General features: G+C 40.1%; 3 protein-coding genes and 1 long non-coding RNA gene across 11 annotated transcripts in view; 1 reads left to right on the top strand and 3 right to left on the bottom strand.

Moving 5' to 3' along the window:
- nfic (nuclear factor I/C) overlaps window positions 1-10,229 on the bottom strand; it is a 168,153-nt gene extending 157,924 nt beyond the window's left edge. The window contains exon 1 of one of the 5 annotated variants that reach the window (XM_058388695.1): window positions 9,614-10,229. In XM_058388695.1, coding sequence (XP_058244678.1) covers window positions 9,614-9,616 — 3 coding nt within the window. In that variant the 5' untranslated portion in view covers window positions 9,617-10,229. Of the gene's footprint in view, window positions 1-5,933; window positions 6,462-9,613 lie in introns of those variants that run through there. The other 4 variants (XM_058388697.1, XM_058388692.1, XM_058388696.1 and 1 more) reach the window with 4 other exon arrangements.
- On the top strand, window positions 913-3,398 carry LOC131352535 (uncharacterized). Its single transcript, XR_009204527.1, has 3 exons — window positions 913-1,071; window positions 3,052-3,113; window positions 3,277-3,398. It is a non-coding gene; the product is annotated as an uncharacterized LOC131352535 (long non-coding RNA).
- Window positions 10,230-45,673: 35,444 nt separating the features above from the next.
- Window positions 45,674-59,462, bottom strand: mfsd12b (major facilitator superfamily domain containing 12b). Its single transcript, XM_058388834.1, has 11 exons — window positions 58,925-59,462; window positions 53,643-53,853; window positions 52,083-52,209; window positions 50,215-50,397; window positions 49,953-50,045; window positions 49,744-49,836; window positions 49,094-49,264; window positions 48,604-48,698; window positions 48,189-48,319; window positions 48,039-48,081; window positions 45,674-46,956 (listed from the first exon to the last, which is right to left on the bottom strand). The coding sequence occupies exons 1-10, from the start codon at window positions 59,190-59,192 to the stop codon at window positions 48,077-48,079; spliced, it is 1,377 nt and encodes a 458-aa protein (XP_058244817.1). The 5' UTR covers window positions 59,193-59,462; the 3' UTR covers window positions 45,674-46,956; window positions 48,039-48,076.
- A 7,695-nt stretch (window positions 59,463-67,157) lies between these two features.
- csnk1g2b (casein kinase 1, gamma 2b) overlaps window positions 67,158-72,089 on the bottom strand; it is a 28,267-nt gene continuing 23,335 nt past the window's right edge. For 3 of the 4 annotated variants that reach the window (XM_058389340.1, XM_058389341.1, XM_058389342.1), the window contains exons 10-11: window positions 68,744-68,850; window positions 67,158-68,194 (exon numbers count right to left, since the gene is read on the bottom strand). In XM_058389340.1, coding sequence (XP_058245323.1) covers window positions 68,140-68,194; window positions 68,744-68,850 — 162 coding nt within the window. In that variant the 3' untranslated portion in view covers window positions 67,158-68,139. Of the gene's footprint in view, window positions 68,195-68,743; window positions 68,851-71,024; window positions 71,124-72,089 lie in introns of all 4 variants that reach the window. The other variant, XM_058389344.1, reaches the window with a different exon arrangement.

The following is a 72,089-nucleotide window of genomic DNA, read 5'->3' as shown; positions in this document are numbered from 1 at the left end:
GCGTGGCCGAGGGACATTTCAGCACTGATTAAAGCAGGGCCTCGTTTTACACACACACACACACACACAGAGTGCTTCACTTCACTGAGGTCAAAAACAGCAACCTGGGCCTATAAAAAGACATCCGAACAAGTGCTTCGATTTTTTTCAGACAGAAACTTCCTGATGAAAAGACGTGACTACGAACTGCCTCGAAGTCACAACTGTTAAAATCACGTGTCTGAGATCAAGACACTCAGGATACTGTCTGCTTTGTTCTCACGTCTAATTCACATCTTTTAATCGACTGTACACCCTTTTCAGAAACGGACATCCCATAATACGTCTCTTTTTCTCCTTTATATCCAAAAAAAACCTGTGAGAAACTGTAACTATCCAGAACTTGAGCTCTGACACTGGAGACTCATTCCTGGAAACGCTAAAGCGCCAACATATCAGCCATTACATATGTATTGTATCCTTGCTTTGGTTGTTACCCTGGAAATGACTAGACTTATTAACAGCGTGCAATTTGCGATCACCTTCCACCCAATCGGATCAGAGGATCTAACGGCACCGTGCCGCTTTACGCTGCAGAATCACGTAACGATTTCGTGGCATGACGAATCTGTCGCCGGATTTAGCCACGTTTCCTGAACCATCAATAAATCACAATAAAAGGCGGATAAATAGGTCATCGCTCAGCAGGAAATTCGGCGCTCGGAGGCCGGTTACTAACACAAATCTAAAACCGGTGCAATATGTTTAAAAGCAACATTAAAAACCAGGCGCATGACAAGTCCAAGCCCCGGCAGAGCGTTATCGACACGCTGTCAGATCTGTCAGACGCTAAAATAGGCCTGGGTTTGGCAGCCTGGACGGCGTCTCCAGCCTCCTCTCCTCTCTTCCTCCTCCTCCTCTCTTCCTCCTCCTCTATCCTGTCCTACTGCAGGGAATAACTGCAGCACTAAGAGAATGAATCAATGAGAAACGCGAGCAGGACTCGCATGCCTCGGCGGCGCGGCCCGAACCAAATGTTTACGACTACATCGAGCTCCAATGGGGGTCTGTCCAAATCCTGATAAATCTCAAGTAAGTGAGTGACAGAACAACAGTATCATATCACAGACATTTCTATAATACGCAATATGGATTATGTTTTATATATATATATATATATATATATATATATATATATATATATATATATATATATATATATATATATATATATATATATACATATGCTAAAAAATGTAACTAGAACCTTTTAAAATATTAAACAAGGTAAACTTTTTAGTTAAAAAACATATCTATATATGACCATAATGACTGATTAGAAGCTAAATTCTGCTTAGAAGTCTTAATAATACGAATTATTCAGTAACTACAGAACTACATTGTTTGAAATGAGGAAAGTCCAAGAGTGCTAGGCTTTTCTAGATGTTTCTTTAAAAACGTTTCATTTTCATTTAAATTCACATTTGTTTCAAAACATGGATGGACATCCAACAAAAGCAGGAAGAAAATGAGAAAAGTGGGGGGAGAAAATGTAGGAAAAGTAGGAAAACTGGGTCAGTCTGACCCTGATGTTTGTGAGCGTCGCTGAAAACTCACAAACTTGTTGAAATCATAGCGGATTTCTGAAGCGCAGCAGCTCCGTGAGATCATTACACAGTAATCTACTACACAGTAACACTAAAACCATCTGACCCGCGGATTTAGTACAGAGCCGTGTGTGTGTGTGCAACTGATACTGTGCTCAACTGAACAAGGTTACAATTTACAGCCAGGTTACAGCCTGTGAGTTGAAACACCGGCACTATGTTATTATTATTATTATTATTATTATTATTATTGTTGTTGTTGTTGTTGTTGTTGTTCTTTATTCACAGTAAATGCTTTAGCTCGGTCAGGGTTGAGACAGAAACAGATCCGAAGCCTATCCTGGGAAGGCTGGGTGTGAGGTAGAAATACTTCCGAAATGAGATGCCTATTCACTGCAGAGCACAATGCACACACACACACAGAAATACACTGATTCACACCTAGGGACAATTTATCAACGCCAATCCACTTACAGCAGCCACAGGAAACTGGAGAACCCTGGAGGAAACCCACATATACACTGGGAGAACGTGCACAACTCCAGACAGACAGAAAACTTCTTATTCTTCTGATTATTATTATCAAGAACCGGGAACTAATGACTCTGAGACACTATGTACAAAAGGTGCTTGGACCCTGCAAATTGCAGCTATTATTATTATTATTATTATTATTATTATTAGCAAAAACTTTGCACTGGAGACAGTACTTGCAGAAAAGTGCTTGGACCCCGCAAATCGCTGCTATTATTAATACTACTACTACTACTACTCCAGCTATTATTATTATTATTATTATTATTAAGGCCTGGCCACAGGAGACATTGAGATACTACTTCCAAAAAGTGCTTGGTCCCCGCAATTTGCAGCTACTATTATTACTACTACTACAACCATTCTTTTTCTTTTTCTGATTACTACTACATCATTACTATTATTATTAAGAGATAGGCACTGGAGACAGTACTTTCAACAAAAAAGTGCTTGGACCCCACAAATCGCAGCTATTACAATTATTGCAACAACTATTCTATTAAAATTAGAAACTGGAGTCAATACTTGCAAAATCTGCTTTTATTATTATTATTATTATTATTATTATTATTATTATTATTATTATTATTATTATTAAGACGCGGCCATGGGAGTCATGGAGATACTACTTTCAGAAAGTGTTTGGACCCCGAAAATCGCAGCTAATATTATTACTACTACTAGAACTATTCTTTTTATTGTTATTATTATTATTATTACTACTACTCCTACAACTATTATTATTATCATTATTATTATTATTATTATTATTATTATTATTATTATTAGCAAGAACTGTGCAATGGAGACTACTTGCAAAAGAAAGTGCTTGGGCCCCGCAAATCACAGCTTTCATTATTACTACTACTGCAACTAATCTTTTTCTTCTTCTTTCTCTTCTTGCTATTATTATTATTATTATCACTGTTAGGAAGAACTTTGCACTGGAGACTCTACTTGCAAAAAAAAGTGCTTGGGCCCCGCAAATCGCAGGTATTACTATTATTATTAATGTTGTTATTGTTGCTGCTGTTATTATTATTATTATCTAAACAAGGTTCTCTCAAAGAAATAAAAGGAAATATTATAATTTCTTTCTTTCTTTTTTTTTCTTTACATATTTATTGCTATATAAATTTATTTAATAATATTTCAGTTTCAGGAAACTTCCAGGCCGTAGCACCTGCTCAGATATTTTGCCACAGAAAGGTACAACAAACGATCTGACTGCTCCATAACAACTCAAAATTCAACTCAACTCAAACTTCGCACTGTTACTGTTACATATATGTAATACACGTGTAATAAAGTTTTTTTTCTTCTCTTTTGATTCAGTCTCGATTTATTTTTCCAGTCTAATCTAATGAAATGACTTTGACTGGAAAAATGTGCTACTGTCCCTTTAAATGTTCCTTTTTTTTTACTCCACTGATTATTACTGCACTGGATTTTTATTTAACAATTTACTGAATATTTTATGGAGTTGGTTGAATATGGTTATGTGGTCAAGTTTTTTTATTATTGTTTTTTTATTGTTATTATTTTCATAAAGCACATCTAAAAGGATCATTTTTTTTGGATTTTTTTTTGGTTCGGAAAAAATTATTGCTCTGTGTCAGTGCACTGTTCAGAAACGGCTCTGTGTGTGTGTGTGTGTGTGTGTGTGTGTGAGAGAGAGGCTCTGCTTAGGATCATGGCTGCTGTCTTGCAGGTTGGCAGCAGGACTGTGCTGGAGTCTCAAACACACACACACACACACACACACAGCTCCTCTCTCTCTCTCTCTCTCTCTCTACCCTCTGAGCTTCTGTAACAGGGTCACGTCAGGATTCTCCTCCACACACAGTAAACACACACAAGGCCAAGAGACAGCTTCCAGCTTCACACACACACACACACACACACACACAGTTTCCAGAGCCATATTATTATAGTTCATTTAGATTTCACTTCTTATGGTAACAGCAGTGTTATAAAGTGTCTTTACTGTTAAACTGTCAGGAATAAAGGTACTTTTTTCTTGTGGCTGGAATCGTACCGTTGCAGGAACGTTGATCGTACTCGTATATAACATAATAACATTCTCAAAATAACTTAAACGGGACCAAATAAGTGTGAAATCATGGTCATCTTTCACAGTATGACATCAGAGGGAAGGAAAAGTGCAGTTTAATACCGGCGATACAAACCGGACAGACGGCGGTGCAGAAGCAGGACGTTTCCTAACGTAAACAAAACGGACAGGAAGCATCAATCTGAGCTGCTTTGCATTCTGAAGTGGGGAAACTTTTACCACACGAGGCCAGGCTACTGTACTGAAGCCTCAGTTTCAGCTTATCTGAATAATCGCCAGGAAAGGTCAAGAGTCAGTGGGCATCGGTGCAAAAAACCTCCATTACTACATGACCACGTCTTCATCACTACAGCACTACACTCGTGTGGACGTCTGATAATAATGACCTGATTATAACAATACCAATAATAATAATAAAGAACCCTCGAAGGAGTTCGGTATCCGATTCCGTCTCAAACGTGCCGTCTGTATAATCAGACCTGGCACATTCCAGGTCAGAGGGGAAAAAAGAAAGAAAAGAAAAGGGGGGGAAAAATCAGAAGAAAAGTAAAAACAACAACAAATCTAAACCAAACGAAAGCCGAAGCAGAACACGAGAGACGTCAGCGTTATTCAAACAGCGCTTTCCTGGAAATGAGTGAAATCTCCTGTATTAAGTCATTTCTGAGTTCAACTTTCAGGACGAAGAGAGGGAAAGAAAAAAAAATAAAACAGGCCAGCTGGGCAAATTAAAACTTGGATTTCCTTTCCATCGACAGAACTCTCAACGTCCAAGTCATGCACTTTGGACAAACGGAATTGAAACAAACATTCAACAGAGACGTTCAAAGAAAACGCACACACACACACACACACATACACACACACATACACACACACACAACTTTTGTAACTTTTGTTTCTTTGCAGCAAAAACATATAATAAATACTTTTGTGTAATTCTGCACAACTCTGTGTGCATTTAAAACGCATATTCACGCTTTAATTTTTTTTTCTTAAAAAAACAAAAACATTCTCGAATATAACATCCTGTGCCACTTTCCAGCCTCCACGAATCATTCAAAATGATCCTAAAAACACAGTTTCCAGATTATAAGCAACACATTTTGAGATACTGGTGACTGTTATATAGGCCTGAGAGAGAAAATCGCAATAAAAAAAACATTTTCCACCAAATAATGCTAAAAAAAAAAAACGCACACGGCACAATACGAATAAATAAAGTGTAAGGCACATGTATTTAAAATATTCACAATTTTCAAGGATATCATATGCATTTTTTTCTGTTAATCCTGAATGTCAGTTTTAGAACAATATGCAGAAAAAAATAAACAAATGTTAAGCAAATCTTCAGCGCTGCGTTGCATGAATGCTGTAATATCTGCAAAAAATATTTCCCGAATATTTTTTAAAAATTAAAAATAAAATTCCAGAAGGCTCTAGAGTTTGCCAAGTTTGCTTTGCGCGTTTTATTTTTATCCTGCTATGACTACCCCAGGGTTAATCCCATGACAGCTTTTAGTCAACTCTAGAGTAGAGGTCTCGGGATTAGTTAAGAAGCATGGCTAAAAAAATATGAATGATAATAAATAAATAATAATTAAAAAAAAAATTATTCACTAAACTGTAACTCTAGGTTGCTTGTATTTATTTATTTATTTTACTTTACCCGCCCTTTTCTAAACTTCCATCCCAACATTAACTCCCACAATACGCACGAGGCCTCTTTTTTTTTTTACCTGAGTCAGACACAGAGGAGAATACATCATGGTGAAAAAACGGAGAAACGCGAACCGGAGTGGAGAAAAACGCGATCAGCAGTCAGAGTTAATCGTCATCATCATCATCATCATCATCATCATCATCTCCTTCTTCTTCTTCAACAGCAGGAGCAGAGCCGGCGCTTCCACCATCGCCGCCGCACTTCTCTCGCGCTCCCCGGTGCAAGCAGCCCAAGTTTGGAAAGCTCGCGCAGGGACACCGAGTGAGAGAGAGAGAGAGAGGGAGAGGGAGAGAGAGAGAGAGGGAGAGAGAACGCGCGAGAGCGCGAGAAAGAGAGAGAGAGAGGGAGAGAGAGAGGGAGGGAGGAAAAAAAAAGAAAGAAAAAGCGCGCAGGAGCCGCGCACGAGATTTGACCGCCGACTAAAGAAAATCCGAAAACGTGGAGGCTCGGGCGAGCTCGTGCACTTTAGGAAACGGGGGAGGAGGACGCGGGAGGGAGGGAGAGAGAGTGAGAGAAGGAGAGAGAGAGAGGGAGAAAGAAAGAATCAAAGAAGAAGAAGAAATGAAAAAAAGAGGGAGGAATGAAATGACGTTATGAAAATGGCCCATCCCATTAAAAAAACGCGCAGAACTTAAAGAAGCAGGAACTCTCTCTCTCTCTCTCTCTCTCTGTCTGTCACTCCCGCCCCCTATCTATCTATCTATCTATCTATCTATCTATCTATCTATCTATCTGTCTGTCTGTCTGTCTGTCTGTCTTCCTGCTTTATGTTCTACTGTATTTTTTTCTCAGGTGCGACTTTCTTGCTCTCTCTCTCCCTCTCTCTCTCTCTCTCACTCTCTCTTTCTTTCTCTCTCTCTCCCCAGTGTGGAGCACACATCCCCGTACTGAACCCTGGATCCTGTAGTGGAATCGTCTAAGTTCTAAGTCCTTCAAAGTTCCTTGTAAGAGGGTTCTTCTTAAATGTCCACAGCTAGGGTTCTGCTGCTGAGCCGGTCCAGATGATGATGATTATTAAGATTAACATTATTTAAAAAATGTCAAATACGCAAAGCATGAGCATAGAGTTCTGCTTAGAACCTTACAACAAAAGAGGGTTAATGCTGAGATGTTCTAGGTACAGCGCTATAATGGAATGTTTGGTTTCTTCTGATGAGACAATCCAAATGATCGGTCAAACGTACAACATTTGTCCATCAGGGAAAACCTTTTAAAGGTTCTGTGCAGAACCCTAAGGTTCCTTATAGTGTTCCATCACTGAGAAAATCCAAGTGATGAAGTTTAACTTTTGAGAGCACTTCAATTCTTAAGTTCTTCTTTTGGGGAAAAGCTTACAGGTTCTATGTAGAACCCTACAACAGGGGAATTTGAAACAATATTTAACTCTAGGGGAACATAAATATGTCGTTCCTCTGGAGAAACCATTAGATATTCTATGTAGAACCCTAGTGAGACAATCCACATGACGATGATGATGATAAACCATAAACAAGTCAAATGTGGAATTTTTTCCCTTCTCCCTCTGCCAAACCCTTACAGGTTCTACCTAGAACCCTATAACTGGGAAACCCTTTAAGGTTCTATACCGAACCGAGACAATCATGATGATGAATAACACTTTTTTTTTAAGTTTGTGTGTGGAGTCCAGAAACTTTCTCTTACACCTAAGAGGTTTGAACTACACAAGAACACCATACAGCCCGAGCACGAGTGTGAAAGTACCTTCAGAAACGTTACTGCAGCCGTTCCTATAAAACTAGCTCCTAGAAGAACCCTAAATCCGACAGACCCAAGACGGACACGAGTCGCTGGTGTCCAACACACACTCCGGTGATCTGATGCACAACTTTTTTTTTTTTAATCTTTTTGTTCAGCTTCACCAACATGACATTATCAATCTGTGTGTGTTTTCCTTCTCTATACCATATTATCTTAATTAAGACAGAAAAACTAATTTTTTAAAAAGTTCTAGAGTAAAAGTGCGCTTAGTTAAAGAAAAAAATAAATAAATAAAAAGTTTCAGTTCTATAAGAAAATATATCCACAAACAAAATAAAAATGTTCACAGCTTTCCAAAAAAAAATATATATATATTAATTTATATTCCCACTTTGGCTTTTCCTTTTTGTTCCACATTAAGATTAAAAAAATTTAATTCACAAAAAAATTTAAATAAAATGCTTAAATATTCTGCACTACTTTTGCACTCACTTAAAGCCATTGTTAATATTTACCATTTTATTTCCCTTTCTTTATTTTCCTTAAACCAGGATAAAGCTCAGAAAATAAGAGTATCTATAGAGTTATGCATGTTTCTACACACCATGAATAAAAATAAAAAAAATATATCAATAATAAACTCATAAGCCTTTTAGCTGTATCTCTATATATAGAAATAAATACAATACGTGCATTGCAGTGAACTTCCTAACTTCCTGGAACCTAAAACCAGGGCCTTTATTTACTTTCAGAAAAGTTTCAATTTAAGTTTTAATGGTTAAAAAAAAACCTTTAGACCCATGCGTTTTAATAGAACATGTATTAAATTATAAGCAGAGGGGAAGAGGAAGACACACACACATACACACACACACACACTCTCTCTCTCTCACTCTCTCTCTGACACACACACACACACACACTTCCTGGATAGAAACCGAAAATGTCCTTGCAGAGGCTGATCTAAGATCCTGAACTAATAAAATAAGAGCTGAAAAGTCTGCACCTTTGTGCATTACGGTGTTGTAAAATTATTCAGCACTGAACTGAGTTAATGTCAAGGCAAATTAAAGCGCGTGTAAGCAAAAACAACAACAACAAACAAACAAACAAAAAGGGTGGATTGTGTGCCGAAGTGTGACTTTAAAGACTTGAACAAAACCCCAATCTAACCGGCTCGTGAGTGAAAGTGTTTTTATTGACTGAGCTCTGAGCTGGCCCTGACATGGCCCTGTGTCCCTGCCTTAAACACGTTATTAGGTGCCCTTTCAGTTTTATTGGACACGCCGTGTATGTGTGGGGCTTTGTTGTTTTATTATCCCGTATCGGCGAACAGGCGTGAAGAGAAAGTAGCGCAGTGCAGCTTCACAGGCGCCGCAGAGCCGCACGGAGCTCCGGGGCTCGGGCTGAGATTCCTCCCAGAGACGGAGCGCCTCCGCCGGCCTGCGGCTTCAACTTCACGCCGGTGAGCTCCGGGCTCCGGCCGCGGCCATTTTCCTGCTGAGCAAAACGTCAGCTTTGAACTTGAAATTGGCCTTGCGTGTGTGTGTGTCCCGTTAACACACACACATGCACACGCACTCGCACACACTGCCCTGTTTTTCTCATGCTGGCAAATACCTAATAACTTTCACTGCAGGAGGAAGGGGGGAAAAAAGAAGCCCAAGCCTGGGCGTTTGATAGCCTGACCACACGCCTTAACGTTTTCCACTAAGCTGAAGGTTTGGCGCAGGACCAAGTAGGCGAAGAAGAAAAAAACCCCGGAGAAACCGGCTTAGAGAGAGAGAGAGAGACAGAGAGAGAGAGAGAGAGAGAGAGAGAGAGGAAGCGGCGAGAAAACCGAAACGCGTTACGACACTTTCTCCTTGCGGCGACTTTATTATTAAAGGACGCGGGACAACTCGGGATCATCTGCAGGAAATGAAAGGAAAACGGACGGACACATATAGAGATAAATAAGGGATTGGATTGACGTACCATTGTCGGAGTGAGAGTGCCAGCCGGACCAGAGGAGGGGAAAAAAGTTGTCTCTCGGAGGCTTTTACGCGGCGCTGCGGCGCGCTGTCACTGCGCGCTCATGTCGTCCGGGGCGGGGGGTGTTTTTATTTCTTTTTAATTCGCCTTATCTTATTAATCCTCCAAATCCATTTCTCGGGAAAGAGTAAAATCCTCAGTCCTCGGACAGCCAGGCAGAGCAAACGCGAAGTCGTCTCCAGTGCACAGTGAGGAGGGTTTTTGTTTTTTTGTTTTTGTTTTTGTTTTTTTGTTTTTAGTTTAGAGTAAAAATGGAGCGCGCTCGGACTCTCAGCTGCATCTGGGCCGGATTTGTAGCTCTCTTAGCGCGCTGTGTTGTTCACTCACACACACTCCGGTCTCCTGTCTCATGGCTTTTTTTTTTTTGCTCAGCACATCACGTCTTCCTCTCTTCTCGTCTCTAGTTTATTATTGTTATTGTTATGATGATGATGATGATGATGATGATTACGACGCGCAACACCACCACCACCACCAGCAGCAGCAGCAGCCGCGTAGAGTCGCGGAGAAGGAATTGATGAAACGCGTCGGAGGTGGCGTGTGTGTGTGTGTGTGTCTGTTTGTGTGGCAGTGTGTGTGTGTGTGTGTGTGTGTACACAAGGGGGATCGTGGTCTAGCTGTGCTTTATGGCGCAGTTAAAAGCAGGTTATTCCCTAATACTGAAGCATAAAATCCAGGATGAATCCAAAAAGGAACACAAGCAGCTGATTTTTAACCCTCACGCTTCCCTCCTCCCCCGTGGGATCTGTCATTAGCACTAATTAATTAATCCCACATGCAAGAATTTAATCAAAAGCAGCAGCTTCCACTGACTTTCCACGTGTTCCGTGCGTGTGTGTGTGTGTGTGTGTGTGTGAGAGAGAGAGAGAGAGAGAGAGAGAGAGAGTTTAGCCAAGCATTCCTACAGGCGTGACAACTTTTAAGTTTCAGAAGTTACCCTTGAGTCATTTGGGCTATTTAAAGTTACACGATTAGTATGAATCATTATATTAACCCGTTATTACCTGCATTATTATTATTATTATTATTATTATTATAATAATAATAATAATAATAATAATAATAATAATTATTATTATTATTATTATTATTATTATTATATTTTTTAACTTTGTAAAGAAGACACTTTTTGCTCGATTTAACTCCATTTTTGCGAAATGTGGGAAAGGAAGTTTTTAAAAAAAGAAGTTTAGAAACTCTCTCTCTCTCTCTCTCTCTCTCTCTCTCTCTCTCACACACACACACACACACACACACACGCACAGGAAAACGACTATGCTTAACATTCGCCCGTTTTAAAAAGTACTGGTTTTCTTTCTTTCTTTCTTTATTTCTTTCTTTCTGACAGTAGGAAACTAACCCGATCACATGTGTTTATTTATTTATTTATTTATTTATTTATTTTTAGTTATTTGTTTAATATTTCCTCCTATACGACAGGTAGGGCAATAAAAAAGGGTTTAATGTCGCATGTAAATAGAAACCAGACAGTTTTACAAGCCTGTAGCAGACCTATTAACATTTCTAAACTTTATTTTTAACCTGCTGTCCAGTTATATCCTAGTGGCAGACCTATGCAGATAAATGTTCTTACTCAAGTAGATGTATAAGTATAAGAAGTACAAGTGAGTTCAAAAATAAATAAATAAATAAAAGAAAGAAAAACTCAGACGTTAATTCAGGTTCTGGAGTGGAGTTTATATATATATATATATATATATATGAATATGTGTGTGTGTGTGTGTATAACTATATATATATAATATATATAATATTTAGACAATCTATTTATTAATGTCAGGCTGCTGATGAATAAAATCCGTCTGAATAAAAGTTTCAGCAGACTGTAGTATTAATGAAGTTCCCGACATGTTGAATAGTTTTCAATAATATCCTCATTCCTTATTCTTATTGTTTTCTTCTTTATTCTTATTTTATAAAGTAAACTGCGCGTTATTATGAAGATAAGAAAAATCCCCCCAGTCTTTAGTTTTCTCTTTTGTTCAGCTGTCAAAACTGCGCATGCTTTTTTTTTTTTTTTTGGAAAATCTGCTTTGCGATATGAATCTTAAAGCACTTACGCATTAAATTCTCTCTCTCTCTCTCTCTCTCTCTCTGTCTCTCTCTCTCTCTCTCTCTCTCTCTCTCTCTCTCTCTCTCTCTCTCTCTCTCTCTCTCTCTCTCTCTCTCTCATTTCTCCGACTTCTCCAGGTTTGACTAAGCAGTTTCACTCTTCTGCGCTTTTTCTTCCAGGAAATGAATAACAACGGATTTATAACACTCCTGCACTTAACATGGTGTCAGCAAATACAAGGGAATTGGAGGGGATTTTTTTATTTTGTCAAAGGAAGAAATAAAGTAAGAAAAAGTTTGAAGGCAACATTTATATACAATCTGTATTTGTTGATGAGCATGCAGAACAAACCTCCAGAGACTGAAGAAAGTATCTTAAATCTCCATAAAGTGCAAAATTATAGTGAACCTAATGAGTAGCACTACATTATATATATATATATATATATGGCAGAAAAAAATATATATTCTGACTGATATTTTTTTATTTATTTATTATCCCAATGGGATATATAAGAATCTATTTAGACAGTCTATTCATTAAAACATTTTTATTTATTAATTTTTTATTATTTCATTTTAATCATTTAATCATTTAATCATTTATTTATTTATTTATTTATTTATTTATTTATTTATTTATCTATTTCTTTATCTATGTATTGATTTATCCATCTATCCATCCATTGTCTATACATGCTTTATTCCTAATTAGGGTCACGGGGGTCTGCTGGAGCCTATCCCAGCACACACTGGATGAAATGTTGATACTGACCTTTATTATTAATTAATTAATTAATTAATATATTTATTTATTTGTGCACACATGTATTGATTGATTGGTTGTTGTTTTTTGAAAACAGTGGCAGATTTAGCTCTAATACCAAGAAACTTAATAAAGCTTTTAGATCTTGCATCTATAAAGTGCAAAATTATGAACCCATTTTTGCAGAACAATACTGATATTGGTCACTATTTATTTATTTATTTGTTTGTTTGTTTAATACTGGGGTATTTAGCTGTAACACCCAGTGATTTAATGGAGCATTTGTGTGTGTTGAACCTCACAATAATGAGGGTCTAGGAGGCCTGGAGTTCTGGTTACTACAAATCTATAAATCCAAAAAACTGAGACTCGACCCTTTTATTTTAAACCCAATTAAATATTTATAATGAATGCTATTTATAATTACTGAAATCTGTTTCAGACAAATTTAGAATATTCTTCTTTATTCAATAGATAGATAGATAGATAGACAGACAGACAGATAGGCAGACAGACAGACAGACAGATAGATAGACAGGCAGACAGAAAGACAGACAGATAGATAGATAGACAGGCAGACAGAAAGACAGATAGGCAGACAGATAGATAGCTCATTAGCATTAGCTCCATAAATATTGGCACCCATGCCTATTTCGGATATTCTAAACTAAATGAAACACCAACGTTTTATGAACTGAAGCCCAACAGTAATCTTCAGTGAGGTTTTTGTTAACACTGCCGTTCTCTCTCAAGGCAAACAAACTAATGTTCACCTGAAAACACGACCGCATTACATACACAGTCCAAATATACAAACAGTCCCAAATGTAAATATTCCAGTTATACGTTGAAGCAGCTTTCACTCTGTACGCTGATTTATTTGTGGTGTGAATATGGAAATGAGACTTCTATTAGTCAGAAAGAAAATGTAAATGAGTACACTGACATTTACACACACACACACATACACACACACACACAGATATCAGGCTGTATATAAACGAGGCCTTGAACTTATGCCCATCCTTGGCAAATCTAAATGTGGGGCGATATGAAACGTGCAGTGTGGCACGACCCAGCTCACAGAGGCTGACACACACACACACACACACATACACACGGTGTAAACGTTAGATTTGAGTGTGAATGGGGTTCAGGATTATTTAGCTGCTCCTTGTGCGAATCTGAGCTCGCAGGAGCTGCAGCGAGCTGCACTGGCACGCCGAGTGGGCAGCCTGCCACACAAGAATGGCGCAGACTCAATGGCTCTCTTCTCGCTGCTCTAACAACAGGAGAAAAGGGGAGAGAAACACGAGCCTGAAATCTGCAGCATGACAGCTTTTTAAACAGTGACCAAATAAATACACTAATACAGAATAAAAAGATTTTGGCGTGGATTTGTTTTGCTTGGTTTTGTCTTGGGATTATTATCTAGGATTAAATAAATATCACATGAGTCTTAAATGTGTGGATTATTTTGTGTAAAGTGACACTTCAGAATATATATTTAAAAAACGACATAAAAATATTAAATACTCTTTATTTAATGTGGGTTTCATTTGACAGACCTGAGGAAAATATTTGCCAGCTGTCTGAAAAGCTTTCCATTTGAAAGTAGAATGATCCTGAGAGCTGCATTTATTATTACAAAAATTTTTCAAAATAAATAGTAATAAAAATAAAAATTAAAAAAAGAATTATATTTAAAACATCTCTGAAATGTATAAAGACGTGTATCGCAAATGTGCTCTGAGGGGTTAAAGCACAATTTATAAATATACAACTGCAGTTTTATTTATTTATTTATTTATTTTTATTTATTTTATGTATTTTTATTTTTTGGCATTTCTTAAACACAACCTTTTGGGATTAAACTGGAAAACATCCCTAAATGATTTAAGCAGATCCTCTAAGAGCTTTATTTCAGCAAACTATCATTCATCCTCTGTTTTTTTGTTTTTTTTTATTTTGTTTTTGTCTTTATTTATGAGCAGAATGAGACAGCACAAGCTCCGGACCTCACTGCAGCGTAGTTCTTCACTAGCGTAAAGGAAGTTTGGCACAAACTGCAGATGATTTCTATTTCAGGCTGCATAAAATGTGACAACAAATCAAACAAAAGCTGAATCTTATTCACTGCGATTCAATTTCCAGAAGTTTTCTGACCCCCTTGTGGCCTGCGGGATTGCAAATGTGTCCAGAAGAACAGAGCTCAAAAAGCCAGAGGATATGATCAAGTCAAATGTGACTTTTTTATTTTTATTTACCTGTATTAAATTAAATTAAATAAATAAAACAGATGGGTCTGTGTTTGTCTTAAAGAGAATTTTCCAGACTTTACACACAGTTTGGATTTGTGAGAAAGTCAGTAGAAAGTTTTGCTCTGGACTTTTACACTGTAGACTGTCGCTAGTGGTCACACGCGCCCTCTAGTGGTAAAACAGAAGAACAGCATCTGAGCAAAACCTCCAAAAAATCTCATCTCTTTTTCTAAAGTTGTTTTTTTTGTTGTTGTTGTTTCCCCCCCCCTTAAGCTACAAGCCTTCAGTTTTTCTTTCTGTCAAATGATACATACCATACATTTAAGTATACATTTACTGTAATTGTAACAGTGTGCTGGATTCTATCTAAATGAATCAGACATATGAGGTAATGTGTGTGTTTTCTATCCAAGATTGTGTCACAAAAATATATTTCAGTGGAGGAAGAAGGGCAAACTAGTCTCTTACAGGAAACCGCTGCATGACGTGTAGATGTTAAAAAATGTTAGATTTTAAAAACAAAAATAAAAGGTCAAATGCATCTGGACAACTGTAATAACTGTTATTCCTTCTTTAAGTTAATTTAAAACAAACAAACAAACTATTATTATAGTTTGCATATTAAGCTAAGAAAGTATTATAATAAATTATTCTTTTTTTCTTTTTAATTTTTTTTAGTGAAAATTCTTAGAATTTCTATTACATTTTATTTTCTCTATTTGTTGCTTCTTGTTTTTTATTTATTTATTTATTGTATTAAATGTGATACTGAGTATAAAAACAGTTTATTATTATTATTATTATTATTATTATTATTATTATTATTATTTAAAATTGAAATAAAATAAATAAAATGTAAATACCAAAAACTTATTATTAATTAATTTATTAATTACTAACTTATTATTATTAATTATATTTTAAATAAATTCATCAGATTTGAAAAGCCTGAGATCGTTTTAATTACGCTTGTTTTTTTTGGAGTCACAACCTAAAATTGTCTTCCAATTAATGCTACTCTCCAGGCTCATCCCAGATCCTCTTGTAGCTCACAGATTGTAAAGACTGGGAAAATAGCATCAGGTGAGGATATTTTTTTATATATATATCTTCATGTCCTTTATGTCTTCACAGCTGAAGCCTCAGGAGCCTCAGGAGGAACCCGACGAGGTCCTCTGCTATTTTGGCTCATCGGCCTCACTGAATGCTCTGAGACGCTTTTCAGCTGTAAAGAGTGGTTAATTGAGTTAGGTTAACCTTCCTGGAAGCTCGAACCAGGATCCTTGGACTCTGTTCGACGAGGTGGATGTTTTTTTCCCACCGTTCTGGTTCAATTCTAGCTGTGTGACCTGTGTGATGTTGCTCCTGCTGCCACCTGATTGGCTGATTGGATAATTGCACTGTATGAGAGAATTGGCAGGGGTACGAGGTGTAGGATCTATCCGCTGGATAAAAAATTCCAAGTATTAATAATCAAACTCGTCCCACTTGGACTAAACTCTCCTGCATGAGCAGTGTGCTGCTCGCTCTGAGGTCCAAGTTTGTTTATAAACCAACCTCCCAAAAAAGTTTCAAGGCCCTGCACTACGAGAGGGTTTTTTTTATGAAATATAAATGAATCCCTGAACCACACGGAGCCGAGCCAAAACCCTCGAGAGCCAAGGCTTCACTCCTTCATCTCACAGCAGGAATTTTATTTTTATTTCTGTTCATCTCTCTCAGTGCTCTTGCCATCCGAGTGCCTGCGAAGCACAAAAGCAGTGTGTGGTTTCTCCCACGTCGGACCGGCCGGGGTGTGTGTTTCCGTGCCCTTCACACTGAGCCCAGGCTTTTCATTAAAAATAACTGGATCAAATCGGGCAGCTTCAGCGTTTTTTTTTTTCATTTATTATTGGATGGCAGAAAGACGAGAGAAAGGCAGATATCTAGCCCGCGTTTCAGCGTTTCACGCTTATCGATCGTTCGAGACGATACGAAATACGACACGCTTTATTTTCTGGTCTTCTGCAAGTCTCTCTGGAGTGTAAACAACTGCAACAACAAAGTTTGCAAAGAAAACAGGAAGCGTGTGTGAGGGCCTCGGATATGATGTACAGCATGAGCAGAGGATATCTGAAAGGGTTGATGATGAAATCGTTGTCATAGACATGACATATGAAGAGATCGGATCGTGTGGAGTTAGATTTTGATGATCTGATCTTAGGGACAAAAATCCATCGTATTCCGTACAAAATATCTTCAGCACAAGCAGAGCAGAGCAGTTATACCCTGACCAGGCATAACATTATGACCACCTGCCTAATATTGTGTTGGTCCCCCTTTCACTGCCAAAACAGCCCTGACCCGTCCTGCACTGTGTATTCTGACACCTTTCTATCAGAACCAGCATTTACTTCTTCAGCAGTTTGAGCAACAGTAGCTCGTCTGTTGGATCGAATCACACGGGCCAGCCTTCACTCCCCACGTGCATCAGTGAGCCTTGGCCGCCACAATTTCGGCCCTCGCTCGAATCCTTGCCCATTTTTCCTGCTTCTAATACATCAACTTTGAGTCCTCATTCAAAACCGTACAGAAAACTCCTCAGAAACATTCAGTAGCTCTCGTGTTTATAGGTAGAACTTGGCTTGTCTTTTTGCTAGTCTTTATGCTAACAATGCTAACATGCTAAGGGCAGAGGTCAGAGCTGATAAGAATTTATGCTGCTGTTCTCGTGAACATTCTCAGGAATCATTTGGCGTGTTTATAACTAGGTTATAACTTGTATTTGAAGAAGACGAACGTCCGAGTGCTTGTTAATGCTAGCTCTTGTAGACATTAAAGCTGTGTTTCAGGAAAAGACGTGCATGAACTGTTTTAATTTTGGCTAAAATTACCTCACGTCATCTCGCATCAGATGCTAATTTGCCATTTGGCTAAAACCTGACAAGTCGTTGATTCATTTGTCTTCCCCTGGATGTTGAAACACACCCCATTACCTCCAATAAACACACAAACACCTCGAACAGAGAAATCTCTTTCTGCTGATAAAGTCTTCAGCGCTTCAGCATCTCGCTGCGATCCATCTGCTTATTAGCGCGGTTTCATTTATCATGATCCAAACCCCCTGCGGGACAGGACTAATCGCTATTAGGAAATGATTACTCCGCACTACTGTGCCAGTGATTACGCTGTAATAAGCTATCGTACCTGCTCGTGCTAACAGCAGGCCCAAGGACTCTATTAGCACTTATCAGTGGAAAGGGAAACATGAGGCTAATTAAACTGCCCCGCCTGAAGAGACTGCTACGTATTTTCTCAGAGATGGATTAGACGATGAAGAGGCTGCGGGGAGGAAATGGCTGCGCTGGTTTTAATTAAATCCAGCTTTGATGAGGGGAGATCGGATCGGGTGTACGTCAGACCCGTTTAAAGCGGACGACGATTTAAATAAAGATACAGTTCTGCTGGTATAAAAAGCTTTTTTAATGCAGGTGAAATGTGATCCAGTGTCATGTAAAAAAAAAGAGTTGAAATGGTACAATATTTGCCTATTTTACTGAGTCTGACAAATACAGAGAACACACCTCTCTCACACAGAAGCCACACCTACTTCAATAAGACTGACAGGTACTCAGGCCACACCTCTCACCCACAGAGGCCACAATTCCTTCACTGAGACTGACAGGTACTGAGGCCACACCTCACTCACACAGAAACTCCTTCACAGAGACTAAAAGGTACAAAAGCCACGCTTCTCTCACACAGAGGCCACACCTCTTTTACTTGGACTGAAAGATACTGAGGCCACACCTCACTCACACAGAAGCCACGCCTCCTTCACAGAGATTAACAGGTACAAAAGCCACACCTCTCTCACTCAGAAGCCCCGTCTCCTTCCCTGGAAATGACAGGTACCGAGGCCACACCTTTCACCCACAGAGGCCACACCTCCTTCACTGAGAATAACAGATACTGAGGCCACACCTCACTCACACAGAAGCCACATCTCCTTCACAGAGATTAACAGGTACAAAACCCACATTTCTCTCACACAGAAGCCACGCCCCCTTAACTGGTACTGACAGGCACAAAAGCCATGCCTCTCTCACACAGAAGCCCCACCTCCTTCCCTGGAACCAACAGGTACCAAGGCCACACCCTTCACCCACAGAGGCCAAACCTCCTTCACTGAGACTAACAGATACTGAGGCCACACCTCACTCACACAGAAGCCACATCTCCTTCACAGAGATTAACAGGTACAAAACCCACATTTCTCTCACACAGAAGCCACGCCCCCTTAACTGGTACTGACAGGTACAAAAGCCATGCCTCTCTCACACAGAAGCCCCACCTCCTTCCCTGGAACCAACAGGTACCAAGGCCACACCCTTCACCCACAGAGGCCAAACCTCCTTCACTGAGACTAACAGATACTGAGGCCACACCTCACTCACACAGAAGACACACCTCCTTCACAGAGATTAACAGGAAGAAAAGCCACATTTCTCCCACACAGAAGCCACTCCCCCTTCACTGGGACTAACAGGTACAAAAGCCACACCTCTCTCACATAGAAGCCATGCCCCATTCCCTGGAACTGACAGGTACCGAGGCCACGCCTCTCTCACACAGAAGCCACATCTCCTTCACAGAGACTAACAGACATACAGATTGAACACGTGCAATCTTAAAAGTGCTTTCAAGTTTCTTACAAGACAACAGAAAAGATTTTTTTAAAACAGGCAAGAACTTGTATAAATCATGAACTTGAATGTGATATGGAGGTGAAATAAAGCAAATTATCGAGTAAGATAGATACCAAAATACGGACACACACACACACACACACCCATCAAGCCCCTCTGTGCACATGCAAAGCACTGGCTCCATCTAGTGTTAACAGTAACAGTAACTCCCAGATCTACTGAACTATCCCAGAACTCTCATCAAAAACCGAATATGAGTCCAGTGACCTGATCAGAAACTGAAGATGTAAATAAATATTCAGCACAATAAGACATAAACACATGGTTAAGTAGAACACACACTTAATGTCTTAAAAGTAAAATAAACTATCGAGGCAGTGTTGCACCTCTGACACTCAGTTGAGTAGTGGAGAGTGTTTATTTCACATAATCAACAGGAAAATTCAGCTCAGGAGATCAATTCAGTGGTTTTCAAACATACTTTCATAAAGAAGCTCGCCTCCAGCAACTGTCTCGAGAGAGGGAGCAAGAGCCAGTAATAACAGCTGTAACCTTCTACTTGTAATTTAAATGGTTTAAAGGTGTGGTTTGTAAAAATCTTTGGCGCTTAATTTTCAGGTCTACCCGAGAAAACGTCAACGCAGAAGTTGCATATACTGTACATGCAGTCCTGCATTTTAGCTCCGCCCCCAAGATGAATCCTTACCCTAACAGACCACGCCCATAACAGACTTCCCTAAAAGACTCGCCATCCTTTCCCTAACAGACCACGCCCATAACAGACTTCCCTAAGACTTGCCATCCTTTCCCTTACAGACCACGCCCATAACAGACTTCCCTAAGACTCGCCATCCTTTCCCTTACAAACCACGCCCATAACAGACTTCCCTAAGACTCGCCACCCTTTCCCTAACAGACCACACCCATAACAGACTTCCCTAAAATACTCACCCTCCTTTCCCTAACAAACCACGCCCATAACAGACTTCTCTAAAAGACTCGCCACCCTTTCCCTAACAGACCACGCCCATAATAGACTTCCCTAAAAGACTCGCCACCCTTTCCCTAACAGACCACGCCCATAATAGACTTCCCTAAAAGACTCGCCACCCTTTCCCTAACAGACCACGCCCATAACAGACTTCTCTAAAAGACTCGCCACCCTTTCCCTAACAGACCACGCCCATAACAGACTTCTCTAAAAGACTCGCCACCCTTTCCCTAACAGACCACGCCCATAATAGACTTCCCTAAAAGACTCGCCACCCTTTCCCTAACAGACCACGCCCATAATAGACTTCCCTAAAAGACTCGCCACCCTTTCCCTAACAGACCACGCCCATAACAGACTTCTCTAAAAGACTCGCCACCCTTTCCCTAACAGACCACGCCCATAACAGACTTCTCTAAAAGACTCGCCACCCTTTCCCTAACAGACCACGCCCATAACAGACTTCTCTAAAAGACTCGCCACCCTTTCCCTAACAGACCACGCCCATAACAGACTTCTCTAAAAGACTCGCCACCCTTTCCCTAACAGACCACGCCCATAACAGACTTCCCTAAAAGACTCGCCATCCTTTCCCTAACAGACCACGCCCATAACAGACTTCTCTAAAAGACTCGCCACCCTTTCCCTAACAGACCACGCCCATAACAGACTTCTCTAAAAGACTCGCCATCCTTTCCCTAACAGACCGCGCCCATAACAGACTTCCCTAAAAGACTCGCTATCCTTTCCCTAACAGACCACGCCTATAACAGACTTCCCTAAAAGACTCACCATCCTTTCCCTAACAGACCACGCCCATAACAGACTTCCCAAACAGACTTGCCATCCTTTCCCTAACAGACCACGCCCATAACAGACTTTCCTAAAATACTCGCCATCCTTTCCCTAACAGACCACGCCCATAACAGACTTCCCTAAAAGACTTGTTATCCTTTCCCTAACAGACCACGCCCATAACAGACTTTCCTAAAATACTCGCCATCCTTTCCCTAACAGACCACGCCCATAACAGACTTCCCTAAAAGACTTGTTATCCTTTCCCTAACAGACCACGCCCATAACAGACTTCCCTAAAAGACTCGCTATCCTTTCCCTAACAGACCACGCCCATAACAGACTTCCCTAACAGACCACACCCATAACAGACTTCCCTAACAGACCAAGCCCATAACAGACTTCCCTAAAAGACTCGCCATTTTTTCCCCAACAGACCACGCCCATAACAGACTTCCCTAAAAGACTCGCCATCCTTTCCCTCATGTTTTCTCGAGTATACCTGGAAATTAACGCCGGAAAAAAGGTCAAGAAATTACAAACTGCACCTTTAAACGGTTTAAATTCCCAGTAGAAGGTTACGACTGTTATTACTGGGAAACACCGCTGACACTGGAGACTCCTTAAACAGAGCTTCACCATCAACAGTGACGTGTTTCTGTGTAGGTTGTTGCTATAGAAACGGCCGTGCGTTAAAATGTTCACGTTAATATAAAAGCATTTGCAGTAGCACAAATGTCCATCAACACTTTCTAACCAATCAGAATTCAGTCGATAAGTAAGTGTGTGTTTTTTAGAAACGCTTCTAAACACATGACTCATTTTGCTGATCCGGACTTTCTTCTCCCCTTCACTGACCACTCTCTCTCTCTCTCTCTCTCTCTCGCTCTTTCTCGCCCCGTTTCTGTCGTTCTCTCGCCGGCTAATTTTATCTTGGCTGCTCTCGCCACTTCTGGGAAAAGCTTGAGTGTGAGTGTCAGCTTCCAGACGTCGTCCGTCACGGTCGGGGGAACCACAACCTCAGGCCTCGCTTGGGGAAAGGCGAAGAGCTGCGAGGGAGAGATGACACACTGCACTGCTTCTGGATGTGCTACTGCGCAAGCCGTAACTCACCATTCACGCCACGGTGATGCAAGCGTGACCACGTGCGTGTGTGTGTGTGTGTGTGTGTATGCTCAGTCATCCAGACGCAGCTGCTGATGCTGTTTTTAGCTCGAGTGCAGTGTGAGCTTGTTGCATTGTCCTAAATCTGGCATCTCATTTTAAACCCCAGTGTAAGTCACAGGTCTGTTTTTAGGATTGCAAAAAAGAGCGAAGCTTTGCGAATGTGTAACGATCCTGTAAGACTGCGGCGGTAAAAGGTTCAGGAAGCGTTAGTTCTCTGTTCTGTTGAAAGTAACGCCATCGCTATCATGGAATTATCTCTACATTTGGGCTGCACCTGCTCACAAAAAGCAAAGTAAAGCTTTCTCATGGCCAAAGCTGCGTCCCAAATGACCACACACTACACACTGCACACTGTACACTTCCACTACACACTACACACTGCACACTTCCACTACGCACTACACACTGTACACTGTACACTTCCACCACACACTACACACTGCACACTTCCACTACGCACTACACACTGTACACTTCCACTACACACTACACACTGCACACTTCCACTACGCACTACACACTGTACACTGTACACTTCCACCACACACTACACACTGTACACTTCCACCACACACTACACACTGCACACTTCCACTACGCACTGTGCACTTCCACTACACACTGCACACTTCCACTACACACTGCACACTTCCACTACACACTACACACTTCCACTACACACTACACACTGTACACTGTACACTTCCACCACACACTACACACTGCACACTTCCACTACACACTGCACACTTCCACTACACACTACACACTGTACACTGTACACTTCCACCACACACTACACACTGTACACTGTACACTTCCACCACACACTACACACTGCACACTTCCACTACACACTGCACACTTCCACTACACACTGCACACTTCCACTACACACTACACACTGTACACTGTACACTTCCACTACACACTACACACTGTACACTTCCACTACACACTACACACTGCACACTTCCACTACACACTACACACTGTACACTTCCACTACACACTACACACTGTACACTTCCACTACACACTGCACACTGTACACTTCCACTACACACTACACACTGTACACTTCCACTACACACTACACACTGTACACTTCCACCACACACTACACACTGTACACTTCCACTACACACTACACACTGTACACTTCCACTACACACTACACACTGTACACTTCCACCACACACTACACACTGTACACTGTACACTTCCACTACACACTACACACTACACACTGTACACTGTACACTTCCACTACACACTACACACTGTACACTTCCACTACACACTACACACTGTACACTTCCACTGCACACTGTACACTTCCACTACACACTACACACTGTACACTTCCACTACACACTACACACTGCACACTGTACACTTCCACTACACACTACACACTGTACACTGTACACTTCCACTACACACTACACACTGTACACTGTACACTTCCACTACACACTACACACTGTACACTGTACACTTCCACTACACACTACACACTGTACACTGTACACTTCCACTACACACTACACACTGTACACTTCCACTACACACTACACACTGTACACTGTACACTTCCACTACACACTACACACTGCACACTGTACACTTCCACTACACACTGCACACTGTACACTGTACACTTCCACTACACACTGCACACTGTACACTGTACACTTCCACTACACACTACACACTACACACTGTACACTGTACACTTCCACTACACACTACACACTGCACACTGTACACTTCCACTACACACTGCACACTGTACACTGTACACTGTACACTTCCACTACACACTACACACTACACACTGTACACTGTACACTTCCACTACACACTTCACACTACACACTGCACACTGTACACTTCCACTACACACTACACACTTCCACTACACACTGCACACTTCCACTACACACTTCCACTACACACTACACACTGTACACTGTACACTGTACACTTCCACTACACACTGCACACTGTACACTTCCACTACACACTTCCACTACACACTGCACACTTCCACTACACACTGCACACTTCCACTACACACTGCACACTTCCACTACACACTACACACTGTACACTGTACACTGTACACTTCCACTACACACTGCACACTGTACACTTCCACTTCCACTACACACTACACACTTCCACTACACACTGCACACTTCCACTACACACTGCACACTTCCACTACACACTGCACACTTCCACTACACACTACACACTGTACACTGTACACTGTACACTTCCACTACACACTACACACTGTACACTTCCACTACACACTACACACTGTACACTTCCACTACACACTACACACTGCACACTTCCACTACACACTACACACTGTACACTTCCACTACACACTACACACTGTACACTTCCACTACACACTACACACTGCACACTGTACACTTCCACTACACACTACACACTGTACACTGTACACTTCCACTACACACTACACACTGTACACTTCCACTACACACTACACACTGTACACTTCCACTACACACTGCACACTGTACACTTCCACTACACACTACACACTGTACACTTCCACTACACACTACACACTGTACACTGTACACTTCCACTACACACTACACACTACACACTGTACACTTCCACTACACACTACACACTGCACACTGTACACTTCCACTACACACTACACACTGCACACTGTACACTTCCACTACACACTACACACTGCACACTGTACACTGTACACTTCCACTACACACTGCACACTGTACACTTCCACTACACACTACACACTACACACTGTACACTGTACACTTCCACTACACACTACACACTACACACTGCACACTGTACACTTCCACTACACACTACACACTTCCACTACACACTGCACACTTCCACTACACACTGCACACTTCCACTACACACTGCACACTTCCACTACACACTACACACTGTACACTGTACACTGTACACTTCCACTACACACTGCACACTGTACACTTCCACTACACACTACACACTTCCACTACACACTGCACACTTCCACTACACACTGCACACTTCCACTACACACTACACACTACACACTGTACACTGTACACTGTACACTTCCACTACACACTACACACTGTACACTTCCACTTCCACTACACACTACACACTTCCACTACACACTGCACACTTCCACTACACACTGCACACTTCCACTACACACTGCACACTTCCACTACACACTACACACTGTACACTGTACACTGTACACTTCCACTACACACTACACACTGTACACTTCCACTACACACTACACACTGTACACTTCCACTACACACTACACACTGCACACTTCCACTACACACTACACACTGTACACTTCCACTACACACTGCACACTGTACACTTCCACTACACACTACACACTGCACACTGTACACTTCCACTACACACTACACACTGTACACTGTACACTTCCACCACACACTACACACTGCACACTTCCACTGTGCACTGTGCACTTCCACTACACACTGCACACTTCCACTACACACTGCACACTTCCACTACACACTACACACTGTACACTGTACACTGTACACTTCCACTACACACTACACACTACACACTGTACACTTCCACTACACACTACACACTGCACACTGTACACTTCCACTACACACTGTACACTGTACACTTCCACTACACACTACACACTGTACACTGTACACTTCCACTACACACTACACACTACACACTGCACACTGCACACTGTACACTTCCACTACACACTACACACTGCACACTGTACACTTCCACTACACACTACACACTGCACACTGTACACTTCCACTACACACTACACACTGCACACTGTACACTTCCACTACACACTACACACTGCACACTGTACACTTCCACTACACACTACACACTGCACACTGTACACTTCCACTACACACTACACACTGCACACTGTACACTGTACACTTCCACTACACACTACACACTGTACACTTCCACTACACACTACACACTGTACACTTCCACTACACACTACACACTACACACTGTACACTTCCACTACACACTACACACTGCACACTGTACACTTCCACTACACACTACACACTGCACACTGTACACTTCCACTACACACTACACACTGTACACTTCCACTACACACTACACACTGTACACTTCCACTACACACTACACACTACACACTGTACACTTCCACTACACACTACACACTGCACACTGTACACTTCCACTACACACTACACACTGCACACTGTACACTTCCACTACACACTACACACTGTACACTTCCACTACACACTACACACTACACACTACACACTGTACACTTCCACTACACACTACACACTGTACACTTCCACTACACACTACACACTGTACACTTCCACTACACACTACACACTGTACACTTCCACTACACACTACACACTGTACACTTCCACTACACACTACACACTGCACACTGTACACTTCCACTACACACTACACACTGTACACTTCCACTACACACTACACACTGTACACTTCCACTACACACTACACACTGTACACTTCCACTACACACTACACACTGCACACTGTACACTTCCACTACACACTACACACTGTACACTTCCACTACACACTACACACTGTACACTTCCACTACACACTACACACTGTACACTTCCACTACACACTACACACTGCACACTGTACACTTCCACTACACACTACACACTACACACTGTACACTGTACACTTCCACTACACACTACACACTGCACACTGTACACTTCCACTACACACTACACACTGTACACTTCCACTACACACTACACACTGTACACTTCCACTACACACTACACACTGTACACTTCCACTACACACTACACACTGTACACTTCCACTACACACTGTACACTTCCACTACACACTACACACTGCACACTGTACACTTCCACTACACACTACACACTGTACACTTCCACTACACACTACACACTGTACACTTCCACTACACACTACACACTGTACACTTCCACTACACACTACACACTGCACACTGTACACTTCCACTACACACTACACACTGTACACTTCCACTACACACTACACACTGTACACTTCCACTACACACTACACACTGCACACTGTACACTTCCACTACACACTACACACTGTACACTTCCACTACACACTACACACTGCACACTGTACACTTCCACTACACACTGCACACTGTACACTTCCACTACACACTACACACTGTACACTTCCACTACACACTACACACTGCACACTGTACACTTCCACTACACACTACACACTGTACACTTCCACTACACACTACACACTGTACACTTCCACTACACACTACACACTGCACACTGTACACTTCCACTACACAATACACACTGTACACTTCCACTACACACTACACACTGTACACTTCCACTACACACTACACACTGTACACTTCCACTACACACTGTACACTGTACACTTCCACTACACACTACACACTGTACACTTCCACTACACACTGTACACTACACAATACACACTGTACACTTCCACTACACACTGTACACTTCCACTACACACTGGACACTACACACTGCACACTGTACACTTCCACTACACACTGTATACTTCCACTACACACTGCACACTGTACACTTCCACTACACACTGTACACTTCCACCACACACTACACACTGTACACTGTACACTTCCACTACACACTACACACTGCACACTGTACACTTCCACTACACACTGTACACTTCCACTACACACTACACACTGCACACTGCACACTGTACACTTCCACTACACACTACACACTGCACACTGTACACTTCCACTACACACTACACACTACACACTGTACACTTCCACTACACACTACACACTGTACACTTCCACTACACACTACACACTACACACTGTACACTTCCACTACACACTACACACTGTACACTTCCACTACACACTGTACTACACACTGCACACTGTACACTTCCACTACACACTACACACTGCACACTGTACACTTCCACTACACACTACACACTGTACACTTCCACTACACACTACACACTACACACTGTACACTTCCACCACACACTACACACTGTACACTTCCACTACACACTACACACTGTACACTTCCACTACACACAGTACACTTCCACTACACACTGTACACTTCCACTAAACACTGTACACTTCCACTACACACTACACACTGCACACTGTACACTTCCACTACACACAGTACACTTCCACTACACACTGCACACTGTACACTTCCACTAAACACTGTACACTTCCACTACACACTACACACTTCACACTGTACACCTCCACTACACACTGTACACTTCCACTACACACCGCACACTACACACTGTACACTTCCACTACACCCTACACACTGTACACTTCCACTACACACTACACACTGTACACTTCCACTACACACTGTACACTTCCACTACACCCTACACACTGTACACTTCCACTACACACTACACACTGTACACTTCCACTACACACCGCACACTACACACTGTACACTTCCACTACACCCTACACACTGTACACTTCCACTACACACTACACACTGTACACTTCCACTACACACTGTACACTGTACACTTCCACTACACACTGTACACTGTACACTTCCACTACACACTACACACTGTACACTTCCACTACACACTACACACTGTACACTGTACACTTCCACTACACACTACACACTGTACACTTCCACTACACACTTCCACTACACACTGTACACTGTACACTTCCACTACACACTGTACACTGTACACTTCCACTACACACTGTACACTGTACACTTCCACTACACACTACACACTGTACACTGTACACTTCCACTACACACTTCCACTACACACTACACACTGTACACTTCCACTACACACTGTACACTTCCACTACACACTGTACACTGTACACTTCCACTACACACTGTACACTGTACACTTCCACTACACACTACACACTGTACACTTCCACTACACACTACACACTGTACACTTCCACTACACACTGTACACTTCCACTACACACTGTACACTTCCACTACACACTACACACTGTACACTTCCACTACACACTGTACACTGTACACTTCCACTACACACTGTACACTTCCACTACACACTCCAGTCTCTAGTGTTTAAATGTTAGAAGGGTCATATCCTCTTAAATGGAACACTAACTTGTTTTAATAACCTGTTAAAGTAGAAGCCGTTTCCCAGTCGATGGTAAATAAATCAATCGATCAAATCGCTTGGGAGAATTTAAAAGGCGTTTGTAAGACGTCTCGTCCACCGGAATGTCGTCGACCATCTTGAAAATCCAAACTCAGACTCAACGCCTGGTAGCCCCACCCCTCTTTGGCTACTTAAGAGAAGCTGCAAGCTTCATGCGAGTGCACAAAGTGTCCGACATTCACACTTCATTTCATCAGGTGCATCGTCAGGGTAGTTAAAGTGTACATCTTCTTCTCAGAGTTTTCAAAGTAAACACACAACTCACATTATGTGTGTGTGTGTTATCCCAGTATAGCTATGACACTACTGTGAATTTAATATTGTGTGAGTGTGTGTGTGTGTGTGTGTATGTGTGTGTGTGTGTTATCCCAGTATAGCTATAACACTACTGTGAATTTAATATTGTGTGTGAGTGTGTGGATGTGTGTGTGTGTATGTGTGTGTGTGTGTTATCCCAGTATAGCTATGACACTACTGTGAATTTAATATTGTGTGAGTGTGTGTGTGTGTGTGTGTATGTGTGTGTGTGTGTTATCCCAGTATAGCTATAACACTACTGTGAATTTAATATTGTGTGAGAGTGTGTGGATGTGTGTGTGTGTATGTGTGTGTGTGTGTGTTATCCCAGTATAGCTATAACACTACTGTGAATTTAATATTGTGTGAGAGTGTGTGGATGTGTGTGTGGATGTGTGTGTGTGTGTATGTGTGTGTGTGTTATCCCAGTATAGCTATGACACTACTGTGAATTTAATATTGTGTGAGTGTGTGTGGATGTGTGTGTGGATGTGTGTGTGTGTGTGTGGATGTGTGTGTGTGTTATCCCAGTATAGCTATGACACTACTGTGAATTTAATATTGTGTGTGTGTGTGTGGATGTGTGTGTGTGTTATCCCAGTATAGCTATGACACTACTGTGAATTTAATATTGTGTGAGTGTGTGTGTGTGTGTGTGTATGTGTGTGTGTGTGTTATCCCAGTATAGCTATAACACTACTGTGAATTTAATATTGTGTGTGAGTGTGTGGATGTGTGTGTGTGTATGTGTGTGTGTGTGTTATCCCAGTATAGCTATGACACTACTGTGAATTTAATATTGTGTGAGTGTGTGTGTGTGTGTGTATGTGTGTGTGTGTGTTATCCCAGTATAGCTATAACACTACTGTGAATTTAATATTGTGTGAGAGTGTGTGGATGTGTGTGTGTGTATGTGTGTGTGTGTGTGTTATCCCAGTATAGCTATAACACTACTGTGAATTTAATATTGTGTGAGAGTGTGTGGATGTGTGTGTGGATGTGTGTGTGTGTGTATGTGTGTGTGTGTTATCCCAGTATAGCTATGACACTACTGTGAATTTAATATTGTGTGAGTGTGTGTGGATGTGTGTGTGGATGTGTGTGTGTGTGTGTGGATGTGTGTGTGTGTTATCCCAGTATAGCTATGACACTACTGTGAATTTAATATTGTGTGTGTGTGTGTGGATGTGTGTGTGTGTTATCCCAGTATAGCTATGACACTACTGTGAATTTAATATTGTGTGTGTGTGAGTGTGTGTGTGTGTGTGTGTGTGTGTGTGAGTGTGTGTGTGTGTGGATGTGTGTGTGTGTTATCCCAGTATAGCTATAACACTACTGTGAATTTAATATTGTGTGAGTGTGTGTGGATGTGTGTGTGGATGTGTGTGTGTGTGTGGATGTGTGTGTGTGTGTGGATGTGTGTGTGTGTGTGTGTGTGTGTTATCCCAGTATAGCTATGACACTACTGTGAATTTAATATTGTGTGAGAGTGTGTGGATGTGTGTGTGTGGATGTGTGTGTGTGTTATCCCAGTATAGCTATAACACTACTGTGAATTTAATATTGTGTGAGTGTGTGTGGATGTGTGTGTGGATGTGTGTGTGTGTGTTATCCCAGTATAGCTATGACACTACTGTGAATTTAATATTGTGTGAGTGTGTGTGGATGTGTGTGTGGATGTGTGTGTGTGTGTTATCCCAGTATAGCTATGACACTACTGTGAATTTAATATTGTGTGTGTGTGTGTGGATGTGTGTGTGTGTGTGTGTGTTATCTCAGTATAGCTATAACACTACTGTGAATTTAATATTGTGTGAGAGTGTGTGGATGTGTGTGTGTATGTGTGTGTGTGTTATCCCAGTATAGCTATAACACTACTGTGAATTTAATATTGTGTGAGTGTGTGTGGATGTGTGTGTGGATGTGTGTGTGTGTGTTATCCCAGTATAGCTATGACACTACTGTGAATTTAATATTGTGTGTGTGTGTGTGTGGATGTGTGTGTGTGTGTGTGTGTGTGTTATCCCAGTATATCTATGACACTACTGTGAATTTAATATTGTGTGTGTGTGTGTGGATGTGTGTGTGTGTGTGGATGTGTGTGTGTGGATGTGTGTGTGTGTTATCCCAGTATAGCTATGACACTACTGTGAATTTAATATTGTGTGTGTGTGTGTGTGTGAAAGTGTGAAACACGGTTTTGTATTTAATATTGTGTGTGTGTGTGTGTGAAAGTGTGAAACACGGTTTTGTATTTAATATTGTGTGTGTGTGTGTGTTAATAATATGCCAGTACAGCTATGACACTGCTCTGTATATTAAATATATAAATATTGTATGTGTGTGTGAGTGTGTGTGTGAGAGTGTATGAGTGTGTGTTATCCCAGTATAGCTATTACACTGTTCTGTATTTAATATTTTGTGTGTGTGTGTGTGTGTGTGTGTGAGAGAGAGAGAGTGTGCATGTGTCTGTGTGTTATCGCAGTATAGCTATGACAGAGTTCTGTATTTAATATTGTATGTGTGTGTGTGTGTGTGGGAGAGAGAGAGTGTGTGAGTGTGTGCATGTGTGTGTGTTATCGCAGTATAGCTATGACAGAGTTCTGTATTTAATGTTGTATGTGTGTGCGTGTGTGTGGGAGAGAGAGAGTGTGTGAGTGTGTGCATGTGTGTGTGTTATCGCAGTATAGCTATGACAGAGTTCTGTATTGAATATTGTGTGTGTGTGTGCATGTGTGTGTGTTATCGCAGTATAGCTATGACAGAGATCTGTATTTAATATTGTGTGTGTGTGTGTGAGAGAGAGAGAGAGAGAGAGAGAGAGAGAGAGAGAGTGTGTGTTATTCCACTATAGCTATTACACTGTTCTGTATTTAATATTGTGTGTGTGTGTGAGAGAGAGAGAGTGTGTGTGTGTGTGTGTTATCCCTATCCCTGTATAGCTATAACACTAATCTGTATTTAATATTGTGTGTGTGTGTGTGTCATCCCATTATAGCTATGGCACTGTTCCATATTTAATATTGTTTGTGTGTGTGTGTGTGTTATCCCAGTATAGCTATGACACTGTTCCATAAATAATATTGTGTGTGTGTGTGTGTGTCTGTGAATGTTATTCCTGTATAGCTATGACACTTCTGTGCATTTAATATTTCACTCAGTTTCTGTATTCTCTCCTCAGGGGGTAACATCAGCAGCCTTCCCATACAGTAAGTGCAAAAGCCTTTGCAAAATAAACACCAGTTCTTTTTCCCAGTGTTTGTTCAAAACAAGAAATTCAGCGCTCCATACTGAATGCCGAGGTCTCGGGGAAAAAACCCAGCTTTGACTGGCCCTTTATTTGGAAGTGCAACTTTTTCCATATTTCAACGGTGACCACAGCAGTTAAACATGTGTGAGCCACCTCCGTATCCTGAGGAGGCCTCTGGGAGCGGAAGACACAACGGTACACAAACCCCACACCGGCGCTGACATCCGTCACACTCCGACCCGCCGAAACACACGCCACGACACACAACACTCACCCGGGATTAGTCAGGATCTTAAACCTGCATCATCTGATGCTTCAGGAAATAATCAAAGAAATAAATCCATTGTTCATACTAATAGTTACGAATTAACACCATTAACTCATTTTATTTTTATTTTTATTTATTATTATTATTAAATACTTAAAAACTAAAAAATACTCTATAACTAAAAAAATATAAACTTTTTGTAGTCTTTTGTAACTGTAAAATAAATTCCTGTCGGATGATGATGTCAGGACGGATTTAATTCACATAAAAAAAAATCCAGATTTTACAATGTTAAATTTATTTATTTATTTAAATATCTACCATAAAAATCAGACTTGTTTTTGTTTGTTGCTTATTTTAATCCTCAAATTTCTCACATTAGGAATAATTGCCATTATTTTCAAACATTTACTTTTTAAGTTAATTAGTAATTAAATCATAGTAAAAAAAAATCTATTTAATTTTTTTCCCTTAATTTTTGTATTTATTTTTTTTCTTTATTAAATTAAGCTGTTAAACTGATTTAGTTCATTTAGTTATTATTTATTTATTGGTCATAAATATAAATAAATGCTGTTTTTTTGTGGACTTTATTGGAATATTTTACTTAATAAAACTCCTTGAAGGAGACACGAAGGTGCAGAAATAATCCGCCTCAGAAACTCGTCCATGTTTCTCACGTGGTTTATCAAGTGGTTCAGTGGATCAAGTCAACGAATTCAAGAATCTATTCACAGATCCTGTTACAGCACACACACACACACACACATACACAAATCAGCAGAATGACGCATCTGAGGTGGATTTCCGCTCGTGTAAAAGCCCTGTGCTGAGAGAGAGAGAGAGAGAGAGAGAGAGAGAGAGAGAGCTGAACATGTGTGAAACACCGGCTCATAGAGTCGAGTCATTTCTCAAAGCCGAGCTGACAAACAATCAAAGCCAGTCGCTGTGATTAGTTAATACCGCCGCTTCGTAGTGGATCTTAATTGGAGGGTCTTTTTAAACAAAGAGTGTGGGTGGCTAATGAGAGAGAGAGGGAGAGAGAGAGAGAGAGATGGCAATCACCTTTGTTATAACACAGCAGCAATAGAGAAACGAGTCGATCCATTACACATGGATAAATAAGCAAAAACCTCAGACCCGGGACTCAGACGTCCTGCGTTCCGGCAGCAAAAAAAAGTCGGCTTCCAGATTTAACACTCACATGAACAAAAAGCAAGACAGTTTTCAAGACAAAAATCATCACTTTCGAACAATTATGTATTTAGTGCAATGTTCTTTAATAGACTTCGATTATTTTCTGCATTGAGAAAGGAGAAAGGGAAGGAAGTTTTGGGAAGAGGGTGTGAAAAATGTGCATTAGGAGAAGAAAACGTGCATCTTGTGTGACAAAATATTAATTCTTAGCTGTTAATAAATCGTCTGAATAAATCGGATAAACAGATTGGATTAGTAGCGGAAAGTTATCAAACTTCCAGAAAATCAAGCTCTAACTCTTAAAAAAACTTTCCGAAAAATAACAAAAGCATCCCTTTGTAAGAAGACTTGAGGTCATGTGGAAACGGTGACATGACAAAACCCTAGCATGACAAAACCACAGACTCAAACAACACACAAAAGACCTGATTTCGGCGCAAAAGTCGTTCGTTATTTTCTAAGAATAATCCCGCGACTGCATGATGAAGCTCTGTGTACAAGTGCAAAGCCACATCATGAGGAAGAAGAACACTAACACGGACACGAGGCCAGATTTCAGGTGAGCTGACGCTGCGAGAAAGTCCCATATCTGAGAGTAAACAAAAAAGAAAGAACGAAGGACGAAGGAAAGGAAGGAGAAGACGACTCACCATCCACCACGTCTTGGCTGTCATGTCATAGCAGAGCTGCCATTTCACCGTGCTCTCTGACGGGTTGCCAACCATGTGTGTGATGCTGGGGAGCTCCATGAAGAGGAACAGATCCGGACGAAAGAGAGAGAGAGAGTTCCTTTAAAGTTCCCTTAAAATTCTCAGAGTAGCTCCAAAGCGGGCAGGAACTGGAGGAACAGAGCTAGGTCCTGGTGATCCTGAGGAGATCCATCTTCTTTCTTGTCATCCTCACCTCCCGGCAGTCACGAGAAAGAGAGAGAGAGAGAGAGAGAGGGAGATTAAGACGAGCGCACACTCTCAGGATTAAGACGCTCCACAGAAGCATTCAGACACCACAAACTGTAACGCCAGCTGTGCTAACACACACTCTCACACACACACACACACACTCTCACACACACACACACACTCACACACACACAGTAAACGAGTGAGAAACGGAGATACCATGAGCCATGAGCGAAGCACATGATATCCTTCCAGCAGGCTCCACACAGCTTCTCCAGATCATAAAAAGTCAGTCAAACTACAAAGAGTCCCACCTACATCACGGAGCTACCACAATGATGCTGCGCCACACGCCTTCACCCTGCCTTGATTTTCCACTAGATCAGGTCCATGAACGCCGGCCGTGTAGCTCTGTAACCAGGCATCACAGTCAATATATACAACACACACACACACACACACACACACTCTGAGATCAAATGCTTGTGAGTTGGGTTGTGAGTTTGAACAAACGTCTGAGGCGAAGGTCAGGATGTCGTCTAGCTCTAGCACCGGCTCTAGCTCTGGTACTCTTCTGCCTTCGTGATGCTCCTCGTGATATCTGAGTATCTGAGGCACACGCGTGTCTCTGTGTTACTGACACGGAAATCACACGTGGACCAGTAGGTGCCTACGGTTTTTGTTTCAGTTCAACGACATCAAAGGGACTTCTTAGTGGAGGTTTTTTTTTTGGGAAATCAAACCTGGAAAGCACCTCGAGAACCGGAATAATCAGACGAGAAAACATTCTGATTTATTGCTAGCATAATGTTGTTTTCTTTTTCTTTCTTTTCTTTTTGTACTTTTCTTAATTTATCACTGAGTTCAGATAATATTTACACAATAGAAAGAATATAAAAAAGCCTCATGTGTCATACTACAGCGACCGACAAACGGTCTCAGGTGGAGAATATTAGATTTCTGTGGTAAGAAATAAAACACGACCCCAAAGTCTTATTTCTTTTTCAACGTGCTGATACTTATTTTATTTACATAAAAATCAGTACTATTTATCTGTTTATATTTACATCTAAAGTTGTTCCAGCATCTACAAGCAGTCAGCAAGTGTGTTGTTTTCTTTCTCTGGATGTTGATAAGACGGAAATCAATAAGAATGGCTTAGCATGTTAGCAAGAAACAGCTTAACCGTTAACTCCTCTTTCCTGGTGATGTCATGAAGCTTCAAGCTAAAACTTCACCTTAGACCCTGACACTTGAGACTCCTTCTATAGATGTTAAACAAGCATTTTGTCACAGAAAACGTCACCAGATCAACAACTACAGACGTTTTTACGTTTATTTTCACTCTGTTTTGAAGACGCTAGCGTGGAAAAGATAGCACAACCCTGAGATTTTAGGCCAAACTGCTGAAATTTCAACACCTTCTTCTTCTCAGATCTTAAAACTACTTTAATATTTAATATCCAATACATACGACTTCAGTTACTAATGCGCTAACCATCTGTGCTACTTATATTGCTGTTAGCTTGCTAACATATGCTAGTGTTTGCTTTTATGTGTTTATTTACTCGTCAAATAATGAATTGTTTTCCTTTTTTTTCCTAAACTGTAGGCTGTGTTGTTTTAGAAAAGCTCAACCTGATCCAGTTAACTAACATTAGCAATGTTTGCTAGCTGACGGAAACTAGCATAATCATTCAGCTGAGTAGAAAATGTTTTAAGATAGATTTTGTTAGCAAAGTTGTTTATCAAGATCTAGCTTGTTAGGCTGAAATATTACTTTTACTTTAGTTTACTTGTTTTTATCTTAAAGCTTCGGACGTGTTATAGCAAGTGAGCTACAACTAAGCGTCAAGGCTACTCCTGCTGCTAATAACAATAGCAATAACAATAACAATAACAATGGCTTCTCAAATCCACTTCTTTTTCAGCAGTAAAGCTGCAATATTCTGCCCAGATAACTCGGCCGTAAGAAAAGGGCCTGACATTAAGGCAAACCTCGGTTAAAACCAGCAACCTCAGATGAGAATGACAAACCGCAATGACAGCGTTGCCAGCTTTAGCGACAAAACAGAACGACCTTTGAGGCGTTTATTACCGCTGGAAGACAGCTTTGTTTTGTGGCTGATGTCACCAGGAAGAAAATGTGACTTGGCAAATGGCAAATGTCTGTAAGAAGTTTTAACTTTTCGTCAGTGTTTTTATGCAACAACCCTCGGTGATGAACAAACACAAATTCAACACCACAATGAGCGAGTATAATAAGCTACATGAAACCATTTGTATTTATAGCTGATTAGCATTTTATATGTGAAAGTGAAGATGTAGTATTTTGTAGCTCTGTATCGTTTTTCTTCAGGAGGTCTCATTATTATTGTTATCAAATCAATGCTGATTTTTTTTTTCTTTTTCAAAGTTGTGTATTTTTTGAGGGGTTATGAGAGAGATCGGAAACTGAAGATTTATTTGTTTCTTGATTTGAGATAAAATCCCAGAAATAAAGGTAATCTACAGAATTAGATAAAACAAAACAAAATTGTGTTGGGGATTTTTCCTAGATTTAAAACAAAAAAAAAATTAAAGCAAAAAAAAAAGAAATTTGAAATGAATAGAATTAAATGTTCCATATTTTTAATATTTAATATTCAACATTCCGAATTATTCCCTGCTCACTATTTTAAACTGAAACAAACCTGTAACTTTGACCACATTCACTTTTTCACAAATTTCCTATTTCCCATATTCCTAATTTCCTATTTCCTCGAATTGGGATTCGAAGTCACAGTTAAGTCCAATGCCTTAACCATTAAGCTACCACATTGCTGGTCAGATAGTAATCGTAAAGTAAAGTTATAGACTAAATTGAATGATGTTGAGTGAGTGTGATCGATTCATGTAGTATTAATATAAACCACTAAAGTTACGGAACTCTGAGACACTAGTTATAGCTATTGTATTAAATAAACACAGCTGAAAGGTTTCCTCAGGGTTCGATCCTCAGCTCAGTTGACAGTGTGGAGTTCAATATCTTGTAAATACACGATCAAGTAAATGTGGATTTTATGAAAACAATAATGTAGGATGTATGAAAACAAATTGTGTTAATGAAACTGCTTGAGTCTGAACACAGAATGTAGAACTGATGTTAAGAAAAATCGAACTAACTTTAGCTTTTAGCTTGTCACACGTGGACGTCATTTCTTAAAATAAACTGCGATCACGATTAAACGGTTCCGTTTCTCTTGGAAAGACCTGCTGAAAACTTATTTTAAGACACATGATGAGTATTCAAACTGGAAAATCATGCTGTGGAGGCTGTGAGACGTGAGTAGGCATGTTTACGGCAGACGTAGTGATTTATTTATTTTTATTTATTGATTCATTTAGGTTGTGAAATGGATGACTTGTATTAAAGCATGACTTCAACATCAGATAACATTACTTTACATTTTTTAACATATTTATAATAAAGAGAAGTCATCTAAAGAGTTGATTATTTTCAAATTACATCATGTATTGAAGGGTTTTATTTCTTCTCTACCAACAATTTTTTTTTTTATTTCTCAAAGAACATCATACCTTAGAGTTGTCTTAGACCTTAGACAACTTCCTGTTGTCAGTTTATGGGTCTCTTAATAAGATTTAAAATAAAATAAATAGAAAATAAAAGTAGAAACTGTTACAAAGCACTGACAATGGAGACTCCTTACTTACATGTTAAATATTAAGTAGTCTTTATTTGTCACATATACGTTACTGCACAGTGAAATTCTTTCTTCGCATATAACACTCTTGGAGGTTGGGGTCAGAGCACAGGGTCAGCCATGATACAGCGCCCCTGGAGCAGGGTGGGTTAGGGGCCTTGCTCAAGGGCCCAACAGTGGCAGCTTGGTGGTGTTGGGGCTTGAACCTCGATCTTTCAGTCAACGGCCCAGAGCCTTAACCACTTCAAACTTCATGAAAATTTCAGAAAACGTCATGATATCAACGATGGCGCATTATTATGTTATTGCTTCGTAATTAACAACGCAATGCTTTTTAAATGCTTCTTATTGGTTTCATTAGACTCGTTGCTATAGAAACCAGAGTGTATTAAACCTGTATATAAACCTGTGATTTGAATAACATCTGGAACTACATTCAGAGCTGCTGTTGTAGAAGCACTGTCATAACTCACTTTCATTCATTTATTTAGAAAAATACTTTTGAAACAGTCTTTTTTAAAAAAAACAATAGTAAATAACCGAGCACAGATTAAATTTGATTTATTTATTTTTCTCCTACCTTCACTGTTGGTAACAAGCACCCGCCGTTTCCTGGTCAGGTCATCAACTTATGTCTTTTCAGATCTCCTGTCAGCTTTCACAGTTTAATAGAGGTCAAAATATACAAGAAAAAAATAAAACAAAAATCCAGTTCCAGCAGGACTGACCCAAACTTGCAAACCAAACTCATGCACATTCTCCAGCCGTCCACAATGATTCATGAACTTCAGCTCGTTCGGACAATAATGACAAGCTCTTTGCTGGTAACCTTTTCTCTCTTTAATTGGCTCCTCTTAGTTGTTTGGGTTTTTTTCCTGATTCTTGATCAGGAGTGTGTGGTGAAATTGCACCGTCAGCCTCCGGGCTTCATCCCCAGTTTAACCCAGCCAAGGGAAAATACACACACACACACACACACACACACTGGGTTAAAATAGAAGATGTATGTGAAAACCTATAGTAGTGCCAACATTATACTGTAATTCTAAGTTTGTTCTGAGGACATACTGTAGGCAGAAAAAAAAAAAAAACTATTTTCGGAGATGCCGTTTTTAATTTTGCCATTATGCAAAAAAACTGCATGGACATTTTCTGGAGTTTCGCCATCAGGCCTATTTTTGTGCTTTTTTCCCCTCTTTTATATATATGTATATATATATATTTATTTACGCTGTGGTGTTAAACTTGCCACAAAACTCAGCATTTATGTCGGATTACAGCCATACACATAGCACTGCTGGATAGCCAAGCTCCTCGATCGGCTGAGTGGTTACCATGGCAACAAAAAAAGTTTCTGTTCTCCGAGGTAACTCGTCGGTTAAAATTGAACATTTTTAGATTTCTTGATTCCGATTGGTCAGAAAGTGCCCCCCCCCAATCACGACAGCAAATCACAAAAGGGTTTATGTTCAAGCACTCGTTTCTATAGCAACAAGGGAACAGTCTGCCAGAAAGTACACATAAAGTGTACAGTAGTGCCCCGTTTTAGGTCGTTTCGACTTTACGTCGCTCATCCTTAAATATTAAATTGAAAAATGAAATACAATTTACGGCGCTTTGCACAACCTTATGTCGGTCCCTCCATCACATAGTAACAATGAAAAATGGCTAATAAAACCAAACTAAACAAAATCCTTTTCATAAAATAAGAAAATATGTATATTCAGTCATAGTGTCATTCTAGGGAACATATGCAGCACTCCATAGGGGCATTTCCGGCTTCTGTTGCGTCTCTTGGAACCAGTTAACAACGTAGCGCGGGGTATGACTGTATAACATTATTATCAATTATAGACATACACATAGCTCTGCAGGATAGCCAAGCGCCTCGATTGGCTGAGTGGTTACCATGGCAACAGAAAAGTTTAAAATTTAAAATTTAAAATATATTGCTCCTTTTTAGATTTCTCGATTCTGATTGGTCAGAAAGTGTTTTTTCCCCCCACTAATCACGACAGCAAATCACAAAAGGGTTTATGTTCACACGCTCGTTTCTATAGCAACAAGGCTACAGTATGGCAGAAAGTACACCAGTCCGCACAGTTTTAAAAAAAATCGGTAGTCATTGATATAATGAAGTTTCCTGTAAGGAAGCATTTATTTTTCGATCATTTATGGAAGGAGTCTCCAGCGTCAGAGCTTTGTAACACTGTTTACGCAGTCCAGTTTCTCATTAACACGACAAGCTCATTTTCTTTTGACTCAGAGCGAGGAATAAGAGGCTCCTGAGGAAAGCCACAATATCAAATGTAACTGTAAATAGATAAAAAGTCATTTTAGAAATAAACACACCAACAAGAGAACATCTGAAGTTGCCTACTTAAAGCTAGGCTACACTCTGATTAGCATTAGCTATGTTACATCAGCTAAGTTGCCTTAATGATGACAGTTATGCTAATGTTGTGCTAATAGTCACGCAAAACATACAGCCAGAGAATAATTAACACTTTCACACAGGCACTTTTGAAGAGACGGACCTCAAGCTAAATGGGTGTGAGCTAGCTAACAGTGTACACTGGAAATGTGCGGAAACAAAAGAAGAGAAGGGAAGAGTATGATAGCTAATGTTAGGCTGATTAATCTCTGAAGAGGTAGCATGAGGAACTTTAGATCAGTTTAGCTGACCTGGTGATAGTTTTATACACAAATGTATGTCATATAGCTCATTCTGAGCAAACTTTTCTTACATTTAGGCTACACTTCCTAGTTTCTAAAAAAATATTTTGGTAAATAAGCATGCTAGTAAATGGTAATGTCTTTTGCCCGAAGTGATGTTTTTTTTTCCCACATGTGACAGCCTTCAGACAACCGAATCGCTAAAGCACTAGCACTTCCAGTTATCAGAAAATGAATGAAGGGGATGTGCCTTTACCGGAATATCTACTATTATAAGAGAATAAAGAAGGAGCTGCTGCACTGACATAAGCGAGATGAGAAAATTGAGCTTTAAATAAAACTCTGAATGGTCAACATGGTATGCCATAAAAGCAGTAAAATGTCAAGTTTCCCTTTATAAGCCGAGAGCGAGAGAGACATATGAAAATGCTAGCTGTAATTACACAATCTGTGGAGAGCATTCCTGGGCGACCTCCAGCGCAAAAAGCATATACAAGTAAATGGAGTAAACGATGCTAAATGGAGTGACACAATCTGGGGCCAAATCTGGATGCTGGGATTGAATATTTGAGGCAAAAATGTAGGCTCTCTCATTATCAACTAAAATATCAAAGCATTGGTGAATGGTGCGATTCACGGTCCTTCAATTCGAATCCAGTCTGAGATTTTTTCCCTTTTTTCTTTAACATACGCCATTTTTCTTTAGCCTCTCGCTTCAATGCCTCGGCTTCTCTTCCCACCGGCGTGTCCCCCCTCACGTTGTACCCCATAATTTAACGTGTTTGACATTTAGTGGGCACGAATGTTATTGCTCTCATTATAGGCCATGTTATACACGGCCTTCAGCTGTGATGCTTTATTATTCACAGGCTCAGACGTGTATTTGAAAGCGTACTAAGCACGCAGGAAGGCTTAATAAAATGTCACATGCGCTTCCTTTAAGCGTTCACCATTTTACTGGTTGTTGAAGTAAAGCATTTACACATTTACGCATTTATGGTATTTAAGGTTCCTGAGGCGTAGAATCCTGTGTAATTTCATTCACCACCATATGCAATGAGGGTATGTAGAGTAAAAAAAAAAATCTGTGTTGTAATCCCAGTATAATCTCTAACACCATGCTGGAACTCGCCGTGCTGGTGCACTGGGTGGCAGGCCCATGCCTTCCCCGCTTCTCTCTCCTTAATGAGGTAATCCTAGCCTAGCGACAGCACTCCACCTCCATCTTTCTACAAGCCCCGGCCTGCACTCCAATTAGTGGTCACACTAACAGGCAGTGATTACGCCTGCTCTTCAAATTAGGCTGCACCACAGTTTTAAACACTGCAGGGGGGGTAACGGCGGCTCGGGCCGTGGGCCGATCAACAGGAGTCTCTCTGGCCAAATTAAAGGCTGCCGTGGAGTTTTGTTTCTGTTGATCGTGTTTCAGAAAAATATTTCTCCCTGGAAACCGAATGCCGCCCATGTATGAGTCAACATGTTCAGATATCAGAAACACATACAGCATTATCTCCAGATGTTCGACGACAGCAAGGCCCGGCAGCTGGACACGTGCCGTGTCGAGCCTCTAGGGATCAGTAGCGTGATTTGGTTTGGACATTTCGAATGAAATAAAGATCAGTCAATGGCTCTATCCAAATGAATTGAATCGGTTTGGAAACACTGAGCTGTGAAGTCACATAGTTTGGATTCATTATTGTTGGCGAACACCACAGCAATTTGCCGGTTCTTCAATTACAGCACATAATTAATTGATTAAACACAGCAATCTGAAATGATTATAATGCTAACACTGTATGTGTGTGTAACCTTTGCTGAGCAATAAAACCCTTGTAGCTATTTATTTTCCAACAACAGTGTATCCCAAAGTGTTTTATTTCCCTTATACTAGAGAAATTAGCAATTTGTTCTTTATTAATGAATATTTAAACTGTTTTTAGCTGTAATAAATGTAATAATCTAATTTCAGCATCATGAATAAATCACTCCAAGCTCTCCCACAGGTGTTTAGAGGTAAGATCTGCTCGGTGTAAACCAGTTTTAGCAATTTACGACACCTGATAAATGCAAACTGTAAACTAACTGCAACCTAATGCTAATCGCTACGCTAATTGCTCACGATTAGCCTAGAGTTTGGTTCCATACTGAAGATTTGTTTTTCTCATCTGTTATTGTTTTGTTTGTTTGTTTTTTGTCCAGGTAGACATTATTAGCCAGTTTAGCTCAGTGTTGTTAGCAATGCGCTAATTATATTTTTCTAGAGGAAGTATAGAGAATAATTTCAGTGACTCTTCTCTTCCTCATCTCCTAATAAATCTTTTGCCTAATAAATCTTTCTTTTTCCCTCCCAAAGAGAATATACTGAATATTACAAATATATTTCAATGTTTTAATTCTTAAAATAGTTTAAATAGTCAGTTAAGTCCTGTCCATAGTGTACCCCTGCCGTTCGCCCAGTGTGTGCTGGGATAGGCTCCAGCAGATCCCTGTGACACTAATTAGGAATAAAGTGGGTATAGACAATGGATGGATGGACAGTCAGTTAAGGAGTTTCTATATTAATATAGAAGTTTGTCCACAGAATCCTCTGTTTTATTCCTCTTATACCTCTGTGTTCTGCCAAAAGTCTTTATTTCTTCACGGATGCCACTTACTATACTTTTTATCCTCTTATAGTTACATTTAATGTTGTGTTGATGTTGTTGTCCACAAAACAATCACTTCCCCATTATCACATACGTTGTGCAAACCCTCATTTCAACACTTTCTCTTGACGAAAACAAGACAAATCGTGCATGTTACAGGTCACAAGGATTGGCAATGTAAATAAAAAGAGGCTTAAATATAAAAAGAAAAGAAATGCAAATGTATAACGATAGTTAATCTTTCGTTTTGATGAATCTGTATCTCTTCCCAGAGGGCAGTGGGGAGGAACAGGTGATGTCCAGGGTGAGCTCCGTCCTTTAATAAGAGTCTCAGTAGATGTCTCCTGGGGAGGATGTGTTCAAATTTTTCTTCACTGAGGACCATGTACCAGTTTTTGGAGAACATGTCAAACATTGATTGGCTCATTTGATATTTTTATCAGGAAAAAGAAAGATTTTTGAAGTATTTTAATGTTCTATAATGTTAAAATGTGTTCTATAGTGGTGTGACAAAAATAAAATGCCCCATGGGCAAATTTTACTGTTTTTTCCTTTCCAATTTTATGCACTTAACAAGTATTAGTCACTACTGAGTTCCTGTTTTCAGTAAAAAAAAAAAAAAAAAAAAAAAATTCCCTTCATTGACTGTGTGCTATATTCTCAAAAAAGTGCAGTAGGAGACCCTAGTTTGAGTCGGTTTGGAGTCCGGAACTGACCGCTGCAATTGCAGTCCAAAGCCGTCTTTATTGATTGTGTGTGATACCATTCAGAGAAATCCCATGTATCTCCAGACCGTCCATGTGGAGCCAATCAACACCACTCTACTGTATGTTCCCCACAGCATGGTCTTCTCACTGGACACAAGGATGCAAAGTACCAAGCAGAATGCAGCCTTCATGATCCTGAAGCTTGTGGCCAGAAATGTGCATCTGCTTGGAAATTTAAATAACTTCACGGAAACTCACAGTGTTGCTTTTTATTCCCTTTTAACAGCCAAATAAAAACATTACAGAAGACAAAGTGAATGTTACAGGACGCCGTTCTTAAGTAGGTCCATCCAGAAGCTTTATAATAATTAGATTAACCTCAAACACTGCTGTTATGAAATGGGTGAAATTTGGGATTTGGATTAATCTGAGTCGTGAGTTTTTACAAACACCGCTATTGTAGTGTATCAGGATCTGAGGAAAGAAATCAGGTCAGGACTTTTCTAAATACCAGAACAACAGGGTCAGGAGGCTAAACAGAGAGAGAGAGAGATCAGCGGTGTAGTCCTTTGTCAGCATTGTTTTGCGATGTAAGCGATGCTGATGATGTCAGACTGCTTCTTGCTATGTTACAGAAACACGACTTCAAATGGAGAACTTAATCATAACACCAGCACATCCTGAAGTGTTTTATTCCTCTTATACCACTGCATTCGGCCAATTCCTATTTTATTTCTTATACAAACGCCACTTATCATAATTTTTATCCAGTTATAGTTACATTTAACATTGTGTTAATGATGTTGTTGTTCACTTCAAAACAAGTCACTTCCCCATTATTACATATGTTGTACAAACGGTCATTTCATCACTTTCTCTTAAATAAAGCAAGAAAGACTAATTGTACGTTACGAAGAAATGGCAACCGTCTGAAGCATTACTGTAAATGAGCTGTCACTAGGTTTAAATGATAACGTATTTAAAAATATAAAACCATCATATGCCTCGCAGCTGCTGTTACAGAAAATTAATCAACACCTCCTGACCAGTCAGATTCGAGAACGCAACATCGCTGAGGTATAAATTAAAACGTATTATTTTCATTTTGGGACCCTTTTTTTTTTTAAGAAAATGGCTCTGAAAAGAAAAGCTCTGAAAGGAAACCTGAACCATTTATAAACCCACATTAAGCCAATATTAAAATTTACATTGTAAATATAGACATCAAACAGAACACATCTTATTCTTCGTATCTCCAGGCCTTCCAGGAGTTGTATGTCCATGGTCAGAGAAGTCAGTGCTGCTATTAAAAACCTAAAGGCCACAGAGAAAAAGGGAACAACTAAAGAAGAAGATCTGCATTGTAGTGATCATGTGACACTGTGCGGTGAAGTTTCCATGTGAAACATAGACGTCTCTGCTTCCTCATACTGTAGCTCTCAGATTCATGGTATGTGATCTGATCAGTGATTTGTCTGCGATCACTTTCCCCGGCCACACTGGTGGTTTTGTTCTCGATGTTCTCATGGGTTCAGTCACAAACCTGCACAAAGGAACATCACTCTGTGAGAGAACGCTAGGATATGAGAGAAGTTCCCTAAAAAGTTAGGAGTGAAACGATTTCTAAGAAGTGGCATTCCACAAGTGCAAGTCTCTTTTTGGTTACACTTTTGTTAATGTGGCAAAATAGATTTCAGTAACAAGGTAGAACTGGATTAGCACAAAACAGTTAAGACGTAAAAACCAGATTCAGAACAAAGCAATGATACAAATCTTTTCAGATTACTTGGCACGGTGTTTGTGAGCTGCACTTCTGGAGTTCCGTAACAGACTGTACGTCTTGATATGATGATATGAGGAAAGAAAGTGATCCGATCGTGTTCAGTTTACGACACTATTTAAAGGGATTCGGAAGTCAGGCTTCGAATCCCAGGTTCGAACAGACAGGGGCCTTTCTGTATGGAGTTTGCATGTTCTCCCCGTTCCTGCGTGGGTTTACTCCGGGTACTCCAGTTTCCTCCCACAGTCCAAAAACATGTACATTATGTGGATTGGTGATTCTAAATTGCCCATAGGAGTGAGTGCGAGTGTGTGTGGTTGTCTGTCTATATGTGTGGCCCTGTGATGGACTGGTGACCTGTTCAGGGTGTATCTCTGCCTTTCTCCCAATGTGCGCTGGGATAGGCTCCAGCACACATCCCTGTGACCCTGATCATGAATAAAGCGGGTATAGAAAATGGATGGATGGAAATCAGGCTTGCATAAACAAGTGAGGCTGAGGTTCTGAGGATCATTTTTATGTCCATTAGCTTGTTTTTTTTTGTGTCGTCATTTTGCATCATGTTCTGATCTCAGTAAATTGGGGCAGCGATCAGTTAAAAATCAGAGTTAGGGTTTGCACACTGCATTTGGCAGACACCTTTATCCAAAGTGTCTTATGTTTTATCTCAATTAATACAAATGAGCAAAAGGGTTAAGGACCTTGCCCAGGGGCCCAGCAGTGGCAGCTTGGTGGACCTGGGATTCAAACTCACAACCTTCTGATCGGTAGTCCAACACCTTAACCACTAAATTACTACATGGAAATCTGATATAAATCATATCATATAATTAGTTATATCTCACCTGTCCACCAAGATGTCCGGCCGCCGAGTAAAGCATTCTCAACCTAGAGCAGACAAGAGCGTACATCACATCAGACCCAAAGACAAACCGAAGAGTAACACAATTGCAAAATCATACAAAAACATTTTGACTTTTTTTTTTTTCACTCACTTCGGCGAATCTTGATTGGCGAAATGATCAGACTAAGAAGGCAGAGCGCAGCGACGAGGCCGACGCCCCCGGTTACAGCGACCATAATACGGCGATAGAACCAGACGCAGTCAGAGCAGCAAGCCAGTGATCTGTGAATGAAAGCATACAACACTGAGCGAGGGGACAGGTACGACGTCATGAACACACACACACACACACAAATACACACACACACACACACACAGACACAAAAATGTTCAGAATGTCTAATACCCAAACCACAACATATGGCAGTGATCAGTGAACAATTCTGGCATTAAACAATTGTTCAACAGCTGAACTCAGTCACTGAATGATATTTTTTCACGTAATCTTATGATTTGCTGACTTCAGGGAATCTTCAATACACACACACACACTGCGCACTACTTACAGACAGGGGTACAGGCTCTGGATGATCATCACAGCGAGGCCGTTGGCCACCTTGTCTGTGAAGCTCATGGCTCCGTACACGAACGCACCACTTTGCTGTCAGCAGAAAAAAGAGAACAAAAAAAACAAACAAAAACGACAATCAGATTAATCGTAAATATACAGTATGACTCTTACAATGGAGTGTCATGTTGCTTTAGCATTTATTTACATCATGCAGAGTTTAAATTTTAGAGTAAACAATTAAAGCTGCAATAAGCAGTCATGGAACACTTGCTAATGTCCATCAGACTTCCTAGAATTCAGTTATCATTAACAATAATGACACAGGTGGGGACATTATAAATTATTTCTCCTTATAGCTAACACTCCTAGTAACAAATGAAGAAATGCTGCAACAGATAAATGACTCAAATGCTACATTACAGAGTTATATTAGGAGTTAGGACACTTTGTGGAAAGCAGCAGATAAACAGCGTTATTCATGTTACCGTCTGATCTCCGATGAGATTGGCGGTCATGGACAGGGACATCACCAGAATGACGGCCGAGCCGGCTCCCAGCAGCACAGCCGCTCCATACACACTGACACCCATCTTCAAATCCAGCAGCACCCAAATGCCAAAAGCCACGATGGGCACCAGTCCCACAAAATACGTCATCTGAGAGAAAACAGTGAGATTATTCACAATGAGTCCTTTTTTAAGGGATTTCCATGATCTTATAGAGCTTATATAGAGCTTTTATAGAACTTTTATAGAGTATATAGAGCTTTCATCTAGCTTTTATAGAGCTTTTATTTGGCTTATAGAATTTTATAGAGATTATAGTATATTTATAGGGCCTTTATAGAGTTTATATATGTTTTATAGTGCTTATATAGCTTTAATAGAGCTTATAGAGCTTCTTATAGCGCTTTATAGAGCTTTTTCTCTAGCTTATAGAGCTTTTCAAGATATTATAGAGCCTTGATAAAACTTTTATAGAGCTTATGGAACTCTTATATAGCTTTTAGAACTTTTATTGAGCTTATAGAGCCTTTATAGAGCCTATAGAACTTCTATAGAACTTATAGAGTCTTAGTAGTGCTTATAGAACGATGATGCTTATAGAATATGGAAAGGAGATGTAAGGGACTCACACTAACACCAAGGCGTTTACTGATTGGCTTCATGGCCAGAGAGGACACGAAGCCGCTAACGTACAGCACCAGAGGAATGGTGGCAATGTAGTTCTGGGAAAACAGGAACAAAAGACAGATACAGAATTTATGAAAATAGTGGAAAAAAATGTACATTGAGAATAATGTATAAATTGATAGATTGTTTGAAATTTCCAGCATCGCTTTACCTTTGGCAGTAATAAAGAGTTTATGAGGTACATGGAGATGTAGGTCTGAGAGAGGTTGACGATCAGGCGAGTGCACATGTAGAGAGCAGCTACCTGAATGAAAAAAACATAACCGGGTCACTCAGTTCGATTTAGAACTTAATTTCTGCTGCTGTGGGCACTCCTGCAGGAATATCCCAGAGCTTTACACTTTATCTGCAAGTTTCTATTTCCCAAAAAAACAAAAAAGAATGTGTGTGTGTGATAGTAAGCTGTAGTTGACCTGGTAGAAGGACGGTTCGAGGAGCCAGTGTTTCCACTGCAGCAGCGGTGCTGCGTTCAGGCTGGAGTGAGACAGCAGAGGTTGGTCCTCCTCGTCCTCCTGACGCTGTGTATGCTCTCGTGTACCCAGGTGGAAGATGAGCGAGAACACGGCTCCGATGCCGAGGACGATCAGCGCCAGGTCCTGGAAATGTAGACGTGGAGCACAGATTAATCCTCGTACTCTGTCACGTGTGTTTGTGTGGGTTACAGAACTTCCCTTGACAACTTATAGAGCTTTTACAGAGCATTATAGAGCTTTTAGAGCTTTCATAAAGCTTATAGAGATTTTAAAGGGCTTTTACAGAGCATTATAGAACTTATATAGAGCTTATAGAGCATCATTCAGCTTGTATAGAGCATCATATAGTTAAAATATAGAGCATATAGAGCTTTTGTAGAGCACTATAGAGCTTTTATAGAGCTTACAGAGCTTATACTGAGCTTTCATAGAGCCTATAGAGCTTTTATAGAGCATTGTAGAGTTAAAATATAGAGCTTATAGACCTTTTATAGAGCTTACAAAGCTTATATTGAGCTTTCATAGTGCCTTTATAGAGCTTATAGGGCTTTTAAAGAGCTTATATAGAGTTTGGAGAGCTTTCATAGATCCTTTATAGAGCTTTAATCGAGCTTACAAAGCTTATATAGAGCTATCGTAGAGCATATAGGACTTTAATAGAGCATTATTGAGCCTTTATAGAGCTTACATACAGCATTATAGAGCTTACAAAGCTTATATAGAGCGTTCTTAGAGCCTTTATATGGTGCTTTTTTAGAGCTTTCATAGAGCCTCAATAGAGCTTACAGAGAACTTATAGAGCTTTTATAGTTTGAAGTTGGATATGTGTAATTATTTAGTTAATTAGTTTATATTGTTTTCTTGTTTTTTATTTGTAAGGTTGTTGTTTGTTTGTTTTTTTTTTAAATCACCTTCTTTGTTGTTCCTTTAGCATTTTTTGCTGCTTTAATAAAAAAAATAAACTGTACCAATTCTTCATGCTAGCATGCTCATAACAAGGCGATTTTTATTTTTAAACTAGACTTCCTTTTACTCTGTCATCACGTGTGTGTGTGTCTGTGTGTGTGTGTGTGTGTGTTAGGGAACTTCCCTGGTACTACCAGCATTCCTTCTCATTTCACAGATTTCTTGTCTGCATTCTGATTGGTCAGAAAGTGTTGATGCAATTTTGTATAAGAAAAAAATATAAGAAATCCTAAAGCCTTAGTTCATCTATTTAGTGCAAGTTTCCAGGAAGGAGTCTCCAGATTCAGAGGTGAAGCTCTACTTTAACATTTACAGACATCTTCATCACAAAGACCAGCTTATATAGAGACTTGTACTTGCTCAAAAACATGTCAGAGTCTAAGAGTTTACATTGAGGAAATGTTTCTCCAGTTTCGAAGCTGTAAATTTAGACTTTTCCTGATGTCTTTTTGGCTCATTTGCCTCAAGAAAGAGATGAAAAAAATTATTATAGCAGCTATGATATGAGCAATAAGAGGATCTAACACGTTCCATGAAAACTCCACAACATTAAATGCAACTATAGATGGATAAAAACATGATTATGACATAATTCTTTATCTCTTTTAACCAGAGTGTCTTTGTCATGTCTCACTCCACAGTGGTGCTTAATACGAAGCTCATATGAAAGTAGACACTCAGGACTGTAAGAATTTGTAGTGTTTTCTGTTTTTTCCCTAGACTACTATCGGCAATATATTCATAGAAATGTGTTAATTTTTTCCAAAGAAATGTTCAAAGTGAATGTCGATATCAAACCCATTTCTGCTCACTTTTGATTTTAGTAATAGTGAACATCTCACCCTGAACACGGGGACGTCGCTGTGACTCAGCTGGTCAGCGATGGACGGATCGGCCGAGTGCTGGAACTGGAACAGCAGCCAGGCCACTGCGTATACGGTGATATTGGACAGCACAGTGAACGCATACCTGGGACGGGAAGAAACACAGGTCACTCCGAATCTTTATTTTTTAAGAAGCAAAAACAAAAGTATATCACAGACAATAAAAATACACACTGTAAAATTGTATATATTTTGACATTTAATAGCTTCAAGTACTTCCTAATATACACTTCTAATAAACCAAATCTATTAAACTGATTATTAAACTCATTTCTAGACATATTTACTTATTTATCACTTATATACTTATATATATAAGATAAGATAAAACTTGATTGATCCCACAGTGGGGAAGTTCAATTGTCACAGCAGTTCAACAGACAGTTAACATGCAGGTTTTTAACCTAAAGATAGAAAGCAAGAGAATTAAAAAGACAGATAGTAAAAGAAAAGTAATTATGTAAAAATTATAAAAAATATACTGCTAATAGAGTAGGAAAGTAAATACATCTAAAAATAAAAACAGTCTGAATAAACACACATTTAAAGGACTAATTTATCTCTATAATTTATAATAAGAAATAATTATAAATAATAATTTATAATTATAAATAATCATTTATTTATTTATTAATATAAATCATGTAAAAAATATTACAAACATTTCATCATATTAAGGATATTTTATTAAGAAGTAAAGAAACGTTTATTTTATTTAAGAAGTAAGAAGTAACATGACCAAAGACCTTTCAGTTCTCCTTTAATTTCTCCTGCTTCATTTTTCAAGGTTTAAGTCTTCTTTAAGGATGTGCGTGTGAACCGGCAGACATCAAGGGTGTTACTAAGTGGGTAATTTTTTTACCAAGAAACTGTTCAAACTTATCCTAACCTGTCTTAATTAACTGGATAACTGTTCTGTATTCTGGTTCTACCTAGAAGGTGTAAGAGTTCCACCAGTTAACCAGTATAATCAGAGGGCAGTTTATTCAGAGTAAACATTTCTCCCTAAAAGTATATTAACAGAGTGAATAATTGAGTCATATCATCGTTTAGCAAATAAGGAATGAGGTGATGCTGTAGGAAAATAATCAACGACAGGCTAATGATGATGATGATGATGGCTGAGGTACTATTACCACCCTGAAGCTCCAGTAACAGCATGTCAGAAAGTGTTTTCTTTCTCATGCTATTTTTAAATCTGAAAGCTGAACTCGTGTGTACATTTTTGTGGAACTTCAAGAGCTCTGGATGTTTGAGAAAAAATTCGAAAGGAACTCACATCCATTGTATATGGAAATATGTGACACGCACCAATGCAGCTCCAGAAGGAAATGTACTCCTAAAAACCCAGAGTTCAACCATTACAACCAAGGATAAAGTGGTTCCTTAAAGGTTCTTTGGATGGTTGATTTTTTTTTTTGCCTAACATTCTACTAATCCCAGCCTGTGTGTTGGATTCCAGTCATCGAGGACAGTTTGCTGTGTAAGAAGGTGACGCCACGTGAAAGCAGCTCGTACCTGTATGCCGTGAGCTCCACCTTGGCATGTTCGCAGGTCACCAGCTCTGGGATGAGTGACAGGTGGGAGATCTGACTGGACGCCCAGCCGAACTGGAAGATGATGATAAAAGGGGTGAAGTAGGTGAGGCCCACCCACTGGGGAAAAACCCCACTGCAGCCCATGCAGGGGTTAAAGATGAAGGGGAAAGACAGCAGCACACAGATGGTTCCTGAAAACAGAGTAACAACACCAGAAAACAAGCATCAGGTTAGGATTTCATTTCTCGGGGCATGTAAGGGCACAGACATGGACGTAGACCTTCTGTTATGTAAGATCCATGTCTGCGCTGCCGGTCTAACAGCAGTCGAGTTCAATGACCTTTCTCAGGATAAAAAATTGACCCTAATCCTACTCCTGGATATTGAACAGTGTAACCGACCTGATTAATCTACCCAAGGGACATTTCAGTACTGGAGCCAGGTACACGAATCAATGTCCTTCAGTGTTGTGGTTTTTTAGACTGGACCTTTAAACCTTCCCCTAGTGGGATGACCAAAAGTTCCTATTCCTCTCTCTCTCTCTCTCACTCTCTCTGTCTGTCTCCCTCTCTCTCTGTTTGTTTCTCTTTCTCTCTCTCTCTGTCTGTCTCTCTCCCTCTCTCTTTCACTCCCTCTCTCTTCCTCTTTCTCTTCCTCTGTCTCTTGGTCTATCTCTCCCTCTGTCTCTCTCTCTGAATGTCTCTTCAGAATTCATTCTGAACCTGTCTGATCTCTCTGTTTTGAGTCTTGTCGCTTGCTGGTGCTCACTGCTGCTGTGAATAGATATAGATCTGCATGGACAGTCCGTGATTTCCGTGGATAGACCCACTCGGAGACTAACACTCCGTCTATGACCTGCCGTTGCATCAGTCGGCTGTCGGCAGGAAAGAATTAGTGCTGAGTCTATAATGAACTCAGAAACTATGCTGACCTATTAGTTGTAGAAAGGACATAATCAACATTTACATCATTTCCTGTCCACCCAAATGAGGAGGAGGTTCCCCTCTCAAGGTTTCTTCCTCATATCATCTCAGGCTTGCTCATTAGGGATAAATATTAGAGATAAACAGTAACTTAACTTTATCATTTTTCTATCTTTGTATACTTTTGTAAAGCTGCTTTGAAACAATAAATTAAATAAAAATTTGAATTTTACTCATGTGTTTAAAGTTTTCTGTGGTACAGACCTCGTTTTGAAAGCGCATCCGGATCCTTATCCTTATCCATTGTTTTGTTTATTTCTTTATAATATTTTTTTTCTTCTTTTTCACTCTTACACTGTGAACCAAATCTTTTCCACAAAGGATTAATTCATGCACATGGCATAATATTATGACCACCTGCCTAATATTGTGTTGGTCCCCCTTTTGCTGCCAAAACAGCCCTGACCCATCCAGGCATGGACTTCACTAGAACCCTGAAGGTGTGCTGTGGTATCTGGTACCAAGATGTTAGCAGCAGATCCTTTAAGTCATGTAAGATGCAAGTTGCGGCCTCCATCGAGGACTAAAAGGATACTTCTGATAGATACTGACCACTGCAGACCGGGAACACCTCACAAGAGCTGCAGTTTTGGAGATGCTCTGATTCAGTTGTCTAGCCATCACAATTTGGCCCTTCATCAAATCCTCGCTCAAATCCTCACAGGTCAGATTTGCTTTGCTATATATACTGTATACTGAGAAGAGACTCGAATATATTTTAAGTGAAAGGAAGAACAAAACTGAAATGCAGGCAGCTTCATATTTTCACACACACACATTCTGTGTTTGTTTATAGTCAGATCTACTAAAATATCAGGAGGAGGTGAAGCTAGGGGAACTCCAAGCTCTCAGAGGGATAGTGTTCACAAACTGCAGATGTTTGCACAGATAACATTCATAACACTCAGAAGCTCAGGGTGTTGATGCTGATCAATCTTCTCGGTTCATCTAATTTCATCAGATGTGTGCTGATGTTGTCTGTATGTGCAGCTGCTGCTAGAGAAACTGAATCAACGGCATCTGACCAATCAGCATCGAGAACTTGACGGCTCTGTGCTATAAATTAACGTCGAGACTATTCACACTATTCTGTAGTGAGATAAAGTCCATTTTGGAGAAACTGTAAAATGCCTTGTAAAATGTTCAAAACATGCTAGACACACGCTAGACACCGGAAATGAGTGTCATTATTATAGAACATTACTTCATGTGTAACTTCTGATTGTCAGTGTGTCATGAAAAAAACACATGCAAAAAAAGAGAGAGAGAGAGAGAGAGAGAGAGAGAGAGAGAGAGAGAGAGAGAGAGAAAAAAATCGGTGGATTGAAATGTAAACTGCATAGCAACAGACATCTGATTGGATATTATTCTATTCTTTTTTTTTTTACATATTTACATAAGAATAAATCTCTCAAATGAAAAAAATTTAATTATTAAAATATGTAAATTTTTTTCTATTGAGATATATACATTATATAAACAGAGAGAGAAAGAGGGGGATAGATAGATAGATAGATAGATAGATAGATAGATAGATAGATAGATAGATAGATAGATAGATAGATAGATAGATAGATAGATAGATAGATAGATAGATATTATTGCCTAATATTGTTTAGGTTCCACTTGTGTCGGCAAAACAGCTCTGGACCTGTCTAGACTCCACATGATCTCTGAAGGTGTGCTGTGGTTCTGGTACCAAGACGTTAGAAGTCAGCAGCAGGTCCTTCAAATCCTGTAAGTTGTGAGGTGTTCAGGTGAGGTGTTTAATCCTGACCAGGACAAAGCAGATAGGGATATGGGGCTTTATAGTTTGACTGGATTGGTTCAGGTTGGATTACTGATCAGAAGGTTATGAGTTCGAATCCCAGGTCCACCAGGCTGCCACTGCCGGGTCCCTGAGCAAGACCCTTAACCCTCAATTGTTGAGATGTTTAAAATGAGATAAATTAGAAGGTGCTCTGGATAAGGGTGTCTGCCAAATGCATATAGATGGATGGAATGTACTGATGGTCAAATATGCAGTGTTGGGGAGTAACTAGTTACATGTAACGGCGTTACGTAACTTAATTACAAAATAAATGTAACTCGTTACAGTTACTTAGAAAAATATGTAATTGAATTACAGTTACTTATGAAAATGTTAAAGATTACAAATAGAGTTACTTCTGAATATTTTCTTAAAAAAAAAAACTAGTATATGTTGAATAAATATTAATTTGTTGTTAGTTTGTTAAAGCGGTGCTATTCTGAGGATTCTGATTGGTTCTCTGATTTGAATTTGCGGCGCGTCTGCCAATTACATTAATCCACACTGCCGCTGATTTAGGCTGATACACTGTCTGAGAGTTACCACCATGGCGACTGATAAAAATGCATTTCAGTCCTGGAAATTTAAAAATAATTTCATCCTGAAATCCGATAAGGAGCAAATATAACAGTTCAGGGGGAAATTAGTTAGCTAGCTGTTAAAATGCTTTCAGCATCAAAGGCTTCAATGTTGAACCTGAGGAAGCATCTGCAGGTATGGAACCTAGCCTTTCTTTATTTTATAATATATTTAAAATGTAAAAAATTTTGTCATTATTGTGAGTGTACAGAAATAAAAACAGACCCTTTATTTTGGGATGATATATTACTCGTTTCTGTATAATAAAAAGTGACGGAGTGGTCAGTTGATTTACTGAAGCCGCTCTGTGGAAAAAAAAATCCACTAAAACGCGCCTGCGCGTTCATCGAGCCCACAGTGTACTCAAGACCTGTATTCATAACATTCACAACAAATTAGCTAACCTGCTAGCCATGGGCGTCGCTAAGCCATTTTAAAGCCCCCTAACATTTTCTACTCAGCCCCCCTAAAATACACAAATTGGTGATCTCCTCAGTCCCCTTTAAATTTCATATGAAAACGGCGGCAGACTTTCGGCTCTTCCCCGTCTTTCAGCGCGTTCTTCAATCCGCAGACCGTGGATTGTGTGTGTGTGTGTGTGTGTGTGTGTGTGTGTGAGTGAGTGTGTGTGTGTGATTAGGAAGACTCGTATTTGGCTTGTTTAGTACTCAAATGTTATACACATCTATGCAATACAGTGGAATGCTGCAATAAGTTTACCATCCTACCCTGTTAGTCAAACCTTTATTTTATTTTATTTTATTATTTATTTATTTATTTTTACTATTATACCCTCATTGGGGGCGGAGCCCCACTTAAATGAAAATCCTAAAATCGTCCCTGCTGCTAGCTACCTTTACCAGGCACACTTCTATTTATGAACGCTTTGACAGAAAATATATCTCTCACACTTTTCCTCCTTGTAAATGTCTTGGTAATGCCGGATCTAATATAACTTAGTTATTTTAGCGCTGTAGCGTACATTATGATGACTCTTTTCAGATGATGTTTGTTTTTTCCAAGGCATTGTTACTTGCCAGTGTGTCCTGTCATAGCTATGCAAAGATTTCATTCCTAAAACAGTATTAAACAATTTTTGTCCTGAAGTCTGGTTTTGTGGTGTCTGTGCTTAAAATTAAATTAATATAATCTTAATTCAAGTGATGAAAAGATTTAAAATTCTAACAGTAAACAGAGTTGAGTTCTACTGTAAGGTTAACCCTGCCTGGGATAAATGTTTGGAAATGATTTAGTTGAAAATATCCATTAGAAAGTAATCAAAAAGTAATCAAATGTAATCAGTTACCTTACTTTTATAAAGTAATTGAAAAGTTACACTACTTATTACATTTTAAACAGAGTAACTTGTAATTTGTAACCTATTACATTTCCAAAGTAACCTACCCAACACTGCAAATATGACACCTTATCTTACTAAAATCGCCTTTTATATGCATTTTTAAATTAAAAAAACACTTATGATGTTCAACATGGAATCTTAAAAATATAAGTTCCCCAAAGTTTCTCTACATTTTCTATTTCTATGTAACTTTGTGTCTTACAGGAGGAAACGTCATGCATAGAACCCCATTTCCCTTTCACAGAATGTTAGAGAGGAAGAAAACTTCCCTGAATTTTCATGAAAACTTCCCTGAGTCTTCAAGAAAACTTTTTTAGGAGTGTATTGGAGACCCGTGTCTGTCGCAGGGTTTTCTATAGAAGCTCTAAACCCAAGAACCCTTTTATATAATAACCTTTATATATATTTTTCCGTTGTGAAAACTCTTGTTGCTATGGTGATACACCTTCAGTAAATCGTAGCTGCAAATCACGTGGGATAAATAAATGCTGTGGTTTTAATGGATCGTTGTTAGATAGATACTTTCTTACCGATTAAATGCCACGACTTGCGTTTCCCGTACGAACCGATTCCTCGTGTCCGGTCCGACTCGTAGCCGACCAGCGGCGTGGCGATTCCGTCTGCGATCTGACCGAACAGCAGCAGCAGCCCGGCGTCGGAGTCCCGGAAACTGAGTACCGACTGGTAGTAGAGCAGCAGGTAGGTGAACCACATGGAGGCGCACAGGTCGTTCAGCACGTGCCCCACCGAGTAGGTGAAGCGCCGGAACGGGGTCAGGGTGCGCGCGCCCTCCGCCATCCCCGACAGGTGCCCCGAGAGAACAGTGAAACCGGGAAAAGTGGGAACGGTCAGTTCGCGTGAGTTACTTAACCTAACGGGTTGTTCAAATGCACTTTAGGGTGTCATTATTTCTGTAGAAAAAAAATGGAGTTGAAGACTTAATGGAGATCAAAACTAATATAAAGACGGTGCTGCGCGCGCGCGAGCGATTTTTTATTACGCTTCAGTAACCTTTTGGTTTTGTTCCTCCTACAGCACTGCCCATCTCTCTCTCTCTCTCTCTCTCTCTCACACACACACACACACACACACACAGAGACAAGAGACAGACAGACAGACAGAAGGAGAAAGCCACAAAGTTACAGAGAACTAGAGAGAGAGAGGGGGAGAGAGAGAGATGGAGACAGGCAGACAGAAGGAGAGACAAAGTTACAGAGAAATGGAGAGCGAAAATGAAAATGCAATGTAAGCACTTCTTTAGTATCTCTCTGTTTCCTTATTTCAACTCACCAACTTCACAACTTAATTAAAACTTACTGTTTTCACAAGCTGTTAATTTCACTTAATTATAATCACTCCAAAGACAGGAGTTGTAGATGGATTGGCATCTCTTTATTGTCTGTAGTATGTGAATAAGTGTGTGTGCGGGCGCCCTGTGACTAATATTTGCCGATATGTCACTCAGAACAGAATCAACAAGTGAAATCAGCGAGTAATAAAACCCACCGTACACTCCAGTGGTTCCTTGTGCTCTACATGTGACACCTGATATTGTTTATCTTCTCAGGTGCTCTTCTCTTCCTCATGGGCATGGCAGAAAGGTAAAAAACACAGAAACAGCACCAGGGTTTTCCCAAACCAGGTCTAAAAATTACAGTTCTGTTTTATTCGGTGATATATACACCAAACAGCAATCAGGCATAACATTATGACCACTGACAGGTGAAGTGAATAAGACTGATGATCTCCTCATCATGGCACCTGTTAGTGGGTGGGATATATTAGGCAGCAAGTCAACATTTTGTCCTCGAAATTGATGTTAGAAGCAGGAAAAATGGACAAGCGTAAGGATTTGAGTAAGTTTGACGAAGGGCCAAATTGTGATGGCTAGACCACTGGATCAGAGCGTCTCCAAAACTGCAGCTCTTGTGGGGTGTTCCCGGTCTGCAGTGGTCAGTATCTATCAAAAGTGGTCCAAGGAAGGAACAGTGGTGAACAAATTGATTAAGACATTAATGATGGTTCTGTTAGAAAGGTGTCAGATCATTCAGCAAGAGCATTAGTGAGAGGTTAAGTGAGGAGGTCCGAGGTGCAGTCGGTGTTCCAGTTCATCCCAAAGGTGTTCGTTCAGTGGGGTCGAGTCAGAGTCAGGGCCCAGAGCATGTAGATCACAAGATCGTGACATGAGGTTGCATTTCCAGAAATCTACCCCTTCACTGTGATTTAGTCTCACATGTTTCTTAAACATCTTTATTTCCATATTCATTTTACTATCATCCCAAATAACCACATATACTACAGATACTATTAAAACTGATGAGCTGATGATGATTTAGTTCCTCGTTGCATATTTTATACATACACACATACACACATGTATGTGTGTGTGTGTGTATATATATATATATATACACACATACACACATGTATGTGTGTGTGTGTGTGTGTATATATATATATATATATATATACACACACACACACACATACATATATATACACATACATATATACATACATTAGGATGTGTGTGTATATTATTTATATATATATATATATATATATATATATATATATATATATATATATATATATATATATATATATATATATATATATATATATATATATATATATATATATATATATATATATATACACATACATGTATGTGTGTATATATATGTGTGTGTGTATATATATATATATATATATATATATATATATATATATATATATATATATATATATATATATATATATATATATATATATACACACACACAGATATACACACACACACAGTGTGTGTGTGTGTGTATTATATATATATATATATATATATATACACATACACACACACACACATACATACATATCTATATATATACATACATAAGGATGTGTATATATGTATATATATATGCACACACACACACACACACACACACACACACACAGTGAGGGAAAAAATTATTTGATCCCCTGCTGATTTTGTACGTTTGCCCACCGACAAAGAAATGATCAGTCTGTAATTTTAATGGTAGGTTTATCTGAACAGTGAGACACAGAATAACAACAAAATCCAGAAAAACACATTTCAAAAAAGTTATACATTGATTTGCATTTTATTGAGTGAAATAAGTATTTGACCCCTTTGCAAAACATGACTTAGTACTTGGTGGCAAACCCTTGTTGGCAATCACAGACGTCAGACATTTCTTGTAGTTGGCCACCAGGTTTGCACACATCTCACATCTCAAGGAATTTGGGCCCACCCCTCTTTGCATCCACGACCCATTTTCAATGCCCTGGCTGAGGGAAGGAGGTTCTCACTCAAGATTTGACGGTACATGGCTCCGTCCATCGTCCCTTTGATGCGGTGCGGTTGTCCTGTCCCCTTAGCAGAAAAACACCCCCAAAGTATAATGTTTCCACCTCCATGTTTGACGGTGGGGATGGTCTTCTTGGAGTCATAGGCAGCATTCCTCCTCCTCCAAACACGGCAAGTTGAGTTGATGCCAAAGAGCTGGATTTTGGTCTCATTTGACCACATGACCTCTGAATAATTCAGATGTTCACTGGCAAACTTCAGATGGTCCTGTACATGTGCTTTCTTTAGCAGGGGGACATTGCGGGCGCTACTGGATTTCAGTCTTTCACGGCGTAGTGTGTTACCAATTGTTTTCTTGGTGACTATGGTCCCAGCTGCCTTGAGATCATTGACAAAATCCTCCAGTGTAATTCTGGGCCGATTCCTCGCCGTTCTCATGATCATTGAAACTCCATGAGGTGAGATCTTGCATGGAGCCCCAGACCGAGGAAGATTGACAGTCCTTTTGTGTTTCTTCCATTTGGGAATAATCACACCAACTGTTGTCACCTTCTCACCAAGCTGCTTGGCGATGGTCTTATAGCTCATTCCAGCCTTGTGTAGGTCTACAATCTTGTCCCTGACATCCATGGACAGCTGTTTGGTCTTGGCCATGATGGAGAGTTTGGAATCTGATTGATTGCTTCCTTCTGTGGACAGGTGTCTTTTATACAGGTAACGAGCTGAGATTAAGAGCACTCCCCGAGAGTGCTCCTACTGTAATCTCAGCTCCTTACCTGGGAGCCAGAAATCTTTCTGATTGATGGGGGATCAAATACTTATTTCACTCATTTAAATGCAAATCAATGTAGAACTTTTCTGAAATGCGTTTTTCTGGATTTTTTTGTTGTTATTCTGTGTCTCACTGTTCAGATAAACCTACCATTAAAATTACAGACTGATCATTTCTTTGTCAGTGGGCAAATGTACAAAATCAGTAGGGGATCAAATAATTTTTTCCCTCACTGTAGATAGATTGTTGTAGTCAGATGACCACATTTACAACATACTCATGACTGAAAGCACACATGCATTCGTCAGTTTTCCCAAACTGGTATTTTCACTTCCTCCTCCTCAGTGTTTCCTCCGTGCCAGGTTTTTTTTTTTGTTATTGTTACTGACCATTTTCCTTCTTGCTCAAACCCCTGACATCATCTTACTGACTTTAAGAAGCAGAGCACTGTCTTCTTCTTCTTGTTTGGGCTTTTCCCTTCAGGGGTCTCCACAGCGAATCATCTCTCTCCACCTCTCCCTATCTCCTGCATCCTCAACACTTGCACCCACTAGCTTCATATCCTCATTTATTCCATCCATATACCTCCTCTTTGGCCTTCCTCTTTGCCTCCTGCCTGGCAGCTCCATGTCCAACATTCTCCTACCAATATACTCACTCTCCCTCCTCTGAACATGTCCAAACCATCTTAATCTGGCCTCTCCCTAACTTTGTCCCCCCACATGAGCCGTCCCTCTGATGTCCTCATTCCTAATCCTGTCCAACTGTGTCCCTCCCAAAGAGAACCTCAACATCTTCAGCTCGCTACCTCCAGCTCTGACTCCTGCCTCTTCCTCAGTGACACTGCCTCTAAACCATACAGCATGCCCGGTCTCACCACCGTCTTGTACACCTTCCCCTTGATTCTCACCGAAATTTTTCTATCACAAGAAGCAGAGCACTGTAATATTTCATATACGCTGTATAATGGTTGATACGTATGGATTATATCTGTGCATAACAGGTGACTGAAATTGCTTTACTCTGTTAGCAGTATATCCAATGTTCCATATACAATACAATAAAAGGCAGTCATTTGATATTTGGTGATTGTCACACACTTCATTTATCATCATTGATCAAAATCAGGACAGAATGTGTTCTGGTTGCTGAGGTCATGTATGTATTTGTTGAAAAGAATGTGACCTCCTCCTATTTGAACAATGCTCCCCTCATACTGCAGGTCACTCAGAACCAAACCAGTAAGTGACAGTGATGAGTGTTGGAGTAATAAAACAGAGCCTCTTCATATCTCTCAGGGGTATCTTGTTCTCTACATGTGATAAACCTGTGATAAATCTTGCTCATCTGCTCAAATACTCATCACTTCCTCATGGGCATGGCAGAAAGGTAAAGTACACAAACAGTACAGGGGTTTTTAGAGACTCTTCTCATCTCTTCTCTTCTATCATATCTTCTCATCTCTACTCTTCTATCATATCTTCTCATCTCTACTCTTCTCTTATATCTTCTCTCATATCTTCTCATCTCTTCTATTTTCTTTTCTCTCATCTCATCTCTTCGATCATATCTTCTCTTTTATGTTCTCTTCTCTTCCATCTTCTCTTCTCTCATGTCTTCACTTCTGTGTTCTTCTATCATGTATCTTTTCTTTTATTCTTGGAGAGAATAAAAGGGGATGCATCTGTTCACGCTTCCTTATAATAAACTAGAGTTAAATCAAGTTCCCCTTCTGTGCTATTTCCTGCACTCGGACAGTTGTGACATGTTGTAACTAAACCACGTCTTATGAAACCCATACAGAAAGGGTAAGAGTGTGCCAACAAACATCAGACAGCTCAGTCTCATCGGTCATTTGGTCACAATTACACGCCTACAGTTAGACTCATCTGATAGAGCATGTGGTGATCTGAGTTCATCGATACGGGAGATTCCCCGAGTACTGTAGCAGTTCCTGTTAAGATTGAATGCTAAGTGCTAAAACAAAAACAGAAGCAAGTGGTGATTGGCTGAGTCACATGACACCATGTAGCGTGAAATCATGCCACACTTCTTGCGTGATGGATATCATTATATCATCTGATGATTACTGTTATTGTCATGTAATCAGATTCACGTGTCAATCTATTACTGTTATTTGCATGCAATCAGATCCACATGGTGCTCTATTACGCTTAATGGCGTGTAATCAGATCCACATGTCTATTACTGTTACTGGCAGATAAATTTGAATCCATTTCTTTTATTGCTGTATAATCAGATCCACGTGTCAATCTAATACCGTTATTTGCATTTAATCAGATCCACGTGTCAATCTATTACTGTTATTTGCATGCAGTCAGATCCACATGGCGCTCTATCATGGTTAATGTGGTGTAATCAGATCCACGTGACAATCTATTACTTGTATTTGCATGTAATCAGATCCACGTGTCAATTATTGCTATTTGCATGTAATCAGATCCACATGGTGCTCTATTATGGTTAACAGCGTGTAATCAGATCCACATGTCAATGTATTACCATTATTCGCATGTAATCAGCTCCACGTGTCAATCTATTACCATTATTCGCATGTAATCAGCTCCACGTGTCAATCTATTACCATTATTCGCATGTAATCAGCTCCACGTGTCAATCTATTACCATTATTCGCATGTAATCAGCTCCACGTGTCAATCTATTACCATTATTCGCATGTAATCAGCTCCACGTGTCAATCTATTACCATTATTCGCATGTAATCAGCTCCACGTGTCAATCTATTACCATTATTCGCATGTAATCAGCTCCACGTGTCAATCTATTACCATTATTCGCATGTAATCAGCTCCACGTGTCAATCTATTACCATTATTCGCATGTAATCAGATCCACGTGTCAATCTATTAGTGTTATTTGCATGTAATCAGATCCATGTGGTGCTCTATCACGGTTAATGCCACAATCAGATCAGTGTCAATCTATTACCGTTATTGGCAGAAAAGCGTGTGAATCCATTTCTGTTATTGCTGTGTGATCAGATCCATGTGATTAGATCAAGGTGGTGCTCTACATTGGTTAACGGCATATAATATAACACGCATAAATCTATTACTGTTATTGTCATGTATTCAGATCCGCGTGACAATCTATTACATGTATTTGCATGTAATCAGATCCACGTGTCAATCTATTACCATTATTGGCAGAAAAACGTGTGAATCAGTTTCTGTTATCGAGCTGCAATCAAATCCACGTGTGTCCGAATACATGCAATGAATTAACCGGACACACTGTTACTGTTATCAGCAGATATACTCAGAAAAATGTGCCCAATGTGATCAGATAAACATCAGTCACATTATGGCTCTCTGGTCTGGTTTACCGCCATATTGATCTGAGAAATCGCTAGGTGAGCGCTCCGTGAGCTCGAACGCAGCCTCAGACAGTGTTTAGATGGCCGTCATGGGGCATCAAAAGCAGTCAGCAATCCACTACTACTTCTTCTTAGGGGTGTTATACTGCTTAGGAGACACAGGAAGCTTTACGTGACTGAGAAATTAGCTACTAATATCCTGGCATTGTGAGATATAATAAAAAAAAAACAATTGATACAGTTACCCATCATGCAGCAGGACCTGTGAGGGCAGGAGGAGGAGGTCTCTGGAGGTTGAATAAACATTAAGCATTCTCATATTGCTCATATTAACCCTTAAAACATAGTCAGTTGATGTAAACACTGCAGTACAACATTACATGAGGTATGTTCATGGGCTGTGATGCTAAAATGCAGCACTGGGTATTGGTATATTTATACATTGTGTGCTTGTTACAGCCTTTTCATTCAGAAACACAAACACAGCTTTAGCATTAATTGACTGATTAAATCACAGTTATTGTGAGCACAAAAACCTATCAAAACACCTCAGCTTTCCACGTGTAGTAAAACCACGAATAAATGATTAGCTGGATCTGCAAGTTATCCTTTTTTTTAATTATTAAATCAATCAGTTATTCAATTATTATTCTTCCCCCTCCTTCAAGATCACTTTGACCAATAAGGAAACATTCCTTTGCTGCTGAATTCACTCTAGCAAAGTGTCCAGGCAGCAGATCATGGCCTACAAACGTATGCAGCTTTCAGTGACCGACGATTTCTCATTTATATTTCTATTGCTATGCATATGAGACATGAGGCTGTACAGAAATAAATCCAAACGACTGTGTCCGACGAAATCTACAGCTCTCGTGGTCCAGCATTTCTTCGGTTCTCGGCTCAATTTCATGTTCTAGCTGGGATAACATTTACTGATGCGCAACAATGGAAGACAAATGTTAGACTTAGTTACTGGTTTCATCTTATCCTGTCACATACCTGCGAATAAAAATAAAGCTGGAAAGGACGCAGCAGAGAGAGAGAGAGAGAGACCGCTGGTACCTCTAGGGAGTGGGCGTGGACCTACCAGACAGGTCACACCCAGAAGAGCTATACCTGTGAGTGACATGCGAGTCGTTCCTTACAATCCCATTGGTGGATAAAGAGAAAGTGAAAGGGAGAACAAAAAAGGAATAAAATTTCAGGACACTGCAGGACACACGCTTGCTTTAACTTTAAACATTTTACTTGGAAAGGCACAAACTATGATTTCCTGGTAAATAAATCTAACGTGAAACATAAAAGAGGAGGGCGTCCGTCTCGCCTGCAGATTTCGTCCCCTCGTCTTGGCGCGAGGGAATTCATTCCTAGGGCAGTCTCTTGGATTTCATCGTCTCTCTTTTTGTCCTTTTTTTTAGCCTTTCAAAAGTGCAATAATAAGCAGAGAGCTTAGAATTGATTCATCTCCCCATGATCCACAGTACCTGAGACCAGTCACTGTGCTACACAGTCCACATCAATAGAACAGAAGGGGAGAAAAAAAAATCACTCACTCACACACACACACACACACAAACATTCACACACAAAGAAAAAGCAATAAAAAAAATCCCAGGTCACTACAACATAAAACATGAAGGTTTCCTTTCAAACCAGTTATTCAGCTCCAAAAGCGACCAAAGATTTTTAGACCAATAACAAAAAAAAAATAAACAAACTTGTATGCTTGAGATGAACCAAATCTTTCTTCCATTGCAGGTTCGGCCCTCCGATTTGAACCAAAGATCTACAGCTATGAAGAAAAAAATAATAATAAATCCGATCCATCAACGTCAAGTCCTCAGATCGACGGCCACTGAACGACGAAATGTTCTGCATGGAATCTAGATTACATTAAGGACAGCATCATGTTTTCAATTTCACATCACGGTGCTCGTTTATCGTCATTAGTTTTGTTTTTATACAGTTCGCCATCGTCCCTTGAGAGGGAGTAATTTTTTTTTTCTTTACACGTTCTATTTTTGTTATCTCGAAGGAAAGAAAAAAAAAGTCTGTCGTGAAGTCAGCGGCGTTCCTTTGGCGCTCCGATGGGAAGAGGAGCGTCGGCGCAGGGGGGTTTCGAGTGATAAACACGGGGCAGGGAACGAGAGAGAGAGAGAGAGAGAGAAGAAAAGAAGGGAGGATAAAAGAGGGAGGAAGGAGTAAGCGGTGTGTGTTCGCTTCCGTTTAAAACTCAACAGTGATCCGAGCGGTTCAAGTTCTCTTCTGTTCAGAGTGCTGTTCACTTGTGTCTCTGGAGGGTTTTCCTCTTTCTCCGTTTGAAGAAACAGCAGCACCTGAAGCACAAGACAAGACGAGAAAATTAAAACACTGCCATCGTTAAAATTACCGTCTACATTCAGGCATGGATCTGTGTCAGTATGAACACGGGGAAAGTAACAATTCCTCTCTCTCATTCTCCCTTCCTCTCTATCATGACGCTGCACCCTAGAGGACGTATTCATGTAACATGCAAGTATTAAAACGTCATCATGAGCAAATGTCCTGATGTGCTCGCAGAAGTACATCATTTCTTCACGGTTCCCTGTAATAGTTTTGAATATAAAGTGCTGCTCATTTTCCAGAGTAGGGAATCACGAGCATCACTGATTTTCAGATTGACACCGTTTTGTTGCTGGAATTGAGCTGATCCTCTGTTTTGTGGTGTTGAGACATGGAATGGAAACGGCCTGTAAGTCTTGAAAAGGCGCAATATAAAACACTTGATGACTAAAATGTGAAACAGTTCAATATTAATTGTGAAACAGCTGGATGTGATGACAGCAGTAAAGCAGAGGGAGAAGGATCTGAACTAGCTGTAAGGTGTTTAAGCCAGCGACTCTTACTTTGTGTCGTCTGCGACCTCCACCTCTGTGGCAGCTGTGATCGGGGCGTTGGAGTGTCCTGCGGTCGGGTCGTCTGTGTTCAGCTCTCCATTGGTCGAGCTCATTATCTGTACAAGCACACACAGACAGTCAGGCAACCAACACACACACAAACAAGTCAGCTGGCTGTTTTACAAAATCCTCCACACCATCAATACTGCTTTCTCTCACACACACACAATGGCTTTTACTCAGCTCTGATTCATCAGCTGTAATGATGAGAACTGCCACTAGGTGGCACAACAGTCTCACTGAGCGCCTTCCATCTTCACCTCATCCACAAAACTCGATCAAACTTTAATTCAATTAAACCGAAAACCATCTAAAATGAGTGTGAATGAGGAGATGAGATGATAAAAAAAACAAAATTCACCTGTAAAGCTCTGTTTAGAATAAATCCACAGGCTGTAATGAGGGTAATGAGTGACAGTGGAAAATGTTTAAGTGAAGATGTTTACCAATTTACACAAATAAAAACATTATTTAAAGCAGAGGTGTGTATGCATTAAAAAAATTGGTGAATTAAAAAAGTGAAGAAAAGCTCAGTATTTTACAGTTAACCATTTTCCAGTTTAGGAAAAAAAATATTTAAGCTATTTAATATTTAAAATATTTAAGATTTTGTAATACGGTTTTAAAAAATAAATAACTTAAATAAATTTATTTATTTATTTATTTTTTATAAAATGCTGGAGCCCTCAATTTACAAATAAACCGAAAAATCAGGCACATTATTCACATTTCGAAACATTTCACTCTTACAGAACTTATTTGCATAACAATGTTCGCAGATGTAATATAATAGTTCTACTATACATCCTATTTTTGATTGTTATCACCATGGTAACAAAGTTAGAAAAATCACAGAACCCGGGAATCCCTGGACCTCACTTATAGAACCGGGGATCTAAAATAAAACACAATCCCAACTCAAACCTGACCTGCACCATTATGCTGTTGTTCATTAATTAAGGCCCTCAGGAGGAGGCGTGGCCTCATGCACATTATATTATACTTATAGATATAGTATATTAAATTATTGTACTGAATCATTGGGCATCATTTATGAAGCTGGATACAAATGGATTTAGCTGTAATTCATTCGCAGGTACACCAATCAGGCATAGCATTATGACCCCCTGCCTAATATTGTGTTGTTCCCCCTTTTGCTGCCAAAACAGCCCTGACCCGTCCTGCACTGTGTATTCTGACCCCTTTCTGTCAGAACCAGCATTAACTTCTTCAGCAATTTGAGCAACAGTAGCTCGTCTGTCGGATCGGATCACATGGGCCAGCCTTCTCTCCCCACGTGCGTCAATGAGCCTTGGCCGCCCATGACCCTGTCGCCGGTTCACCACTGTTCCTTCCTTGGACCACTTTTGATAGATACTGACCACTGCAGACCAGGAACACCCCACAAGAGCTGCAGTTTTGGAGATGCTCTGATCCAGTGGTCTAGCCATCACAATTTGACCCTACGTCAAACTCACTCAAATCCTTACGCTTGTCCATTTTTCCTGCTTCTAACACATCAACTCTGAGGACAAAATGTTGACTTGCTGCCTAATATATCGCACCCACTAACAGGTGCCATGATGAGGAGATACTCAGTCTTATTCACTTCACTGGTCATAATGTTATGCCTGATCTGGGAGAGTTCTGAGAAAACATTCGTATCCTTTGTGTAGAATTATGTGTAAACCTCGACTCATCGCTCAAGTTTAAATCGCTCATTTATTACAATTACACTTCATTTGAACAGACATTTCGGAGGCAGGGGGAAAGTAACGGCGCCTTAGGAATGAATAAAGGGTTATGTGCGTGTCTACTGCTGCTGAGCTGGAGCTGCTCAGGAGCTGTTGTTGTTTTCATTCCTCTGTGAGCTTCTTCTGTCACTGAGTTGTGCAAGCAATACTAAATGCAAATCAGCTGTGCCGTGATGGACGACCGGCATTTATCAACACACGGACACGAGCAGGAAGAAAATCTGGGTTACGTTTGCGGATGTTTCGAGCTCGATTTGGCCTATGAGAAAATTCATGCTCAGCTTCGATCAAAGATGAATAAATGAAGCCCAATGTCTGTTTTAAATCATGATAGGATGATCAGCACCAAAACTCCACACTATAATAATGTAGAGCTGCAAGTGAGTAAGTGTAGAAAGAGATGTAGACAGAAAGCAAGAATTAAGACACACACACAAACACAAATATATACATGCAAAGCCATGCAAAAGCGGTACCTGGACTGAGCCCCCCAGCCCCTCAGCTGTGAGATGTGACCCCAGAGTCTCCTTACTGACCGGAGCGGGCTGGGATTCGCTCCGTTTGGGTTCGGGCGACTGAGCAAAACAAGCCGACGGGGACGCGGAGGGGTGTGTGAAGCAGACGGGGTGGGTGTGAGGGACGATGGGGAAAGGAGGCAGTGAGTGAAAAGGCAAATGGACAAATTAAAAACACAGACATGTCGTTAGACATCTCGCATGCAGACGCAGGAGTGAAAGAGTGAAGTGACTCTTAAGAAGAGAAAACAAAAAAAGTTACAATCAGGAAGTGGAAAAAAAAGAGATAAATAAATAAACACACAAACATATAGGCACTGATCATGCAGAAATGTGCACGGCTCTAGCACTGGAGGTGAAAATCTATGATGTCCATCATCGTAGGTATTACATTTTCTTTAAAGGACGTTTGCGGTCATTACAGAAATGTCTCTAGTTAAACATAAGGACGAATAATCGCAGAGTTAGTTCTTAAATCAATCATGGAAAACAAGCAGAAGCTCTACCCAGGTAAAGGGTGCTTTTTAGCTCTTTTTCACCCCCCTGACAAGGTGGGTTCCAGGTTCCAGAGCCAGGGCCCTGATGTGGAACCTTGACTACTGAGTCAGTTGGTCCAAAAGTCCACTCGTTATTTAACAACATCCTTCAGCACATTAAAGAAACGTTATAATATGTGCTGAAACGCAACGATAGATAAATCTTTACATTATTGCTTTAGTCCAGTTCTTCTCGCAGTTCCCTGAAAAGGAGTCCGCTCCAGTGGAAAAGGGGTCAGTGCACTAGAGTGAATGAGGGAGTGTAATGCTGTGTGTGTGTGTGTGTGTGTGTGTGTGTGTATATAAAAGAGACAGACAGAAAGGCCGAGATCGAAAGAGACGGAGAAAGACTGACAAAAAGAAAAAGAATGAAAGACACAGAGAGAGAGAGAGAGAGAAAGAGAGAGCAAAGAGGGAGAGAAAGTTTCAATCAAACAGAGAGCGACAGAGACAGAATGAGTGAAAAAGAGATCGAGAAGGACGGAGAGCA

The sequence above is a fragment of the Hemibagrus wyckioides genome, linkage group LG05, assembly GCF_019097595.1.
Source record: "Hemibagrus wyckioides isolate EC202008001 linkage group LG05, SWU_Hwy_1.0, whole genome shotgun sequence".
NCBI lineage: Eukaryota > Metazoa > Chordata > Actinopteri > Siluriformes > Bagridae > Hemibagrus > Hemibagrus wyckioides.
The sequence above is the reverse complement of the archived record's forward strand: the minus strand, read 5'-3'. Positions and strand labels throughout refer to the sequence as shown.

Coding starts and splice junctions, on each gene's coding strand:
- mfsd12b (XM_058388834.1), bottom strand. CDS start 59,192: ATGGCGGAGGGCGCGCGCACCCTGACCCCGTTCCGGCGCTTCACCTAC. Junction 50,398..52,082: donor GCGACGTCCCCGTGTTCAGG/GTGAGATGTTCA, acceptor CTACATTTCCAG/GACCTGGCGCTGATCGTCCT. Junction 50,046..50,214: donor TCGAACCGTCCTTCTACCAG/GTCAACTACAGC, acceptor TTTTTCATTCAG/GTAGCTGCTCTCTACATGTG.